General features: G+C 37.1%; 1 protein-coding gene across 1 annotated transcript; it reads left to right on the top strand.

Annotated features, from left to right (window-relative positions):
- Nucleotides 1-35,285: 35,285 nt before the first annotated feature.
- LOC149196011 (methyltransferase FGSG_00040-like) lies at nucleotides 35,286-37,505 on the top strand. The gene has a single exon (XM_089408105.1). It carries the CDS (start codon nucleotides 35,286-35,288, stop codon nucleotides 37,503-37,505), a length of 2,220 nt encoding a protein of 739 aa, XP_089264231.1.
- Nucleotides 37,506-72,089: the final 34,584 nt, after the last annotated feature.

Genomic DNA, 72,089 nt, shown 5'->3' with positions numbered 1-72,089 from the left:
GGGTGTTGTAGGTGGGCAGCAACTTCTATGCTAGTGGGAAAGCATATCAAGAATTTTTTTATGTAAATCTATATTTTTATGTTTTCTCTATGTATTTTTTTATATTTTTATATTTTTATTTATTAAGAATTAGTTTGCAGGTAATTTTTGTATAGGGTTAAAACCTAGAATCCTCTGGCCAAGATTTGAACCTTACACATTTTAGTTTTCTTAAGCCTCACATTACTTAGATCTCTAATTGAGCTGCTCCAAAGGACATTTCAAATTTATAATTAAACTATTAATATTATGTGAAATTTGTTTAGTTTTGTTAGTAATAATTCTCTCACTGACTAATTTTTCCCATAGTAAATATATGGAAGAGATGTTGTCATGTTATGTAAATATTTTGACTCAGTAAAATTAATTTTCAAACTTTAGTTTTGACAACCCATGATTTTCCATGATATTATTTCAAATGAATAAGATAAACAATTGTTTAAACAATATTATAAAATTTAAAAAAAAATTACAATACAAAAGAATTATAACTAGAGAATTTAGGATGGCTGGAAGATCAGTAGTTGCTGGGTCCAGCCCTCTCCTCCTAGTCACTTTCTCCCTTTAGTATTTTTTTTTTGGGTTCTTTATTTTTTTTTTTTTTTTTCAAATTCTTGATTTCTCTAATATTTAAACCCTTTGACTTTTAAACTAATATTAATATTAATATTTTTATTTGATTTGATTTTTTTTTAATATGATTATTATTATTATTAGCAGTTGTTGTTTTTATTTTTATTTATTTATTTATTTTATTTTATTTTATTTTATTTTATTTTATTTATTTATTATTATTATTATTATTATTATTATTTATTTATTTATTTTTTTTTTTTTTTTGAATACTTGAATTCTCTAATATTTATTTTTGACCATTAAACTTTTTTTTGTTTATTTTTAATTTTATTTATTTATTTATTTTTATTTTTATTTTATTTTTTTTACTATTTTTACTCTTAATAATCTATATTATAATCTCTCTAATATTTTTATAGGGATACTCTTTGACTTCAAATATGATACTAATCTATTTATTTTAATATATTCATAAATATAGGTACTTTAGCATATAGATTATTCTATTTTTAACTTATTCAACTCACTAATATTTATAAATATCTTTGATAACCAATTAATTTATTCATTTATTTTCTTAATTTAAATTAAGATTTAAATGTCCCTTAACTTATATTTTATTTAAAATATAATTAACTTATATTTAATTAAAATATAATCTCTATGACTTGATTTATTTTATAATTATAATATATTAACTCGCTTATTCTAACATATATTTGCAATTATAAAAATGGTCCATTTATTAAGAAATTAATAACTGAGCTTAATTAAATAAATTATGCCCTTCATGGTCTAACTAGTCGTTCCCTGGTCAATCTAGCTGTTATCATTTTAGCCGTTACCTGATCTGGAAATTTGTTCATTGGACATTCTGCCCGATCTATTTATAATGCATAACAAGATCTGCTCATTTATAATGAATAACAAGATCTGCTCATTCAATCTAGCTGTTATCATTTTAGCCGTTACCTTATCTGGAAATTTGGTCATTGGACATTCTGCCCGATCTATTTATAATGCATAACAAGATCTTCTCATTTATAATGCATAACGAGATCTGCTCATTCAACTTGTCCTGGCGATGAACTACACTGGTTGGTTCGAAATGTGTCGGTAAAGATATTTCTATGTGATTTTTGCCGAAAATTCCTCTCACATAACTCTTCTAAATTTTTTTAAAGAACAATAATCTTTTTAAAATTACTATAATACTTTTTGTTATATAAAAATTATATCATTATAACTTAGTCATATATTTATAGAAATTAAATCACTCAAGTTTCATCTATGAAATGTCCAAAGATCTTCACCCGATATCTTTCAAAGTGCAAACATTCATCAAAGTCTGCAAATTCTGTAGTTAAAAAATAAGTTTTCATTTCGAAAGATATAATCCCTCAAATTATGCACTAAAAAACATAAACGTTCAGTTGGAAAAATTTAGTCCTTATCCAAAATTAAAATAAATCAACACTGATTTATATTAATAACGTATATATTTATGTTAATGATTTATATTAATAACATTTCTATTTATATTACTGTAAATAAAATCAATAAAAATGTGGGAAAATGACTTTTCATCCCATCTCTAAACCATAAAGGAGAAAATTTTTGAGATTAGGAATTAAAATTAAATTTTAATTAAATGAGATTCCTATTCGAATATCATTAAATTTTCGTAAATAGATTGTATGACTTCATTATGCCCAACGGTAAAATATGGAAACTTAAATCAAATTTATCATGTATACACGTGGCAAATGTTGAGCCGTTCTTGGCACCGGCAATCAAGGGCACTCGCAGAACCATAACAACGGCTTCCTTCTTCAAATTCCGACCTTTCAAATTCATTCGTGTGACGGTTTTTGCGTGGCATGATTACGTTTTTTCTCCGTCGTTAAATGTGATTTTGGGAGAGGGAGGATGAAAAAGGCGAACGATTGATTTTTTACCTGCAGAGCAATATTCCCGCGGAGAAGAGGAGGAGCAGAACGATGGAGAACCTGCGTCGCTTAACGGCCTCGCATTCAACTACTTGTAAGGAAGATACCTCTGAGAGGTTCGATAAGCAAGCGCTTCTCCAAATTCACGACTCAAGCCGTCAGCGATTGGCGACATCAGTTCAAACAAGTTTGTCCTCCACGGATCCCGTTGGCAGCAGCGCCGCAGCTTCTTCGGTTTCGCTGGAAAGACTGGAACCCATTTCTTTAACTGAGTTGCAGGTTGGGCAAGTCCACCGTGGCCGCGTTCTCTACGGTACTCTCTGCGCTGAGTCTTTCAGGATGAGCGCAATCATGACCGTACTTGAAGACAATAATGGCTTTGCCGCCAAGCTGGCAATCTATAATGCGGCTCATTCGCAGAAGAACGTCGAGATGCTTTACCCCAAAGGAGCCAAGGTGGCCATCAGGGAGCCCTACTTTAATCGCGCCGACGACGGTAGCCTCGAAATCCGTGTTGACAATCCTGCCAACGTTGAGATGCTCGTAAATCAGGAGGAGCAGGCGGAGAGCCTGTTGGATGTGGATGTGGAGGAGATGAGGCAGAAGGGCAACGGCTGCTTCAGAGACAAACAATGGGACGCAGCGGCCGAACATTATACGAAATGCATCGACGCCGCTCTGCTTCAGCTCAAGAAGACGACATCTAACGACAATAGCACTGTCAACAACTGCCTACTGCTCGCCTATTCCAACCGGGCAGAGACAAGGCTTCAGGTGAATGAATTTGAACTCGCGCTGGAGGATTCCGACAGTGCCCTTCGGATCGATTCCACGAATCTGTATGCCCTCTACATGAAAGGTCGCGCTCTGTTTGGTCTGAGGAAGTATGCGGCCGCATGCTGCTATTTGGAAAAAGCTCACAAGGGCAGCCCCACCATTATCGAAATACAAGACGCGCTTTGCCAAGCCAAGACTCTGTACTCCCAGAGCAGGAATGGCAATTATGACATCTCGGACTACATGCTCGGACGCGCATCTTCTCCCCCTGAAGTGGCCGATTTTATTGGCCCCGTAGAGATAAAGATGACCAAAGACGGCCACGGTCGGGGGCTTTACGCCAACCGAGAAATAAACACCGGGCAGCTTTTGCTGGTAAGCAACGCTGTTGCAGTTGCTTATGAAGACGATGACTCCGCCGGGATCAATTCGGCCCACCGGCCAAACACTACTAAAGAAAATCTTGTTGCCGCCGTCGTCAGTGCTGCCAGGAAATCGCAGAGATTGCTCCACCAGCTTTATAGTTTACGCGACTACTCTGAGCCTGGTAGCCTGGATGTTCCAGCCATTGATCTGTTTAAGACAGAGGGCCAAATGTCTGCCAGCGAAGCAGCAGGAAAAGAAAAATTGGAGGTAGATAATAACCGTATACGCGATATTATAAGTCGGAATTCATTCGGTGGAGTCGAACAGAAATTTGCTGTAAAGTCCAACATATATGAAGGCGGACTCGTCCAACGAGGCAAGAATTTTGTCGGACTCTGGCTGCTGCCGTCTTTCATCAACCATTCGTGCCTACCGAACTCGAGCAGGCTAGAAGTGGGAAGCGCTATGTTTATTCATGCTTCCAAGCCCATCAAGCGAGGAGAAGAAATCACCATTTCCTATTTTGATACCCTCGTCCCATTGCTGCAGCGCCAAACCATGTGCGAAAGCTGGGGTTTCCAGTGCAATTGTAGGAGATGCGTTCTGGAGCTCTCTCTGACGGCAGACCTGGAGCCTATAACCGCGCGGTTCGAGGAAATGCATGACAAAGCATTGGAGGAAATCAATGCTGCAAGGTCCACTAAGCGTTTTGACGCTGATCTTCCGACATGCGCAGAATTTGCAAACCTTTTTGTAGAGGCAGAGGAGATTATCAGGAATTCCGCCTTGTTAAAAACGGAAGAAGAGAGAAATTGGATTAGCGCGTCATTTGTGTCTGCATATCTTGCTGGAACACAGTCGAACGACTTCTTCCTCACAACGTTGATGGATCGCGTTCCTTCAAAAGGACAAGTAATGGAGGCCATTCAAAATACTGTGCCGGGGGACATGCGAACCCTGGTCATGGTAGCCCACCAGTTAAAAGAAGCCAAGCGTTTGATACGGGATGAAAGTGAAGTGTCTATTACACAACAGGCGAGGGAGGCATGCACCGGAGTATTTGGAAGGCATCGTGAAGATGTTCTCAACACGCTCGTACTACGACATTCACAGTGCCATCTCTTTTAGTAACAGTACAACCGCCATTGATGATGATCTCCGCAGAGAGACATTTTTTTGGTGTAAGTTGTTTTAAATATTTCGAGTAAGTAGTTCGATTTTCATGGTAGGGCGAGTATTCGACGGAGATAGGAGGATCAGAGTTGTCTGAATATCATTTTGGGGCGGGAGGGCTGAGGCTCGTTCGGAAGAATTTTTAAACGTTCAGAGCACGATGCGTGTGAGAGATATAATATCATAATTGAATCTCTTTTTTAGTTAGCTTATTGAAACATGATAATGTTGAATTGTTCCTTATTATTGCAATATTGTACGGGTAAGTTTTTCTTCGGTTTTTAACCTAAGAAATCAGTCTTTCTATTTTAATGCCTTAAAATTATTCAGAAACATTAAAATTACATTACGTGTTGTTGGAAGATAAAATGTTTAAAATACAGTTAACATGGTTCGAATTAAAATTGGAATCTGGTGAGGATAAAATTTCAATAACAATAGATAGTATAGTTATATAAATTAAAATTTTAATAATAGTAGGCAGTATAGTTATATAAATTAAATATTTATAAATGCGAAATTAATCTATAATATTTAAAATAATAATTATTATTATTAATGATAAAAATAATTAATATAAAAATTAAATATATATGTATTTTAAAAATATATATAACAAGATTTTTAATTTACCAAATTTGTTTTATTTGACTATATAAATTTTTAATATTTGAAATATTTTTTTGGTAGAAATCATATTAGAAGAGTTTGTACCAATTTGTGTGGTTCATTATCAAGATAATATGAAGAAACAAACAAGTTAAATAGGAAGAGAAATCATTCTAACTAGGAAACGACTATATTTAATAGGAAGAAATAATATATTTTTTAATTTAAATAATTTTTAAATAAATACTAATAATATTTCTAATTAATCTTAAACTAAATAATAGAGTCAAAGTATATAAGCAAGTATTGATATATTTTTTACCTAATTATAAACGATTAAGAATCTAATCTTTTAGTTATAATTTAAATAAATAAATATATATACAAAATATAAATTGAAGTTTAAAAAATATATTAAGACTTTTGACTTAATAAAGAAAAAGTGTGTGTATATATATATAAAAGAGGCAATGCCAAGGCTTATTAATACTACATGGCCAAAAAACCATAACTCATTTCATATAACATTTTTTAATTAATCAATTTAATTAAAAAACATAATTACTTTAATAATAAATTTTAGTTTTTAATTTTTATATACTATTAATAATATTCTATATAAATTAATCTTTATCATTCATTCAATAATTATTAATAATTATATTAAAATTTTGAAAAATTTATTTAAAAATAAATATACTTATTAACATATATATATATATATATAAAATTCATTTTAAAATCATTATTAACTAATTTATAAACTAATATAAATATATTTAATTTTCATTAAATTAGAAAAATAATTAAAAAATAAAGTTATTAGAGAAACAAAAAATTGTTTATTTTTTCATCAACTTTACCTCAAAGTTATTGGAGTGATTGTTTTTCCCTCCTCTCAATTTGATTATAACAATGACGTAACTTTTTATTACCAGATTTTTAATTGATTTTTTATATTTTATTATATAATATATTGTTTAATATATATATATATCTTTCCGATCAAACTTGTTATTCCAATCAAACTTGTTACATAATTGTGTTTTTCACTCCATTTTCCTAACTAAGATATTTTTTAAGGTTTAAAATAACTAACATATTTTTTAATGTTTAAAATAAAAGAATATTAGTGTATTATTTATTTATTCTTTTATTAAGCAGAAGATATGATTTATATTGGAATTGGAATTCAAAATTTTCAATATTTTAAATTATAAATGACTAAAATTTGATTATCTAACATTTTTTGTTTAATACATAATTTAATTAATAGTATAAAAAATATATAAATAATTTTCTAGTTTTTTTTGTTGTACTCCTATCTTTTAATTTATTAAAAGATAAGTAATAAAACTTCCCTAGCTTTATTTTGCGGCCCTGTTAAACCTAGGCTGATTGGAATCGAATACATTTGTTTCCTTTCATTCCAATGATCGGTTCAATGACCATGTGTAGACTTGAAATAGTCCTTGTCAAATTGTGGCGATTCGGCGGGGTTAATAAGTTGATGTTGACATTAACTGTGTCACTGATATTCATTTTCTTCGCAATCTTAATCATCAGATTACATATTTTATTCTCAGGCGAACCTACCGTACAATTTAAAAGATGCTTTAACGATGGGACATTTCCATTTAGTTCTTGGAAACACTCAGGGGGTTGGTGAATATGGGAAGCTCAAATCTGGTGTGAATGATTACGATCTTTCCTTTTTTTCGCAAGAAGCCGTTCCTCGAGATTTGAGCATACTCTTCACACGTTTCCATCATCTTTCTGGTACTCTCTATGTGAGTCCTGATTTCTTTATTCTTGGGATATCATGGTGGAGGTAAGGACGTAGCTAATAATTATTTGAACCAGTAGTATATATCCAGATCAACCTCAGATTTATTTAAATATCCATGTCTAAGACTCGCTCTTCTCAGGTTGATTTGAGAAGGATTTTGATCCAGTTTATACACTCCAAATGGTGGTCGCATATCGGCTCAGGATTTGTGTTGGTGTGCATAATAAGAACGTAGTCTGAGAGTTTCATATATCTGAGATTTTATATGTGGTTATGCTGGTTTTAAAATTAAAGATTTTTGTAGACTCGCCCTTGGTATTAATTTTTTTTGATAAGGTGAAATATTAATTTATTTTTTTTAATAGTGTGAAATATTAGCTTTTGTTTCAAGTTTATAATGCGAATTTTTTTAAAAATAGAATATTTTAAGTTAATATTTATATTTGTAATTTTAACCTTTTAAAATATATTTTTAACAATACATTGTATTAAAGTAGTTAATAGGATATAGCTCGTTTGGTTAGAGAAATTGAATGCTGTTGAATTCGAGCCGTGTATACTTTTATAATAAGTAAAATTAAGAAAATAAAATATTTATATTTGTAATTTTATTTTTTTAAATTATTTTTTAATAATACATTATATTAAAGTAGTCAACTAGATATAGCTTGTTTGGTTAGAGAAATTAAATATTGTTGTATTTGAACCTTGTTAACTAAGAATTTTTATAGAATTTTGTATGTTTCGCATATTTTTCTTTTCATTTTTGTAGAAGGGCGGGGATGCAAGTAAATATTAACAAAACAAATGCAGTGTTTTTCTCTAACAAAATAACCAGCTTAAGTTCTACTTTGAATGCAACATTCTCGAAAAAGTTGTGGATTACAAATACCTCGGAATTAACTTCAATAGAAATCTAAGCTGGGATGACTATTGAAAGAAAGAACTTTGAGGGGTTGGAAAGCATTTTATGCTTTTTAAAATAAGTGCAGAGAGATAGAGTTATGGGACTAGGAAACCACTCTAATTCTTTTTGGGCTTTTAGTGATTTCGATGATTCTCTACTATTGTGAACTGTGGGCGAGCAGTACATCCGACATGCAGTGGAAAGAAATTGAGAAAATTCAGAAAATTTTTATTACAAACAAATTCCAAATTAAAAGTGTAGTTCCTTATGCTATCTTATTAAGAGAAATAAGGGTTGCTCCTATTGAAGCAATTTCTATGGTGCGAGCCATAAGGTATTTAAAAGAAATTGAGCAAATGGAAGAGGGCAGATGGCCTAAGGTTGTCTTTAATGACATATTGTGCAAAAGAAGGAAGACTTGGATGTGGCAAAATAACAATTGGTTTAGTAAATGGCTTATTATTTGAACATGTGTCCCATAAACTGTAAAGAGATAAAAAAAATTATTATAGATAAGTTCCACAAGAGTATTCGAGATAAGGAGTTAGGGAGAAAGAAAAAGTACTATATTTAAGAGTTTAATCCCACTCATAATCATTAGCAAAAAGCATACATAAGGGCCAATATTTCTTGGAGAGCCAAAATTCTTATTGCTCATTTAAGGATTAATTCTCATCAACGCTGTTGTGAAGCAACTAGAAATAATGGAAGACAAAATTGAATGAGAAAAACTATCATCCCTCAAGAGAGGAGACCCTGAGGCTGCCCACAACACTAACAAATTCATTGAATTCACAAACCAATTAAAATATAATCTTATATAGTGGCATTTAGTTAGGGAGATGAAACAACCTACAAGAAAATAGGAACTACTTCGTAATTACAAACACAATCTTAACAATTACGTTTTCTCCATTATTTTCCAAGTTCCCCCCTTAATAGAGAAAGGGTTTATTTCCTAACATCTCCCTAAACAATTCAAATTTCACCTTCCTAAGGGGATTTGTGCAAATACCGGCAACATTTTCACAAGTATTACAATATTCAATAAAAGTTACCTTAGACTATGTCTTTTATCTAATAAAATGAAATTGGGCATCAACATGCTTTGTCCTTGCATGAAAGATTGGATTATTTGCCAACTTGATCGTGCTTTGGTAGTCACACTTGATCATTGTTGCCTTGTTTTGTTCTTCTCCAATATATTGAAGAACTCGCCTCAACCAAAGAACTTCACAAGTTGCTACACACAAAGATTTATATTTTGCCTCTGTAGATGACAAAGATACAGTTGGTTTCTTCTTGTTGCTCCATGAAATAATCCCAGATCCAATACTGAATGGATAACCTGTAGTAGATCTTCTATCATTTGGATTACCGGCCCAATCTGAATCTGAGTAACCTGTCAGCTCAACATCAAATGAATCAGTATATTTAAGACCAAAATCAATTATACCTTTAAGAAACCTAAGTACTTCTTTCGCTGCTCTCCAATGGATTTTTATAAGTCTTGTCATAATTTGACTTGGCACACTAACTAAATATGCAATTTCAGGTATAGTAGTAGTAAGATAATTCAGACTTCCAATTAGTTGTATGTACAATGTACCATCAACCTCTTTTAAACCATCATCAATATGAAGCTTCACATTCTGTTGCATAGGAACAAACACAACTTTGCACTGATCCATATTAAACTTCTTAAGCACTTCTCTAACATACTTACCTCGTGAAACAAAAGTCTGAGCAACATCTTGCCAAACTTCAAGACCTAAATAGTAATGCAACTAATTGATATATTCCATCTCAAATACTTGTGACATCTACATCTTAATTTCATTATTTAACTTGACTGAATTTCCTGTAATGATTCAGAAATAAACATACTAAGAAATCAACACCACATACCCCTTTGCCTCAAATTTGGTATACTAATTCAGATCACTTTGACTTCTCACAAAATTGGCTGCTAGAAAAAGAAAGAATCTATCTTTTCATACCACGACCTAGGTGCTTGTTTTAGCCCATACAAAGCTTTCTTTAATCTACAGACTAAATGTTCCTACCCTTTGTCTACAAACCCTTCAGGTTGTGTCAAATACACCTCCTCCTTTAAGCCACCATTCAGAAAAACAACTTTTACATCTAGTTGGTGCAAATTCCAATGACACTTTGTAGCTAATGCAATTAACAATCTAACTGTGTTCAATTTAGCTACAGGTGCAAATGTTTCTTCATAATCAATACCCTCTTTCTGAGAGTACCATTTTGCCACCAATCTAGCTTTATACTTATCTATGTTGCCATCTACTTTAAACTTCATGTTGTATAGCCATTTTCATCCTATAGGGCCTTTTCCTTTAGGAATTTCAGTGAATTCCCAAGTTCTATTTTTAATTATAGATTCATATTCTTCCTCCATAACTTTTCTCCACTCTTCATATTAAATAGGTTCATTAAAATTCAGGGGTTCTATGACATTCAAAACAATAGTCATGACAACATAGTCCTTGTACCTTTTAGGTAGTCGAATCTGTCTAGTGGATTTCCTTCGTACTTCACTGCTTTCACCTCTATTCTCTAAGAGTACTCTCCACTTCTAATTGGGCTCTGATTGCTGATGATGTCCACATAACTGGATTCTTCCCCAAGCTTTTGTTTCTCACTATATTTTTCTTTTTATTCTGCTTTATTATATTTAACTTCAGGAAGAATGTGCATCTTTCATAGTTATTATCCTTTTTTCTTTCATCTCCATGTTCACGAAAAATTTCATCTCTACTCACAAATACTCTGTGAGTAGATGGATCAAACATTTTATATGCTTTAAATTCTAAATAGTATCCTACAAAAATACATTTGATACCTTTAACATCAAGTTTCTTTCTATTCTCCTTCAGAATATGTGCAAATGCCTTACACCCAAATATCCTCAAATGATGAACTGCTGCTTTAAAACCATACAAGGCCTTGAATGGAGCTTTGAAATCAAGATTTTTTGTTGGACTTGTATTCTTTAAATAAACAACATTAATAATGGATTTTGCCCAAAAATCATTTGGGAGGCTCTTACCTTTGATCATACTTCGTGCACACTCCACCAATATCCTATTTTTCCTTTCTACAACATCGTTCTGCTGTCGAGTGTAGGGTAATATGAATTGTTGCACTATTCCATGATCCTTGTAGTACTTGGTGAAGTACACAATCTGTATTATCCCCCTTGATCTGAACGAAGGATATTTACAACCTTCCCTATCTACTTCTCTGCCATGTTTTTGAATTCTTTGAAATACTAAAAAACATCACTCCTTTTCCGGAGGAAGTACACCCAAGTGTACCTTGTGAAATCATCAATAAACAACAAAAAATAATACTTTGTAGCTAATGCAATTAACAATCTAATAGAGTTCAATTTAGCTACAGGTGAAAATGTTTCTTCATAATCAATACCCTCTTTCTGAGAGTACTCTTTTGCCACCAATCTAGCTTTATACTTACCTATGCTACCATCTACTTTAAACTTGGGGTTGTACTATAGCCATTTTCATCTTATAGGGCCTTTTCTTTTAGGAATTTTAGTGAATTCCCAAGTTCTATTTTTAACTATAGATTCATATTCTTCCTCCATAAATTTTCTCCACTCTTCATATTAAATAGGTTCATTAAAATTCATGGGTTCTATGACATTCAAAATAGTAGTCATGAGAGCATAGTCCTTGTACATTTTATGTAGTCGAATTTGTCTAGTGGATTCCCTTCATGCTTCATTGCTTTCACCTTTGTTCTCTTACAGTACTTCTCCACTTCTAATTGGGCTATGATTGTTGATGATGTCCACATCACTGGATTCTTCCCCAAGATTTTGTTGCTCACCATCTTTTGCTTTTTCTTTTGCTTTATTATCTTTAACTTCAGGAAGAATGTGCCATCTTTCAAAGTTGTTATCCTTTTTTCTTTCATTTTCGTGTTCATAAAAAATTGCATCTCTACTCACAAATACTCTGTGTGTAGATGGATCAAACTTTTTATGTGCTTTAAATTCTGAATAGTATCATACAAAAATACATTTGTTAGCGTCAAGTTTATTTCTATTCTCCTTCATAATATGTGCAAATGCCTTATGCCCAAATATCCTCAAATTATGAACTATTGTTGTAAAATCATACAAGGCTTTGAATGGAGTCTTGAAATCAAGATTCCTTGTTGGAATTCTATAATTTAAATAAAAAACATTAATAATGGCTTCTACCCAAAAATCATTTGAGTGGCTACATCTCCGGTCCAGCTCTCAATGGTGGCCTTCTTTTATTGTGTCTTAAATCAGAGAATTACAATGAAGGAGCTCAATATGAGTCTCCTGAAACAGAATTTGCCTGGCAGGGTGGCTCTTGGATTCCCCAAGCCACTAGAGTGCACAGACTCTTTTCCTCACCAGCTCTTTGACCTCTCTGGTCTTTGACGGAAAGAGCCCAGTGTGGTGCTCAGTCCTAACAGATCCTCTCAGGGATGGCTTGAATCTCTCAAGCTCTCTGGTGCTCGACACTGCCTTTGGTCAGCTCAGCCCTCTGTCTTCTTTCTGCTTCTTTTGCTTCACTGTCTTTCTTCGTTTTCTCTGTCTTCTTCCTTTTCCTCTTTGTCTCCCTTTGTTCGGTGTCTTCTACTTCGTCTGTTCATGGCTTTAAAGCCATTCGATCCCATGGCTGTTTGATTCCCCTTCTACTTCCGTCGAATCACCTGCTGCAGCTTCACTTGGAGCTCCCTACTTCAGCGTCATCATCAGGCTCATAGGGAGTGGCCACTTGTCCTCCTGCAACTATGTCAACTTGCTTCGTTGGTTCGGTTTTTCCGTTACATCGTGGAATGAGTCATTCGCCACCTTGGCGGTCAAACTAGACGTCAAATTCTTATAGATCGTGGCTTAATCCCTTGTCGATTTCAGCTTTCCCATCAGGCGCGATCTCAGCTGTTAGATCTAGGGCCTCCTGATCCGATGCCATTCGCACATTTCGTATGGTTGACTTGCTCGACCATTAGCATGTGATGAGCAATAGTTTTCTCTCTCCTCTGCTTGCCATGCGTCGGTCGCTGAGTGGAATCGCTCTTTTTTTGCCAAAACTGCTTAGCGCCCAAGGGTTCCCCTGATAAATACCGTCAGTTTTTCGAGCGCGCGTCCTGCCTTAGCCTTTAGCCTTTTCCCCATGGTTTTCCCAGGTCCCATGTGATCGAGCGCTCGGGGCCTCTCCTTCTCGAGGGGTTTTTCCCAGCGATGCGTGATTAGCACTAATTGCGCATCAAAAACTGCCTCCTTTTCCTGATCCGAGCCTCCCAGGGGCTAGTTTCACCTCCTGCACAGTCTCCATGGGCCTCGATCAGTGCACTTTGACCGAGGTCCTCGTCGTTCCACACTGGCTACTAACTGCCACTGTTTAGAGGTGTTTTTTATCACTGCTCTTAATTCTTTGAAGCCTGTCCTGACCTGATACAGTCATGGTTTGCTAATAACTTTTCTTCATGGATCCAATTCAGATCAAAGAACTAATGAGCAGTTGCAGATTCTACAAAGAAGCAAAGATGCCAATGAAGACCAAAGGGTGAAGACCCCTTTCCAGAACGTAGTCATGGAAGCAGAGCAGTTTGAAGAAGATGATGAGATCCATTGTATGGAAGACAAAGGCAGTGCCTCCTTTTCTACCTTAGCTACCTATGAAAAGTCATTATTCAATGACGAGATCAACCAAGAGTGGGACGATGAAGCTGTTCTGCAAATTGATGATCGGCACAGATATGATCTCAGGTCGAAGATGAATAATTCCAAGGAAAATCTTGTTCAGAGAGCCACTGTCCCTACAATACAGCAAGCTAAAAAGCATAAACGACCGGCAGTTGATCCCATCATCCTCAAAGCTCCAACTCATGAGGTAAGAGGCCTTAATAAGTCTCCTTCTCCTTTCAGTTTTGAATCAGAAATTCAGAAGCTAAGCATACCTATCCCTTTGATTGAACTAGTTAAGAATGAGTCCTTCAAGAGATCTATCCTTGAGGCCCTTGAGGCTAAAGCCACCCAAGCCTCCACTGACTATGTAAATCTGCAAGATGACAAACCAGTTGTTGTTCTCATGCCAATGATTGAAAATTGTAATGACAGCTCCCCATCATTCTATGTCTCTTTGACTATTCATGACAAAATCCTTCACAACTGCCTTCTAGACACAAGAGCCAGCCATAATCTAACACCCAAGGCTATCATGGATGAGTTAGGTCTTGACATTACCAAGCCTTATCATGACCTGTTTTATTTTGACTCCAGAAAAGTGAAATGTTTGGGATTAATCAAATACCTAGCCATCACCTTGTCTCAGCTACCTATGAAGAGCATGATGATAAATATTGTGGTAGCAAATGTACCCCCCAAGTTTGGCATGTTGCTTTCCAGAGGCTGGATCAAGAGATTAGGTGGAACATTGCAAAATGATGTTTCCTATGCTACTATCCCAGTTTTTAGAGGTGAGAATAGGAGATTATATAGAGAAGCTCAGTTCGCTTATATCATCAGTGATGAAAGGAATCCCACTAATCATCCCATATATGTTGTCGACACTAATTTTGGAGCCTATATTCTTCATATTGAAAAATCCTAGTTGGCCTCCATGCAACTTAAGAAACCAGTCTGCCAGATCATAGAGGAAGAAGCCCTACAAATTTGGGACATGTTCTTTGATGGAGTTTGCTCTAAGGAAGCTGTAGGGGCAGGTGTAGTACTTGTGTACCCCACACAAGAATGCATTCATTTATCTTTCAAGTTAACTTTTCAGGTCACAAATAACATAGCAGAATACAAAGCCTTGATATTGGGCTTAAATGCTGCTAAAGAATGGGCATCAAAGGTCTGAAGGTGTTTGGAGATGTAGACCTTATCATTCACCAGGTCAACAAAACTTTCCAAGCAAAGCATCCAAGGCTGAAAGCATATAGAGATGAGGTATGGAAGCTCAAGGACTCTTTCAATATTTTCAGCATTTCTTACATCCCTAGAATGAAGAACCAGCTTGTTGATTCCCTTGTTGTGTTTTCTAGCACGTTTATTCCTCCTTTGCCTCCTAAATTGAATTATGAAGTTCAGGTGAAATATAGACCATCTCTGCCTGACAATGTCAAATACTGGAAAGTTTTTGAAGATGATGATGAAATTAATAGGTTTTTATAGGTCATTAATGAATTTTCTGAAATGCACATTGACCAAGAAAACGAAACCATTGAACAATGTAACCAGTCCAAGCTAGAGAATGAGATTGGTCAAGATAGCATTGTTCAACTGCCTAGTAACCATATACCCAAAGGATTGGTGCCCCTAGAAACGTTTTTGATAATAATGATGTACCTTATAAACCTGCCAAAAAAGAAAATGAGTCTGTTGTTCACAGACATAATGTAGGCAGTTCAGCCCATCCAAAGTACATAAATCTATCCATACACTTGTCTTCTGCCCAAAGTTCCAAGTATTGCACCCTGATAAAACAATTTGCTGATATTTTTGCTTGGGAGTACAATGATCTAAAGACCTATGACACCAACATCATTCAACATAAGGTTCCACTGGAGAAGAACACCATCCCTTTTAAGTAGAAATTAAGACCTATCAGCCCTCTCTTATTGCCTTTGATTGAAAAGGAAATCAAGAAGTTATTGGATGCCAAGATCATAGTTCCCCTAAGGTATTCAAAGTGGATAACTAACCTTGTGGTAGTAAGAAAGAAGAATGGAGAGATATGGCTTTGTGTTGACTTCAGGAATCTGAACAGATGCTTTAAAAAAGTCAACTAGCCGCTGCCTAAGATGGAACACTTGCTGCAAAAAGTTTCTAGGGCTAGAGTCATGTTTTTCTTAGATGGATTTTCAAGTTATAATCAGATTGTTGTACATCCAGAAGATCAAGAAAAGACTGCCTTCACTACTCGTTGGGGCACTTTCATGTACTCCAAGATGCCTTTTGGACTGATGAACATTGGGGCTACTTTTCAGAGGGCCATGGACATAGCCTTTGTGGGAGAGAAGGACAAGTTTGTCCTTATTGACCTTGATGACATAACAAACTTTTCCAACAATCACAAGGACCATTTGCAGCATTTAAAGAAGGTGTTTCTAAAGTACAGACGCTTTGGAATTTCTGTAAACCTAAAGAAGTCACAATTTTCTCTAGAAGAAGGCAAACTTTTGGGACTTATTGTTTCTGCTGAAGGTGTGAAGATCGATCCAGCAAGAGTTCAAGCAATTCAGACATTGTCCATCCCAAGGTAAAAAAGGAATATTCAATCTTTTCTAGGTAAGATTAACTTTGTCAGGAGGTTTATTCTAAACTTTGCAAAGCTAGTGAAACACATCACTTCCATGCTGAAGAAAGGATCAAAAATAAAATGGACAAATGCTGCAAGAAGCTCTTTTGAAGCCATCAAACAAGCTATCATGGAAGTGCCCACTCTAATCAACCCAAATTATACCAGGAAGTTTTATATATTCTCTTTTGCCTCTTATGACACACTTTCAGCAGTTCTATTGCAGAAAAATGATGAAGGGATAGAGCACCCCGTGGCCTTTTTGAGCAAAACTCCGAGGGATGTTGAACTAAGCTATGACCTTATTAAAAAACAAGCTTATGCTCTCATAAAATCTTTAAAGGAATTCATAATTTATACTCTACATTCCAAAGTGATGGCATATGTACCTTTAGCCTTAGTAAAAGATGTTTTAGCTCAGCCAGATATTGATGGAAAGAGAGCTAAATGGATTGCAAAATTCATAGAGTTCAACATAGAGGTGAAGCCCCCCAAGCTTGTCAAAGGTCAGGGCTTGGCTAAGCTTATGGCTGGGGAAAATTGCAGTTTGTTAGACATCAATTACATGGGTTCAAATTCAGGTGGTGAGTGGACAGAGGAAGCATCAGAAGAGCAAGAGCAGAATCAGTCTTTGGCTAAAAATATAGCCACCTGTGAATGGTATTCCAGTGTGGTTCATTTTTTGTTGAAGCTAGAAGTCCCTCCAGGGCTTAGCTCAAGTCAAGCCCAGGCCATTAAGCTTAGATCAACCAAATTTTGCATTAATAAAAACCTACTTTATTGGAAAGACCCATCAAGAATCCTCTTGAGATGTATAAACAAAGGATAATATGTGGATGTCACGCACCAGTTCCATTCTAGCATCTATGGAGGGCATCATTATTGGAAAACCACAGCCCACAAGATCTTGAGAGCTGGGTATTATTGGCCTACTCTGTTCTCTGATGTGTTTTCTTTTGTGAAATCTTCTGACAAATGTCAGAGGTTTGCATGAAGACAACAGCTAAAATCTCTGCCCTTGAAGCCAGTGCACGCTAATGGTCCCTTCTAGTAGTGGGGCTCGGACTTCATAGGTGAGATCAATCCACATTCCAGTGGCCATCACAAATCGATCTTGGTAGCCACTAATTATTTCACCAAATGGATTGAGGCTATACCCACTAAAAATGCTAATCATCAGGTTATCATAAAGTTCTTGAATGAGAATATTTTCACTAGATTTGGTTTCCCAACCAAACTAGTCACTGATAATGCAACAGCTTTCAGGGCAGAATAATTGGTGGACATTTGTGAAGCCATGGGCATTCAATTGGTGCATTCTACCTCATATTATCCTCAAGGCAATGGCCTCGCAGAATCATCTAACAAGAGTCTTGTAAGGATAATCAAAAAATTGTTGGAGGACAACAAGAAGAGTTGGGATCCCAAGTTGAATTTTGCACTATGGGCTAACAGAGTTACCAACAAGAAATTCATAGGAAATTCTCCATTTAAGATGTTTTATGGTGTTGATGTTGTTTTTCCTATCCAGCTGATTCTCCCTGTGGCCAAATTCTTGCAAGAAGAACAGGATGAAGAGAATGACATAGCGAGGAGAATGAGTAACTTGGTTGAATTATAGCAAAACAGAGAAAAACTGGTTGAGAAGTCAAGAATTCATCAAAAGAAGATCAAAGAAACCTTTGATAGAAAGGCAAAAATGGACAGTTTTCAGGTTGGTGACTAGGTTCTCAAATGGGATGTATTGAAGGAAAACAAGGGAAACCATGGCAAAGTTGATGCCTTATGGACGGGACCATTTGTCATTGCTCAAGTTCAAATGAACAATACTTTCATTCTGCACAATTTGGAGGTGGGAGGTGTTTTTGATGGCCCAGTCAATGGGCAGTTTTTGAAACTTTAATTCATATGAGGCTTTAAGGCCTTAATATTGTAATAGGTTTTTTCAATTTTTTTTTTTCCTTGCAAACAAACTCCATGCCCAAATGGAACACTAGGGAATAAGTTTGTTTTGGTTGTTACTAGAAAGGCAGTAGTCTATAGTTTTTGAAACCTCACAGGGAGGCTCTCATCCCTAGAAGGAGCCAGTGTTAGCCCTTGAGGTTCAGTGCAGCTATTTTTAGTGAAAATGTCCCGTATTTTAGCTTCGATGGTCCATGTCTCCTCTCCCTTTGCTTTGGCCATAAGCCGTGTTAGTCCTAAGGTGCTGATCCAAATAGATCCTAGAAAACCATCTAAGTCTTCAAAATCATTCAAAAGATCAAAGCCATCGCATAAGGGGAACCTTCAAACAGGTAGGAAAACACTGTCAAGAGGCGAAAAACATAGAGAAAACAGTGAAACATAGAGCAACGGAGGCTTGAATAATGAATGCATAGTATCCGTCAGATCTGACCAATCAACAGTCCAGATCTGATCGGAGAATCGCAATCGGCGGTGGCAATCAGTGGATATCGGTGCAGATCATATAAAACTTGTGACGATGACTGACAGAGTCAACTAGGACCATTGATCAAGAACGCAAATCGACGACCCACGTTGCATCACAAGATTGCTATCAGAAATTACAAAGAACGCTTGCAACGGCCCAGGGCATGAGCAATATGCGATTGCAATTGATCGCATCGCAATATCACAATCAGAGAAGCATTATGGAGCGGGGCCTATACACATGTATATGTGCGGTGCGATTAGCTGGACCCGATGGCTATATAAGCATTATTGCATAGATTTTGAGATCTGCCGAAAGGCATTTGTTAATGTATTTTCACATATTTTGTTATTTAACGAAATATAAAGAGACAACACTGATGCGATAAAACCTGGACCCGAAGGGGTTCGAGAATGAAAATATATAATATTTTAGATCCGCCAAAGCCATTTTTTCTGGATTTTTAGTGTTCTTAACGTATTTTTAAAATACAAAGGAGCAAGGCCGAAGCGACTTGCAATAGCGATGAGGAAAAACCCGTTAGAGGAATAGACCGTATTTAAGGACTTTTAAAGTCCGGAATGAACAAAGTTTTGGCGGAATTTCACAGTGAAAAGATTTTCTCTGTGTTAGCAAGAAGTGGCTAATTCAGGGGTTCCAAAGGCCCAAGGCACTCTTACGCTATAGAATAGGTGGCCACCTCCCCTTTCTGCATTATGCAATGATTGTGTAACGCTAGAAGAGGGATGCAAGCGGACAGAAGCTGGGAGACAGAAAGCCAAAAAAGGGAAAAAGCCACAGCGCAACACAACTGAACCAACAAAAATGGTCATGGAATGTTGCTGGCATGAGCGAGGCACAATTACCAGAATTTGGTTGCTATGCTGTTAGAAAAAGAGACCGCTGAGCTCATGCATGTCGAGTCATGGCATCAAGCAGTTAGAAGCCAGAGGGGATAGATTAAGACATCTTGAGCCTCAGAAAGCCCGAGAGCATTGTAAAAAGCCTATAAATGGTTGAAAGATAGAAGAAACAAGAGTTCAACTTTTGGAGACTGTGGAGACTCTGCTCCTCTTAGAGTCTCATCTTCATTCCAGCAATATAAGCTTCTTTTTTTGTTACATATTCAATTCCCATTTTCTCCTCTGTTCTAAGCTTGCACTTGAATAGGTTATTCATGTTTTCTTTTGTGTCTAATGCCAAATAACTGTCATCTTATTTCTGCGTTGATAAATTAGATTTGCAAGCTTCATTTACTTTCTGTAGCTAACCATTCATATGTGTTTATGTATACATCTACTGGTACAGTCATTATTCTCCATCTATCCATTGAATCTATAAACTGTTAAGCATTAGTGGTCTAAAGCCTTGTAAAGCTGAGGGTGTTCATGCATGTCTTAAGTGAAAGCAGAGTTGAAATAGTTATCTGACTTGATCCTAACCCCAATCCATTCCAATAGTTCAGAGAACGATATTGAAGATTTATATGTTACCAGGCATCTCTGAGCTACAACCTAGGAGAGCTTCTTGGAGTGATAACAATACCAACTAGAAATAATGGAAGACAAAATTGAATGAGAAAAACTAGCAATATTCAGGAGAGGAGACCCTTAGGCTACCCACAGTGCTGACAAATAATTGAATTCAAAAATCAATCAATAAAATCTTATACAGTGGCATTCTGTGAGGGAGATAAAATAACCTATAAGAAAATAGGAGCTATTTTTAATTACAAACACAATCTTAATAAATATGGGTTTTTCATTATTTTCTAAGTAACATGGCGCTTGGAAAGATGTCAAAAGAAGTGTGGGAGGAAAAATGTCAACAGAAAAACATTTCATTTTAGAATGTGAGGTTTTCAAAGACATCGAAAAAAGTTATGCATATATTTTGGCAGCTAACTCTTGGGATAATCTATTGAGCAAAGCTAAGAGCATTTATTGTAAGCCTTCACAGGAAAAGGGCGGCGTACAAGAACCAAATGGAGAAACAGTGTGTCCCATACACTATCTTTAACCTAATAGACTTTAAAATAATTTCTTGTTCTTCTATAACTAATATTTTTCAAAAAATCATATATATAAAATATTTTCAATTATAAATATCTATTAAAAATAATTTTTTGATAATTTTAAACATAAACAAATTTTAAAATTATAATTAAAAGAAAATAAAATAACATTTAATCAACCATATTTAATATATTTTTTAAATGTGAATTTATATATTTTTAATATTTCAAAATTTTATATTATGATTTTTTAACCGATATTTTAAATTAAAATAAATTTAACATTCAATCAAAGGCAATTAGACTTTTCTTATTCTTTATTCTTTTATTAAATCATTGAATAATTAAGTTATTTGGCATGATGATCGAATAGTTAAGTGAGTTTTCATGGAGGTTGATGGAATTAACAAATAGATATAAATATAATATTTGGAAAATATTTTTATTCAATTTACTTACCTAACTGCAACTTTCATGAGTTGGTAAAAACTAATGGATTAATACTTCATATAAACTAATGGTTATGTTTTTTTAAGATGAACACCCTCCTTCGATATATAAATGTATATTTTACTAAAGTGCACACATATGCATTTTAATAACTTGATTCTAACCTCGAAGCAATTTTGCTTCTATGTATTGTATTGAGACTTTCGATCCATCACATTAGATATAGTAATAACAATTTAATATTGTTGGCTTGATATAAACCTTCTATGTTTGGAAAGATAATTGCTTATATTGTACTATATCCATTGCACTGATTTTCATGTGATGTTGACTAGACTTTATTTCTGTTTACACCATAAATCAGTGCATTCAAAATTGACAAGCTAATTGCTTGTATTGTACTATCTGCATTTTAAGGATATTCACCATTACCATGTAACACTGAATATAATTTTTCCTTCTGTTTATTTACTAAAGCATCTCCCTTTAAAGTGTAAACCATTACCATGTAACATTGAACATAATTTTTCCTTCTGTTTATGTACTCAAGCATCTCCCTCTAAAGTGTAAAAGGGAATGTTTTTATGTGGATGGTTTTTTGATTTCTGGTTTAGAAGTGCAACGTAAGATTTTCCTGATTGGAAAAGTCATGAACTGAAAAATATCCTTCCAATAGATTTAACCATTTATCTATGGCATCTGCATCTATGAGGCCTTCGAATATGAGAATATCGAAGTTAACTTGTACCTTAAAATGAGTGACACCTCCAGAGTGGCTACTGAATGAAGATGCATCACATGTGGGTATCCGTCGAAGGATTTGGGCAAAGTTATCCATCATCGTGTTCCTCTATCACTCAAGGGCTTCTTGGAGCAACATTTTGAAAGGATATCCTGCCCCCTCATCTTTCTTTTCTTCTGCTATGGGAGGTCGTCGGGTTTTGCGAGGTTGATCCTACAATGGTTCAACCAGATCGAGCCCTAACTCCTTATACCCTGACCTCGTTGGGGACATGCAAAGAAAAACAAAGAAAGAGCATACTGATCTGATACCACTGATCCAAACTTAAACATGAATGTAACAACTTACAGATCTACTCATAAACATAGAGATGTAATAGAAAAAACTTCATTTCATTAATAGAAAAATATTGAACTATGCTTACAAATAAAATGGAAATAAGATAGCATGGGCGATGGTAGCTTATCTCTTAGAAGAGATGTGGTGGCTACATGCCTCTAAATTGAGTTACAATGACACCCAAGGGCCGTTTTAATATTGAAAAATAAGAGAAAACCGTAAACAACCAAAACCCTAACCCAAGGAGATGTAACACCAAGAGTTTATGGGCCCCGTTGGGGTTAGTTGGGCGGCCAACTTCTGAGGGTCGTAACTTATATCTATTTGACACATATGATACCTCATTGGAAAGATGTCTCCGAGAAATACAACTACTGATGTGAATAAATTTGTAATCGCTATAGGAATTTTGCCAAAAAAAAATGTTGTTTAGGGCCTCAAAACAACTCCAGAAATTCAGGACCCAAAACACTGCCAAAAATAGTAAATTGTGCTACAATTAAGGAAACTGAAAAAATGAAAGAAACAATGGTGAGGGTCCAAGTGGAATAAGCGGGCGGCCACCAATATCCACCTGGATCAAATCATAACTCTCTTATGATCAAAGTAACAACATAAGGATATGATTAGTCTCCAAAAGCTAACCTTTAGCTTTTGGATGACAGTAAATATATAAGAGAGGATGGTAGTTAGGAATTCTTATCCATTTACCAATCTAGGATTGAGATCCTCTTGATGGGAGTATGAGCTCAAGAGATAACAGGTGAAAACTCCAAGGTAGGGGAGGACAAGATTCAAAGTTCTTATCGAAGGTAAATAGTTGTAACAACTCCTGTAAGTTTCTAGAAGAAGAATCTTCAAGATTATTTTTTCTTACCCAAAATTATAGAATCAATGCACCCCCAGCAAAAGAAAACCTCCTCTAATCCTAGCAGGTGCAGAACTGAGAAACTTGTTTGTGAATGTAGGTTTATAAAGATATAGGGTGTGTTCGACCTTAAAAGCACTAGAATGAAGCAACCAAGGTCATAAACTCAAGGATTTGAGAGAGTTATGCTTAGGGATTTGTGTAGGGATGATGACAAGGTGTTCATGGATGTTGATGGATCCAGTTTGTAGGCCTATCGACTTGATGTGACAAAATGGCCTATAACATGGTTAAAAAATTCTAATAAAGAAGCATCCCACGGCTCTATCCAATGTAGCCACTTGAGGCAATTTTATTAATGAAAAATAAATAAATAAAATGCATAAGGGAGTTCTCACAATTGATTATCCTTCTTAACCCTCTACACTCTTTAAATTGAGATCATGGACCAATCAAGTTAATCTAGGTATCAATATCCATCAATATGAAGGTGAATATGAATCATCATATCACTCTAGGTCTAGAATATACCATTACCATCGAACTATAGTTCAGCCAATGCATACTAAAGAAACACATTAAAAACACACATTTATGTAATAAAGAAATTAGACCAAGTTGAACTTAACTAACTCCTAAGTGTTACATCCATTGAGCTCTTGAGAATGTAATTCATGGAATGACAAGTTAATAGTGTATCCTAACCATTCTACATTTTTTATTCTTTTTCTTTTGGAATTCAGCAATAAATTTATTTGTAACATTATAATACCCCTTAGTAAATGTGTAAATATTTGAGTTACTTTGTTAAGTTACTTGGAAAACTATGGACCATGTTAAAGGTATGATATGAATAATATATGAACATGAATGTTCTAATTTTCATTAATAAAGGAATTTAAATAGTTAGCAACAAAATTAAGGTGGAAATTGATGCTAAAATAGAGTCTCGTATTCCAGAGAATTGAAAGGCAATTACGGCAGAGGAAGTTTCCTACCCAAACTACTCTCCATAGAGATAAATTATCTTTGTTTAGGAAAAGGAAGCCAAGATGGGAGAGGGAAGAAAACCTGAGGCAACCTTGTTATCTTGGAGCCTAGTTAGAAGGGGACCCAAGAGAAGAGAATAAAGTTGTAAGTTGAACACCCTTAGACAAGAAGTTGCATAGGGAGGTAGTGTAGGAATTTACAGGGTAAGTTCCGCAGATAGAACACCAAAGGACACCACTCACAAATAGATCACAGATCAATACACCAGTATTCTTGACGTGGTTAAAACCCTCAAAGAGGGAAACAGTCCACGGCCTGAGCCAATGCGGCCACTTCAGGCAATTTATTAATAAAATAATGAAAATTTACATAAGCTTCTCTCATGAACAGTCACCCTACAAATGACCCTCCATGCTCTTTAAATAGAGATCATGGACCAATCAAGTGTTAAGCCACGGATCAAGTGTCAGTAATACCAAGGAGTGAATGAACTGTCGGATCACTTCATGTTTGGAACATATCGTGACCGTTGGATTGTAAGTTACAAAAGTACATAGTAAAGAAACACATTTTACCTAACTCTACACTAGACCAAGTTATACTTAACTATTTCATATGTGTCAGAATATCGTAACATCCCCCCTTAAGAACAACTTGGGATAGGATTAAAGGATGTACAAATATGACACAATAGGAGAAGGAGGGAGGCATTAGAGCCTATCCCCCCTTAGTGACAACTTCCTAAACTCCAACCATAAATCGAAGTTTAGTAAACTGTGCCTTGTGAGAGCCTTTGTAAAGATGTCTGCAACCTGATCATCTGTTGAACAATATTGCACTTCAAGAACATGGTCATGAATGAGCTTTCTAATGAAGTGAATGTGTAGTTCAATGTGTTTGCTGCGCTGATGTTGGACTAGATCTTTGCATAGTTGAATGACACTTTGATTATCACACCAAAGTGTAGTCGGATTCTGCTGCTGAAAACCAAACCGTGATAGGATCTGACGAAGCCACAAGGCTTCCTTACTAACTTCTATGGCGCCACGATACTCTACTTCTGTTGAAGAAAGAGAGATGGCACTTTGTTTCTTGCAAGCCCATGTAATAGGTCCAGAACCAAGAGTGAAGATATAACCTACAATGGACTTCAGATCATCACAGTCACCAGCCCAATCGGAATCAGTGAAACCAACCAATAGAGGAGATGCTTCTGCACTATAATGAATCCCAAACTGAACTGTACCTTGAACATAACAAAGTATTCTTTTAGCTACTTTCTGATGACTTTCATGTGGGTTTTGCATAAACTGAGCAATAAGGCCAACAACAAAGGAAAGGTCAAGACAGGTATGGGTCAGATACAAAATTTTTCCTACAGGCTAATGGTATAAGGTAGCATCAACTTCAGGGAAAGTACAAGTGGCTGAAAGTTTGGCTCCAAGCTGAAAGGGAGAAGGGGCTGGCTTACAGTCTTCAATGTGAAAGTGGCATAGAAGATCACAGGAATACTTGGACTGGGAAAGGGAAATGCCTTCCTTGGATTGCAAGACTTGAAGACCACGAAAATAATGCAAGTGTCCTAAGTCTGACATTTCAAACTTCTTTTTAAGGCTAGACTTCACATGGTTTATAAGTTTTGGATCACTACTAGTAAGGATAAGACCATCAACATAAAGAACAAGAATGATAAGAGACTTACCCACTTTCTTGGTGTAGACAGTATTGTTAGAATGACACCTAGAAAAGTCAATATCTAAAAGAAAGCTATCCCTTTTGGCATACCAAGCCCGAGGGGCTTGCTTGAGACCATAAAGAGATTTCTTAAGCTGACATACAAGGCTAGAGTATGTTTGTATAAATCCAGTAGGTTGTTCCATATAGATTTATTCATGCAAGTCCCCATAAAAGAAGGCAGATTTAACATCCATCTGATGGACTTCCCATTTGAAAGAGGCAGCAAGGGAAAGAACAAGGCGGATATAGTTCATTTTGGCAACAGGGGAGAAGGTTTAAGTATAGTCAATGCGTTCAAATTGGGAAAATCCCTTAGCAACAAGATGAGCTTTATGTTTATCAACTTTTCCATCTAGTTCATACTTGGTTCCGTAAACCCGTTTGCATCTAACAAGTTTTCATCCCTTTGGAAGAGGAACAAGGTCCCATGTATCATTTGCCAATAATGAAAAATATTCTTCATTCATATCTGCATGCCAATCTAAATGGCTTGAAGCTTCTGCAAAGGTGTTAGGATCATAATTCACTAAAGCTTGAGCCAGTAAAGAAGAGGCTCTATCGAACTGAGAACGTGTACGTCGATGATCTGTAGAATTACCTGCAAGAGCGCCAGTTGCATCCCAAGTAGCACAGACCCATTTTGGAAGCTGAGGAGCTGAAGGTGGATCCCGAGAAGGTGGGGGAGGATTGTCATCCTCACTTTCATCATCTAAAGAAGAAATATTTCCAGAAGTAGAAGGGATAGAGAGAGGTGGCACATCCACCGAACTAGGCTCGTAGGTCAATATATTTTAAGAAAACTTTACATCTCTTCTAATGATAACATTTTTGGACTTAAGTGGAATAAGTCTATATCCTTTAACATCTTCAGAATATCCAACAAAAATTCATTTTTCACTCTTAGGTTCTAAAGCTTTATGTTTCTCATCTGGAATATGGGTCCATTCTTAAATTCCAAAAACACAAAAGTGATTGACATCTGGTTTAATTGAGCTTCATGCTTCTTCTGGAGTGATATTCTTTAAAACCTTAGTAGGAGCGTGATTTACTATGTAATTTGCACAATTCATTGATTTTGCTCAAAAATTAAGACTAAGTCCTTTAGATTGAAGCATACAATTAACCATTTCCTTTAAGGTGCAATTCTTCCTTTCAGTTACACCATTTTGTTGTGGAGTATATGGAATAGTATGTTGCAATTGAATTCCATGCTTAGTGTAAAAGTTGATGAATTTTTTGTTAACATATTCTCCTCCATTATCATATCATAGCTTAAGAATTTGATGTCTAGATTGCTTCTCAACAAAGGCCTTAAAGGCCAAGAACATGTTAAAGACTTCACTCTTGAGTTTTAAGAAGTATACCCAAGTGCGTCTGGAGAAATCATCAATGAAAATTAAGAAACACTTGTAGCCAAAGAATGAAACAACTAGAAATGGACCACATAAATCACTATGCACAAGTTCTAAAGGGGTTGAGGCGTGCCAAGAGGCACATTTTTCAAAACTATCTCAATGATGTTTTCCAAGTACACATCCAGAACAAACACCATCTCTGCAAGATACCATAGGGAGACCTGTCACCCTATTTTCTTTACATAAATTTTGAAGGGAACGATAGTTTAAGTGACCAAATTGCTCATGCCAAAGTTTGCTCACTTCATCATTATGAGCAACAAATACCGAGGGAAGAGTTGATGACCCAAAGTTGTTAAACTTATAGAACCTTGTAGAATCATCAACAATGCTAGTAGCTAAAATCTATCTAGGATCTCTTAGGTCCTTAATTACAACATCGTGAGGTGAAAATTTAACGATTTTACCTTCACCCGAATGACTTATATGATATACAGATAGAAGGTTGCAGGACAAGGTTGGAACACATAATACATCATTAAATTGAACATTATCTAGATGAACAATTCCAGTCCCTACAACACTAAGAGGTCTATCATCACCAACATATATATTTTTGGTGTTACGATCATTTAAATAAGAAAACATGGCTTTGTTTTTCGCCATGTGATAACAAGCTCCAGAATCAATGAGCCACTCATGAGAATGAGAAGAAGAAGATACATTTAGTGCATAACCAGACCGAGATGCTTGACAACCACATGTAGAAAGTCATATTCCTAAAGATGAAGTTGAAGTTGAAGAGTGCTCCAAATGGATGTTATGCATCTTCATTGCTGCTTCCAAGGCTTCAATCTTCTTAAAGCATTTTGATTCTAAGTGGCCATCTTGATTACAAAAGTGGCAATGTCTACCAGTCTTCTTCCCTTTGTTTTTGTTTGCTTTATAATTTTGTTGAAATGATTTTTCATTTTGAGACTGAAATTGATTAGGACCATTGTTTGGTTTAGGACCATTCTTTTTAGGATACGGCTTCTTAGGTTTCTTTGAATTTGGTTGTTGTTGGGCGGCTAAGGCTTTCTTAGAAGAGTTTCTAAGATTAAGAAGACCAAGATATAAGGTTTTTTCTTGTTCTCTTATTAAAGAATCACAAAAGGCATCAAAAGAGGGGGACTTGTAGTCTTGTCCTTGATAAATAAATGCTTCTCTAATAGAATGGAGGGTGGAAACAAACATAGAGTAGGTTGGTCCCAACTTAGTAAGAATGGAATAGATAAGGCTACCATCTTCTTTCTTAACCTTAACACCTTCCAAGAGAAGTCTAAGGGTCTTGAACTTGAACAAAAAATCTTCAATGAAAGAAAAATTATTGGGGTCCAATGTAAGCAACTCATTTTTGAGTTGATGGGCTCTAATTTCATTTTTAATTCCAAAAAATTTAGTGAGCTATTTCATTGCTTCATTAGGGGTATCAAGTTCTGCATATGGAATCTAAGGTCCAGAGAAATAGACATCCCTATCAACCAACATGCTTGATCTTGCCTATTTTCCCATTTGGCTGCCTTATCTTCATCTTTAGGTTTGGTTTCTTGGCCTGAGGCTATTTTGTAAAGACCTTTACTTCTAAGTAGATCTACAATGTAGGACCACCATTGGAAGTAGTTGGTGCTGTCAAGAATAAATTGGCATGGACTTTCCAGTTTAATAGAAAATGAAACTATAGATGCTGAAACTAAGTATTCCAATGGAAATATCTCGAAAAATTAGGCTGATTAAAAAAAACGGCTTCCGGATGAAGAAGTTATGGATTTTTGAAGAAAAGTTATTGAAGATGCCGACGAAGTGTGTGAATGTGCGGAAGTAAATGATAACGTTATATTTAAACCCCCCCCCCCCCCCCCCTTTCCAAACTTAATCTAATTAGCTCACTTTAAAAAAAATTATGTGACCCACATTTATAAATAAGTGAAAGTTGGTTTTACAATGGTACTTTATGAGCTACCCACTAAATTGTAACTTAAATAAAAGATAAAGAGACTTTAGAATTATAAGTGACTCACTTTTTATAATGGGTTAGAACACTTTGGGGTGTGTGCTTACTTGAAAAAGCTATTTTTGCTTACAAAACGAAAACTCACACAACCCAACACGAACATGCAAAAAAAACCAAACCTTATGGCTTGAAGTTAGCTTTCTCCGGAGACTATATATTTTTCTTAATGTTTCTGATTTTCTGAGATCACACTAAGGCGTTGTGGAAAAGAGCATACACATGAGAAAATTTCTTCATTTCTATTTCTGATTTGCCTAGATAGCACAGAGTCACGGAGCAAAGAACATACGCAGAAATGAAAGGTATAGATCCAATAATAAAAAACAGAGAGTTAAATAAACCGAAATAAACAGAGGTGAATAACTAAAACTAAAAATAAAGATTGTATACCTCCAGATCTTAAAATTGACATATCTAGGGCTATCAGAAACTTTTAATGAAAGGGGTTCCTCACTGGAAGAGATGCTCCTAACACCATAGAGTAGCCCTCTCGTCCCAAAAGCAGTCATAAATAATAGATCTAGAAAATGGAAGTCGGATGTAGTTGTACTGGCTTCAGATTTGGATCACCAACGAATGCGGCCCTCAAATAGCTCTGATACCATGTAGGAATTTACAGGGTAAGCTCTTTAGATAGAACACCAAAGGACACCGCTCACAAATAGATCACAGATCAATACACCAGTATTCTTGATGTGATTAAAACCCTCAAAGAGGGAAACAGTCCACGACCTAAGCCAACGTGGCCACTTCAAGCAATTTATTAATAAAATAATAAAATTTTACATAAGCTTCTCTCATGATCAGTCACCCTACAAATGACCCTCTATGCTCTTTAAATAGAGATCATGGACCAATCAGGTGTTAAGCCACAGATCAAGTGTCGGTAATACCAAGGAGAGAATGAACCGTCGGATCAATTCATGTCTGGAGCATATCGTGACCGTTGGATTGTAAGTTACAAAAGTACATAGCAAAGAAATGCACTTTACCTAACTCTACACTATACCAAGTCATACTCAACTATTTCATATGTGTCGGAATATCCTAACAGGCAGGACGTTTCCAAGTAAGGAATTCTTGAGTTGGTTAGCCAGTGGAATTCCAATTGAAGCCTTTGTGCTTAGTTAAAGACCTAGACTAGCCTTGTTGGGGTCTGAGTTGTTCACGATTGGACCTGTATGGTCATGTCATGGAAATTGTTCTAGATATGAAGCTGACTCGGGATGAGTTTCAGTAAAGCATACTAATTCTCATTAATTGGGTGAAACATTCTATCCCCTTTAATTTTTTGGTAGACTCGATTGTTTGAGGAGCAGATTAGTGACAATTTGTTTTGGATGCTTGTCTTTCTTTCTGCCATGTATTATTTACTGAGTTATTATGCAATGATTATTCAATGTGAGTTTAAATTCCTGAAAATGTGTATTAAATATAATACGACTAGATTAGGTTAGTTCCATGCCTGAACAAACATTAGTCCATTAGCTCGGAACATTCCATTAGCTCGGAACATTCATAAATCCTGTTTCTTAATCTAGAAAGGAAATGACAAGTCCTAAAAGCATGTCGCATCGAACTTCTAGATTTAATAAAAATATTATTGTTTCACAACATATAAAATCAAACATTGAGTGGGAAAAAATTAGGGTTTCTATGAATTATTTCTTCTTATAGAAAGAAAATTTGGAGTACAACAAAACAAAATATTTGAACTACCAACTAAAGGGAACATATATGTTTAATGTCTCAAATAAGAATTAAAAGCTTTTAGGGTTAACCAAAAAGAGAACATGTAGATACGTATTATACACAAAATTTGTAAGTGCAGACTATAAGACCTCAACTTGTTCTAGAAATAATAATAATACCAGACATTTTGGAGAAAATATTCCCATCATAAATTCTTGTTATTGAAAATAATAATACAAGACATTTTAAAAAAAATGTTCCCATACATGTCGAATTAAGACCCCACCGTAAAGAAAGAACTAAACAACAACAAAAATTAGTGGAACTAATAATTGTATACCATAAACCCTTATGGTTAACAAGAAAGACTCGTTGAAGGGAAATAACGACTTGTAAGAACTATCAAATAGTATCAAAATAATTGCCACTATTATGAAAAAATTGAATGGAAGAACTTAATAGTTGTAATACTCCCAAGTGTATCCAGAGTAATTTCTTAGAACTGAATTAACCAATCCCATAGGCCATAATCACCAAACATTTGACAGAGAAACTAAACCAGTCTATGCATTACATCGTAATAATTGGAAGGCTATTCTGCAAGTGTAAGCCAAATTCTACTAATTTCAATAACCAACCAGGGTTTTAAGGCTACATGGCTAATACCCACCAACTCAACTAATCAAAATAACAAAAATACAAGAGATCATCCTTTGGAAGGAAAGACACATTTCCTAATGTAAATCAAAGCCTAAAATTGCAGCAGCCTCTCGGACCTGTAGCCAAACAATAACAAAGAGAAAGTATTAAAACCTAGAAACTAAGGGAAGTCGACATCGCTGTAATCCAACTTTGTTCATAGTAATGTGTGCAGGTTGCACCTGTATGTTTTCGTCAACAAATCTGTCAGTGAGCTTGTGGCTTTTCGTCAACAAAGAAAAGCAAGTTAGGGCGGGGTTATCGAATTTACCTGTAAGAGCGACAGAAGAAGGTCACCGTCTTTTTGATCCTGCACATAGATATTACAACTCAGAGGATTTGGTGCGAAAAATTAAAGTAGCATATTTGAGGATAAAACCCTCAACCTTGAAGTTAAGAAATAAAATACGCAGTCAAACTTCGAATTCGGAAAGCCATTTACTTGAGCTTGCAGAGAGGGCTTCTTCTACTGCATCGATATTTTCTTCTCAAATACCAAGAATCGACCAGTAAGGTCGTAAACCATTTAAAGAATTGACCAATAACCTACTTTACATATGCACAGACGAGGAAAAATGAGAAGAACAAAAAATGAATTGCAAGATTAAAACATCAAACTAAGAGCAGGTGGGTCGTAGAATTATATTTTACTTGGTACCAATCGATAATTGTAAATAGAGTAAGCCTGGAAGTGGTAAGGGTTTTGATTGCAAGCTAATTTTTGTTGGCTATGTGTTGTATTCTTTCCAAGTTTAGCTCGAAGAATTGCTACGTTGAATCCGATGCAGTAGGGGTGTAGGGGTGTTGTAGGTGGGCAACAACTTCTATGCTAGTGGGGAAGCATATCAAGATTTTTTTTATGTAAACCTATATTTTTATGTTCTCTATGTATTTTTTTATATTTTTAAGAATTAGTTTGCAAGTAATTTTTGTATAGGGTTAAAACCTAGAATCTTCTGGCCAAGATTTGAACCTTACACATTTTAGTTTTCTTAACCCTCACATTACTTAGATCTCTAATTGAGCTGCTCCAAAGGACATTTCAAATTTATAATTAAACTATTAATATTATGTGAAATTTGTTTAGTTTTGTTAGTAATAATTCTCTCACTGACTAATTTTTCCCATAGTAAATATATGGAAGAGATGTTGTCATGTTATGTAAACATTTTGACTTAGTCAAATTAATTTTCAAACTTTAGTTTTGACAACCCATGATTTTCCATGATATTATTTCAAATGAATAAGATAAACAATTGTTTAAACAATATTATAAAATTTAAAAAAAAATATTACAATACATAAAATTATAACTAAGAATTTAGGATGGCTGGAAGATCAGTAGTTGTTAGGTCCCAGCCCTCTCCTCCTAGTGGCTTTCTCCCTTTAGTATTTTTTTTTTGGGTTTTTTATTTTTTTTTTATTTTTTTTTTCGAATCCTTAATTTCTCTAATATTTAAACCCTTTGACTTTTAAACTAATATTAATATTTTTATTTGATTTTATTTTTTTTAATATGATTATTATTATTATTATTAGTTTTTATTTTTATTTATTTATTTTATTTTATTTTATTTTATTTTATTTATTTATTTATTATTATTATTATTATTTTAATTTATTTATTTATTTATTTTTATTTATTTATTTTTTTGAATACTTGAATTCTCTCATATTTACTTTTGACTATTAAACTTTTTTTTTGTTTATTTTTAATTTTATTTATTTATTTTTATTCTATTTTTTATTGTTATTTTTATTTTTTTTTTACTATTTTTACCCTTAATAATCTATATTGTAATCTCTCTAATATTTTTATAGGGATACTCTTTGACTTCAAATATGATACTAATCTATTTATTTTAATATATTCATAAATATAGGTCTTTTAGCTTTTATTTTAAAATAGAAATAACTATTTATAGATTATTCTATTTTTAACTTATTCAACTAACTAAAATTTATAAACATCTTTGATAACCAATTAATTTATTCATTTATTTTCTTAATTTAAATTAAGATTTAAATGTCCCTTAACTTATATTTTATTTAAAATATAATTAACTTATATTTAATTAAAATATAATCTCTATGGCTTGATTTATTTTATAATTATAATATATTAACTCGCTTATTCTAACGTATATTTGCAATTATAAAAATGCTCCATTATTAAGAAATTAGTCATTGAACTTAATTAAATAAATTATTCCCTTCATGGTCTAACGTATATTTGCAATTATAAAAATGCTCCATTATTAAGAAATTAGTCATTGAACTTAATTAAATAAATTATTCCCTTCATGGTCTAACTAGCCGTTCCCTGGTCAATCTAGCTGTTATCATTTTAGCTGTTACCTGATGTGGAAATTTGGTCATTGGACATTCTGCCCGATCTATTTATAATGCATAACAAGATCTGCTCATTTATAATGCATAACAAGATCTGCTCATTCAACTTGTCCTGGCGATGAACCACATTGGTTGGTTCCAAATGCATCGGAAAAATATTTCTATATGATTTTTACCGAAAATTCTTCTCAAATAACTCTTCTAAATTTTTTTTAAAGAACAATAATCTTTTTAAAATTACTATAATACTTTTTGTTATATAAAAATTATATCATTATAACTTAGTCATATATTTATAGAAATTAAATCACTTAATCTTCATCTTAACTCGAGATGTATGAAATGTCCAGAGATCTTCACCCGATATCTTTCAAAGTGCAAACATTCATCAAATTCTGCAAATTCTGTAGTTAAAAAATAAGTTTTCATTTCGAAAGATATAATCCCTCAAATTATGCACTAAAAAAAATGTTCAGTTGGAAAAATTTAGTCCTTATCCAAAATTAAAATAAATCAACACTGATTTATATTAATAACATATATATTTATTTATGTTAATGATTTATATTAACAACATTTCTATTTATATTACTGTAAATAAAATCAATAAAAAGGTGGGAAAATGACTTTTCATCCCATCTCTAAATCATAAAGGAGAAAATTTTTGAGATTAGGAATTAAAATTAAATTTTAATTAAATGAGATTCCTATTCGAATATCATTAAATTCTCGTAAATAGATTGTATGACTTCATTATGCCCAACGGTAAAATATGGAAACTTAAATCAAATCTATCATGTATACACGTGGCAAATCTTGAGCCGTTCTTGGCACCGGCAATCAAGGGCACTCGCAGAACCATAACAACGGCTTCCTTCAAATTCCGACCTTTCAAATTCATCCGTGTGACGGTTTTTGCATGGCATGATTACGTTTTTTCTCCGTCTTTAAATGTGATTTTGGGAGAGGGGAGGATCAAAAAGGCTAACGATTGATTTTTTAGCTGCAGAGCAATATTCCCGGGGAGAAGAGGAGGAGCAGAACGATGGAGAACCTGCGTCGCTTAACGGCCTCGCATTCAACTACTTGTAAGGAAGATACCTCTGAGAGGTTCGATAAGCAAGCGCTTCTCCAAATTCACGACTCAAGCCGTCAGCGATTGGCGACATCAGTTCAAACAAGTTTGTCCTCCACGGATCCCGTTGGCAGCAGCGCCGCAGCTTCTTCGGTTTCGCTGGAAAGACTGGAACCCATTTCTTTAACTGAGTTGCAGGTTGGGCAAGTCCACCGTGGCCGCGTTCTCTACGGTACTCTCTGCGCTGAGTCTTTCAGGATGAGCGCTATCATGACCGTACTTGAAGACAATAATGGCTTTGCCGCCAAGCTGGCAATCTACAATGCGGCTCATTCGCAGAAGAACGTCGAGATGCTTTACCCCAAAGGAGCCAAGGTGGCCATCAGGGAGCCCTACTTTAATCGCGCCGACGACGGTAGCCTCGCAATCCGTGTTGACAATCCTGCCAACGTTGAGATGCTCGTAAATGAGGAGGAGCAGGCGGAGAGCCTGTTGGATGTGGATGTGGAGGAGATGAGACAGAAGGGCAACGGCTGCTTCAGAGACAAACAATGGGACGCAGCGGCCGAACATTATACGAAATGCATCGACGCCGCTCTGCTTCAGCTCAAGAAGACGACATCTAACGACAATGGCACTGTCAACAACTGCCTACTGCTCGCCTATTCCAACCGGGCAGAGACAAGGCTTCAGGTGAATGAATTTGAACTCGCGCTGGAGGATTCCGACAGTGCCCTCCGGATCGATTCCACGAATCTGAATGCCCTCTACATGAAAGGTCGCGCTCTGTTTGGTCTGAGGAAGTATGCGGCCGCATGCTGCTATTTGGAAAAAGCTCACAAGGGCAGCCCCACCATTATCGAAATACAAGACGCGCTTTGCCAAGCCAAGACTCTGTACTCCCAGAGCAGGAATGGCAATTATGACATCTCGGACTACATGCTCGGACGCGCATCTTCTCCCCCTGAAGTGGCCGATTTTATTGGCCCCGTAGAGATAAAGATGACCAAAGACGGCCACGGTCGGGGGCTTTACGCCAACCGAGAAATAAACACCGGGCAGCTTTTGCTGGTAAGCAACGCTGTTGCAGTTGCTTATGAAGACGATGACTCCGCCGGGATCAATTCGGCCCACCGGCCAAACACTACTAAAGAAAATCTTGTTGCCGCCGTCGTCAGTGCTGCCAGGAAATCGCAGAGATTGCTCCACCAGCTTTATAGTTTACGCGACTACTCTGAGCCTGGTAGCCTGGATGTTCCAGCCATTGATCTGTTTAAGACAGAGGGCCAAATGTCTGCCAGCGAAGCAGCAGGAAAAGAAAAATTGGAGGTAGATAATAACCGTATACGCGATATTATAAGTCGGAATTCATTCGGTGGAGTCGAACAGAAATTTGCTGCAAAGTCCAACATATATGAAGGCGGACTCGTCCAACGAGGCACGAATTTTGTCGGACTCTGGCTGCTGCCGTCCTTCATCAACCATTCGTGCCTACCGAACTCGAGCAGGCTGGAAGTGGGAAGCGCTATGTTTATTCATGCTTCCAAGCCCATCAAGCCAGGAGAAGAAATCACCATTTCCTATTTTGATACCCTCGTCCCATTGCCGCAGCGCCAAACCATGTGCGAAAGCTGGGGTTTCAAGTGCAATTGTAGGAGATGCGTTCTGGAGCTCTCTCTGACGGCAGACCTGGAGCCTATAACCGCGCGGTTCGAGGAAATGCATGACAAAGCATTGGAGGAAATCAATGCTGCAAGGTCCACTAAGCGTTTTGACGCGGATCTTCCGACATGCGCAGAATTTGCAAACCTTTTTGTAGCGGCAGAGGAGATTATCAGGAATTCCGCCTTGTTAAAAACGGAAGAAGAGAGAAATTGGATTAGCGCGTCATTTGTGTCTGCATATCTTGCTGGAACACAGTCGAACGACTTCTTCCTCACAACGTTTATGGACTGCGTTCCTTCAAAAGGACAAGTAATGGAGGCCATTCAAAATACTGTGCCGGGGGACATGCGAACCCTGGTCATGGTAGCCCACCAGTTAAAAGAAGCCAAGCGTTTGATACGGGATGAAAGTGAAGTGTCTATTACACAACAGGCGAGGGAGGCATGCACCGGAGTATTTGGAAGGCATCGTGAAGATGTTCTCAACGCGCTCGTACTACGACATTCACAGTGCCATCTCTTTTAGTAACAGTACAACCGCCATTGATGATGATCTCCGCAGAGAGCCATTTTTTGGGTGTAAGTTGTTTTAAATATTTCGAGTAAGTAGTTCGATTTTCATGGTATGGCGAGTATTCGACGGAGATAGGAGGATCAGAGTTGTCTGAATATCATTTTGGGGCGGGAGTGCTGAGGCTCGTTCGGAAGAATTTTTAAACGTTCAGAGCACGATGCGTGTGAGAGATATAATATCATAATTGGATCTCTTTTTTGGTTAGGTTATTGAAACATGATAATGTTGAATTGTTCCTTATTATTGCAATACTGTACGGGTAAGTTTTTCTTCGGTTTTTAACCTATGAAATCAGTCTTTCTATTTTAATGCCTTAAAATTCTTCACAAACATTGAAATTGCATTACGTGTTGTTGGAATATAAAATGTTTAAAATACAGTTAACCTGGTTCGAAATAAAATTGGTATAGTTATATAAATTAAAATTTCAATAACAGTAGACAGTATAATTATATAAATTAAATATTTATAAATGTGAAATCAATTTATAATATTTAAAATAATAATAATTATATTAATAGTAAAAATAATTAATATAAAAATTAAATATATATGTATTTTTAAAATATATATAAGATTTTTAATTTAAGAAATTTATTTTATTTTACCATATAAATTTTTAATATTTGAAATATATTTTTTTGGTAGAAATTATATTAGAAGAGTTTGGTACCAATTTGTCTGGTTCATCATCAAGATAAGATGAAGAGTTTGGTACCAATTTGCGTGGTTCATCATCAAGATAAGATGATGAAGAAAGTTTGTTACCAACCTCTGTGGTTCATCATCAAGATAAGATGAAGAAACAGAGAACAGCTTAAATAGGAAGAGAAATCATTCTAACTACTAAAGAAACCACTATACTTAATTGGAAGAAATAATATATTTTTTAATTTAAATAATTTTTAAATAAATATAAATAAATACTAATAATATTTCTAATTAACCTTAAACTAAATAATAGAGTCAAAGTATATAAATAAGTATTGATATTTTTTTAACTAATTATAAACGATTAAGAATCTAATCTTTTAGTTATAATTTAAGTAAATAAATATATATACAAAAATATAAATTAAAGTTTAAAAAATATATTAAGACTTTTGACTTAACTAGATCTAATCTTATCTTCTGCCTTATTTCTCTGGGGTTGGGTTCTTCGGGCAAGTAAAATATGGCTTCCAGCTTCGCCAAAATAGCTACTAGCTCATCAGCCATATCGTCATTGAAGCCCCAGCTCCCACTGTTCAGGTGGTCCAGGCCTCACTTGATGAGGCCAGACCTCACTTGATGAGGCTTTGAAGTTTTCTGAAAGTGCCCTAATCTGTCGATTCAATGGTTTTTGGCCGCGGCTGACAACCCTCCACAATTGGATCTTGGAGGTATGGAAGCCTGTCATTTCTTATGAAATTAATATCTACCCCTGTGGTAGGGGTTTCTTTATAGTAGATTTTGAAAATCCTGAAAGCAGACAATGTATTCTAAATTCCGGCCCTTGGTTTTGGGAAAAATCAGGCCTATTCATGAAGCCATGGAACCCATCATTCGACTCAGCACCAGCTTGGGTGAGATTGCCAAGCCTACCCTTGCATCTCTGAAATCTCTCCTCGCTAAAAGCCATTGGAAATGCAATTGGAAAATTTTACTGCAAGTGTCCACAAACAGAGGAATATGCCAGAACCACCTATGCACGCATCTGTGTGGAAATGGACTTCAACACTGGATTCCCAGCTGAAATAAACCTAACAAGTAAAGACTATATGTGGAACCAGAAACTCGATTATGAAAGTGCCATCTTTAGATTCGATCTTGTTTTGAGACAGACCATCTAGCCAAAAATTGCCCAAAAGCCTCCCAGAAAAATTATGCTAGAAAAAACCACCAGATATCTACATGGTGGGAATGAGCACAAAAAGAACGCTACACTATCATCAAAGAAGAATACTTTAGAGAAAACTCTGAATCACAAGAAATCGGGCACGAAAGAAACAACTCTCAAGACAAGCAGGGAGAAAGCCCCGCCCAACAAATCAACAGTTATGAGGATCTGAATACTGCACAAAATAAATCTCCATTTAACAGCAAAGTAGATCTCCTAGACCAAACTTCTTCTCAGACTATCTTCAAAAGGACGAACACAATAGATCGCGAAGCTAAGACACCAATGTCTCAAGAACCAAAAGAGATGAAGAAGATGCAAGATAAAGGAATTTCGAAGACCGTAGAGAAAAAAAAGAAAGCTAGAGCACCAATCTCGCCAAGAAAGACTAGGAATTAAAAACTAAGAAAATTATAGGTTTGATAGACCAATTTGGTCTCGTGGACATTAACCACCACCACCACCACCACCACCACCACCATCATCATCATCATCATCATCATCATCATATATATATAGCAATGCCAAGGCTTATTAATACTACATCATCAAAAAGCCATAACTCATATAACATTTTTTTAATTAATAAATTTAATTAAAAAAACATAATTACTTTAATAATAATTTTTAATTTTTAATTTGTATATACTATTAATAATATTCTATAAAAATTATTCTTTATCATTCATCCATAATTATGAATAATTATATTAAAATTTTGAAAATTTTATTTAAAAATAAATATACTTATTAACATATAAGTATTAAATTCATTTTAAAACCATTATAAACTAATATAAATATATTTAATTTTCATTAAATTAGAAAACAATTAAAAAATAAAATTATTAAAGAAACAATAAATCGTTTATTTTTTCATCAACTTTACCTCAAACTCATTGGAATGATTGTTTTTCCCTCCTATCAATTTTATTATAATAGTGATATAACTTTTTATTACCATAATGGATTTTTTTATCTTATTATAATATATATATATATATATATATATTCAATCAAACTTGTTACATAATTGTGTTTTTCACTCCATTTTCCTAACTAGCATATTTTTTAAGGTTTAAAATAACTAACATATTTTTTAATGTTTAAAATAAAAGAATATTAGTGTATTACTTATTTATTCTTTTATTAAGCAGAAGATATGATTTATATTGGTATTGGAATTCAAAATTTTCAATATTTTAAATTATAAATGATTAAATTTTGATTATCTTGTTTAATACATAATTTAATTAATAGTATAAAAAATATATAAATAATTTTCTAGTTTTTTTTGTTGTACTCCTATCTTTTAATTTATTAAAAAATAAGTAATAAAACTTCCCTAGCTTTATTTTGCGGCCCTGTTAAACCTAGGCTGATTGGAATCGAATACATTTGTTTCCTTTCATTCCAATGATCGCTTCAAGGACCATGTGTAGACTTGAAATAGTGCTTGTCAAATTGTGGCGATTCGGCGGGGTTAATAAGTTGATGTTGACATTAACTGTGTCACTGATATTCATTTTCTTCGCAATCTTAATCATCAGATTACATATTTTATTCTCAGGCGAACCTACCGTACAATTTAAAAGATGCTTTAACGATGGGACATTTCCATTTAGTTCTTGGAAACACTCAGGGGGTTGCTGAATATGGGAAGCTCAAATCTGGTGTGGATGATTACGATCTTTCCTTTATTCGCAAGAAGCCGTTCCTCGAGATTTGAGCATACTCTTCACACGTTCATGTGGGTTTCCATCATCTTTCTGGTACTGTATGTGAGTCCTGATTTCTTTATTCTTGGGATATCATGGTGGAGGTAAGGACGTAGCTAATAATTATTTGAACCAGTAGTATATATCCAGATCAACCTCAGATTTATTTAAATATCCATGTCTAAGACTCGCTCTTCTCAGGTTGATTTGAGAAGGATTTTGATCCAGTTTATACACTCCAAATGGTGGTCGCATATCGGCTCAGGATTTGTGTTGGTGTGCATAATAAGAACGTAGTCTGAGAGTTTCATATATCTGAGATTTTATATGTGCTTATGCAGGTTTTAAAATTAAAGATTTTTGATAGATTTTTGTAAACTTTTCCTTGGTATTATTTTTTTTTTTGATAAGGTGAAATACTATTTTTTTAAATTTTTCTTAATAGTGTGAAATATTAGCTTTTGTTTCAAATTTATAATGCGAATTTTTTTAAAAATAGAATATTTTAAGTTAATATTTATATTTGTAATTTTAACCTTTTAAAATATTTTTTTAACAATACATTGTATTAAAGTAGTGAATAGGATATAGCTCGTTTGGTTAGAGAAATTGAATGCGGTTGAATTCGAGCCTTGTATACTTTTATAATAAGTAAATTTAAGAAAATAAAATATTTATATTTGTAATTTAATTTTTTTAAATTATTTTTTAATAATACATTATATTAATGTAGTCAACAAGATATAGCTCGTTTGGTTAGAGAAATTAAATATTGTTGTATTTGAACCTTGTCAACTAAGAATTTTTATAGAATTGAAACATACATGTTTCACATATTTTCTTTTGCATTTTTATAGAAGGACAGGGATGCAAGTAAATATTAACAAAACAAATGTAGTGGTTTTCTTTAACAAAATAACTAGCATAAGTTCTACTTTGAAGGCAACATTCTCAAAAAAGTTGTGGATTACAAATACCTCGGAACTAACTTCAACAGAAATTTAAGCTAGGATGACTATTGAAAGAAAGAACTTTGAGGGGTTGGAAAGCATTTTATGCTTTTTAAAATAGGTGTAGAGAGATAGAGTTACGGGACTAGGAAACCACTCTAATTCTTTTTGGGTTTTTAGTGATTTCGGCGATTCTCTACTATTGTGAACTATGGGCGAGCAGCATCCGACATGCAGTGGAAACAAATTGAGAAAATTCAGAAGTTTTTGATTACAAACAAATTCAAAATTAAAGTGTAGTTCCTTATGCCATCTTATTAAGTGAATAAGGGTTGCTCCTATTGAAGCAATTGCTATGGTGCGAGCCATAAGGTATTTAAAAGAAATTGAGCAAATGGAAGAGGTCAGATGGCCTAAGGTTGTCTTTAATGACATATCATGCAAAATAAAGAAGACTTGGATGTGGCAAAATAACAATTGGTTTAGTAAATGGCTTATTATTTGAACATGTGTCCCATAAACAGTAAAGAGATAAAAAAAATTTGTTATAGATAAGTTCCACAAGAGTATTCAGGATAAGGAGGTAGGGAGAAAGAAAAAGTACTATATTGAAGAGTTTAATCCCACTCATAATCATTAGCAAAAAGCATACATAGGGGCCAATATTTCTTGGAGAGCCAAAATTCTTATTGCTCATTTAAGGATTAATTCTCATCAACATCATTATGAAGCAACTAGAAATAATGGAAAACAAAATTGAATGAGAAAAACTGGCAGCCCTCAAGAGAGGAGACCCTGAGGTTGCCCACAATGCTAACAAATTCATTGAATTCACAAACCAATCAAAATATAATCTTATATAGTGGCATTTAGTTAGGGAGATGAAACAACCTACAAGAAAATAGGAACTACTCCGTAATTACAAACACAATCTTAACAATTATGTTTTCTCCATTATTTTCCAAGTTCCCCCTTAATAGAGAAAGGGTTGATTTCCTAACATTTCCTTAAACAATTCAAATTTCACCTTCCTAAGGGGATTTGTGCAAATACTAGCAACATTTTCACAAGTATTACAATATTCAATAAAAGTTACCTTAGACTATATATTTTATCTAATAAAATGAAATTGGGCATCAACATGCTTTGTCCTTGCATGAAAGATTGGATTATTTGCCAACTTGATCGAGCTTTGATTGTCACATTTGATCATTGTAGCCTTGTTTTGTTCTTCTCCAATATATTGAAGAACTCGCCTCAACCAAACAACTTCAAAAGTTGCTACACACAAAGCTTTATATTTTTCCTCTATAGTTGACAAAGATACAGTTGGTTGCTTCTTGCTGCTCCATGAAATAACCCCAGATCCAATACTGAATGGATAACCTGTAGTAGATCTTCTATCATTTGGATTACCAACCCAATCTGAATCTGAGTAACCTGTTAGCTCAACATCAAATGAAGCAGTATATTTCAGACCAAAATCAATTATACCTTTAAGAAACCTAGGTACTTCTTCCGCTACTCTCCAATGGATTTTTATAGGTCTTGTCATAATTTGACTCGACGCACTAGCTAAATATGCAATCTCAGGTCTAGTAGTAGTAAGATAATTCAAACTTCCAATTAGTTGTTTGTACAATGTACCATCAACCTCTTTTAAACCATCATCAATATGAAGCTTCACATTCTGTTGCATAGGAACAAACACACTTTGCATTGATCCATATTAAACTTCTTAAGCACTTATCTGACATACTTACCTCGTGAAACAAAAGTCTGACCAACATCTTTCCAAACTTCAAGACCTAAACAGTAATGCAACTAGTTGATATATTTCATCTCAAATACTTGTGACATCTACATCTTAATTTCATTACTTAACTTGACTGAATTTCCTATAATGATTCAGAAATAGACATACTAAGAAATCAACACCACATACCTCTTTTCCTCAAATTTGGTATACTAATTCAGATCACTTTGACTTCTCACAAAATTGGCTACTATAAAAAGAAAGAATCTATCTTTTCATACCACAACCTAGGTGCTTGTTTTAGCCCATACAAAGCTTTCTTTAATCTAAAAACTAAATGTTCCCGCCCTTTGCCTATAAACCCTTTAGGTTGTGTCAAATACACCTCCTCCTTTAAGCCACCATTCAGAAAAATAAATTTTACATCTAGTTGGTGCAAATTCCAATGACACTTTGTAGCTAATGCAATTAACAATCTAATAGTGTTCAATTTAGCTACAGGTGCAAACGTTTCTTCATAATCAATACCCTCTTTCTGAGAGTACCCTTTTGCCACCAATCTAGCTTTATACTTATCTATGTTGCCATCTACTTTAAAATCAGGTTGTATAGCCATTTTCATCCTATAGGGCCTTTTCCTTTAGAAATTTCAGTGAATTCCCAAGTTCTATTTTTAATTATAGATTCATATTCTTCCTACATAACTTTTCTCCACTCTTCATATTAAATAGCTTCATTAAAATTCATCGGTTCTATGACATTCAAAACAATAGCCATGAGAGCATAGTCCTTGTACCTTTTAGGTAATTGAATCTGTCTAGTGGATTTCCTTCGTAGTTCACTACTTTCACCTCTATTCTCTGAGAGTACTCTCCACTTCTAATTGGGCTCTAATTGCTAATGATGTCCACATAATTAGATTCTTCCCCAAGCTTTTGTTTCTCACTATATTTTTCTTTTTCTTCTGCTTTATTATATTTAACTTCAGGAACAATGTGCATCTTTCATAGTTATTATCCTTTTTTCTTTCATCTCCATGTTCATGAAAAATTTCATCTCTACTCGCAAATACTCTATGAGTAGATGGATCAAACATTTTATATGTTTTAAATTCTAAATAATATCGTACAAAAATAGATTTGATACCTTTAGCATCAAGTTTCTTTCTATTCTCCTTCAGAATATGTGCAAATGCCTTACACCCAAATATCCTCGAATGATGAACTGTTGCTTTAAAACCATACAAGGCTTTGAATGGAGTCTTGAAATCAAGATTCCTTGTTGGACTTCTATTCTTTAAATAAAGAACATTAATAATGGCTTTTGCCCAAAAATCATTTGACAGGCTCTTACCTTTGATCATACTTCGTGCACACTCCACCAATATCCTGTTTTTCCTTTCTACAACATCGTTTTGCTATGGAGTGTGGGGTACTATGAAATGTTGCACTATTCCATGATCCTTGTAGTACTTGGTGAAGTTATGCAATTTGTATTATCCCCCTTGATCTGAACGAAGGATATTTACAACCTTCCCTATCTACTTCTCTACCATGTTTTTGAATTCTTTGAAATACTAAAAAACATCACTCCTTTTCCTGAGGAAGTACACCCAAGTGTACCTTGTGTAATCATCAAAAAATAACAAAAAGTAATACTTTGCAGCTAATGCAATTAACAATCTAATAGAGTTCAATTTAGCTACAGGTGCAATGGTTCTTCATAATCAATACCCTCTTTCTAAGAGTAGTCTTTTGCCACCAATCTAGCTTTATACTTACCTATGCTACCATCTACTTTAAACTTGGGGTTGTACTATAGCCATTTTCATCCTATAGGGCCTTTTCCTTTAGGAATTTCAGTGAATTCCCAAGTTCTATTTTAAATTATAGATTCATATTCTTCCTCCATAACTTTTCTCCACTCTTCATATTAAATAGGTTCATTAAAATTCATGGGTTCTATGACATTCAAAACAGTAGTCATGAGAGCATAGTCTTTGTACATTTTATGTAGTCGAATTTGTCTAGTGGATTCCCTTCATGCTTCATTGCTTTCACCTTTGTTCTCTTAGAGTAATTCTCCACTTCTAATTGGGCTATGATTGATGATGATCTCCACATCACTGGATTCTTCCCCAAGCTTTTGTTGCTCACCATCTTTTGTTGTTTCTTCTACTTTATTATCTTTAAATTTAGGAAGAATGTGTCATCTTTCATAGTTATTATCCTTTTTGCTTTCATTTGCCTGTTCATAAAAAAATGCATCTCTACTCGCAAATACTATGTGAGTAGATGGATCAAACATTTTATATGCTTTTAAATTTTGAATAGTATCATACAAAAATACATTTGATACCTTTAGCATCAAGTTTCTTTCTATTCTCCTTTAGAATATGTGCAAATGCCTTACACCCAAATATCCTCGAATGATGAACTGTTGTTGTAAAACCATACAAGGCTTTGAATGGAGCCTTGAAATCAAGATTCCTTGTTGGAATTATATAATTTAAATAAACAACATTAAAAATTGCTTATGCCCAAAAATCATTTGAGAGGTTCTTACCTTTGATCATACTCCGTGCACACTCCACCAATATCCTATTTTTCCTTTCTGCAACATCGTTTTGTTGTGGAGTGTAGGGTACCATGGATTGTTGCACTATTCCATGATCCTTGTAGTACTTGTTGAAGTTCCCCAATCTGTATTATCCCCCTTGATCTGAACGAAGGATATTTACGAACTTCCCTATCTACTTATCTGCCATGTTTTTGAATTCATTGAAATGCTAAAAAACGTCACTCCTTTTCCTGAGGAAGTATACCCAAGTGTACCTTGTGCGATCATCAATAAAGAACAAAAAATAATAAGCTCCTCCTAGGGATTTGTTTTGCATGGGTCCACAAACATCAGAATGTACAAGTTCTAATACATCTCTTCTTCTCCGATTATAATTAGAGGGGAATTCATCTATGTGAATTTTACCTAATGCATAACATTCACAAGTGACATATTCATTCTTTAACATAGGGAGACCTTCAATAATAATTTGTTTCTGCAACAACAATAAATCATGATAATTGATGTGACCATACCTCTGATGGCAAATACTTTGTGTTGACATAGTTGTAGAGGTCACTTCTTGATGACTTTTGTTTTTAACATCAATCTTGTATAGGCCTCCAATTCTAAATCCTAAAGAAACATGTTTGCATTGATCCAACAAATCTTTCACTATGCAATGTGTTTTGAAGAATTCAAGCTTCAAGTTCTGATATGTGAATGTAGGCACATAGATTAGTTTTTTCTTGATCCTAGGCACATACATAACATTATGGATGCACCTGATGCTTCCATTGGGTAAATTCACAGGTATATCATCATATCCCATGATCTTATATGCACGATCATTTCCAAGGTGGATGTTTCCACCATTGCTAATTTCCTTGAAGTTTTTGTACTAGTTCTTATTACATATCATATGAATAGATGCTCCAGAGTCCACAAACCATGTATTAACATCATCCATTTCAGTATACAACGTAACATTAGACACAAATAACTTGAGATTTTTGAGATCAAAATTTAGGGCTTCTCCTGCAAAATGTCTTGACTGTCTTCTATGTTTATGTCTAGATTCATCATTTTTCTTCTTATAACAATATATGTTCAAATGCCCACTTCTTCCACAGTAAAATAATTTCATTCTAGATGACATGCCTTGATTTGGTTTCAGATATGGCCTTTTCTAGGATGAGATTCCTCCATTGTTTTCTCCTCCTTGTTTCCCTTTAAAGAATTTCTTCTTCGCCACAAGTGCAAAATCTGGATTCTGAGGCTTCAAGTTCTTGCGCCTCTCTTCTTCCTGTAATAGTATACTGTCAATTCCTCAAAGTTTGGTGCTTTCTCCCTTTCTGTAAGGCCTGTAATAAACACCTGGTAATCTTTTGACATCCCATTTAATGTGATTGTTACTAGATCAGTATTAGGTATTGACTCCCCTATGTCTCCCAACTTATCTTTCAATTATTTTATTCTAGAAATAAAGGAATTAACTAATTCGTTCTCTTCCATTTTAATGCACATAAGCTTAGTTTTAAAGAAGAGAACTCGAATTTTGTTTTTAGTCTCATATAATTCCTTAAGTGTATTCCAAGTTTCAGTAGAAATCTCACACTCACGGATATGAGGAATTATGCTATCTTTGACAGACATTCTAAGCAGTACCTTTACTTTATTTTCTCAGTTCTCCTAATCTTGAATTTTTGCAAATGTCATGCCAGCAACAAGTTTTGCTTTATCCCCCTTTCTAATACTCTAGGCATCATAACCTTCCAGTAGTGTCTGCAACTTGAATTTCCCGTTGATGTAGTTTGTGCCATCTAGTTTGTTAGCTTCGTTCAGGTATGTCTAATCCGAATTTAAGCAGGAATGCAAAAAATTATAGAGATAATCATAAAAACATAAATGAATCAGAAATAGTACTTCATTTCATTAACGTAAAACACTGAAATATGCTTAAAAACAGAAATGGAAATAATCCAGCTAGGGCAATGGTAGCTTATCTCTGAGAAGAGATGTGGCGGCTACATGCCTTTGAACTATGTTACAATGAGGCTCAAAGACCTATTTATTGTTGAGAAACAATGGAAAACCCTTAACATCCCAAAACCTAACCCTAGAAGATGAAACACCAAATTGGGGGCCCCATTTTGGGAAAGTTGGTACATCAACTTCCCAGGGTCCTAACTTTGGCACCCGATCTTCGTTTGACGCATACAATAGCTCATTAGAAAGATATATCCAAGCACTACAACTTTGGGAATCGCAACATCAGCCCATGGACCCATGTTGCTCCCAAATTTCCCAAAAAATGTAGTTTAGGGCCTCAAAACAGCTCCGGAAGTTCAGGACCCGAAAAACTGCTAAAAATAGTAAATTGTGCTACAATTACGGAAACTGAAAAATTGAAAGAGACAGTTGTGGGGGTCCAAGTGGGATAGGTGGGTGGCCACCAACATCCACTTGGATCATTCCTCCCCCCTTAGGAAGCAATGATCCACATTGTGTTGAGTTCCTCCATATGCTGAACTTGGTCCTTAGTGAGTTGTTCTGCAATCTCTAATGTGTCCAGTAATGGTGGGAAGCATGGTCGAGAGTGGTACACATTGAAAACTTGGTGCAAGTGAAGGAATGGAGGAATTTTGTGCTCTAAAGCATTGTTTCCCACATCTTTGGTAATGCTATAAGCACCATGTCGAAGTGGTCTAAGCTTTTGATGGGCTCTTGTAAGGCGTCCTTTCTGCATATGTAACCAAACTTTTTCGCCCACCTAAAACTTGTGTGGTGGCCCTGTGGGTGAGGAGAAGTTGTTCCTATGTTCTTTCATGACCGTATCCCTTTACTGTTGCTGTTATGTGAAGGAACCTTTTGCGGGGGTCATGGATGTGGTGACGATCTTCCCCTTACTTTGGGAGCGAATTAGACAGAAAATGAATTTCCTAGTATGGGAGATGAGCTTGCTGCCTTTCTTGGCAGTGATCAAAGAGGTGGTGGTAGGTGGGGCTACCTCCCGTCTTGTACAATGAATTATTCAAAGAAATAACGACAGCATGGGGCCTTGACTCATACACAACATGTCACCTCCACAAGTATGGTTGGCCTAATAATACATCACAAACATCCAGAGGTGTAACATCACATAATACCTTGTCTATGAAGGGTTTGATGTTGTAAGGAAGGTGGCACTACTAGCAAAATCAGAGATCTCGTCCTTGGTGAAGCCACCTAATACTATACGGCTGCAGGTGTGGTGTAGTTGGTAAGCCCAATAGCTTCATGACCTCTAAGGAAATAAGGTTCTTTTGGCTCCCACTATCAACAATGAATTGCAGTGGTAAAGCCTTCACCCAAATATATGAGTGGAAACAGTGGCGCTGGTCTCCGCATCAATAATCTACTTTCCTTTACCATTCCCCTTGTCGAGTTCTGAGTCAGGGTCAGAACATGCATCTGATTCTGAAGCCTTCAACTCGAGCACCAGCGACTGCTTGGTCTGACACTCACTTATGTTGTGAATGGGGCTCTTATGGAACTCACACCACTTTCCTGTGTCCTTCTTCGACTTCGTGGTGTTGTTCTTTTCTTGTGGTTTTGACGGGTTGTCTTGAATCACCCCACCTTGGCTTTGTCCTTTGGTCTTCGGATTTGTAGATCCAAAGTATTGCTTCTTTTGTTTCAGCTTCTACTCAATTTTGACAGCGTATCGGTACGCCGTGCTAAGCGAGGAGATGTTCAGGAACTCCATCTCTTCCTGGATGTATCTGTGTAGGCAGTCATGGTATTTGAGTACCAAATGTAGCTCAGAATCCTTGATACCCAAATGTGTGCGAAGGGTATGAAAAATGTTTGTGAACTCTAGCACATCTTAGTCCCGTATCTGTTGTAGCGTGGTTCACTTTATGTATTTGTCCTCATAGATTTTGATTGGATAGTACTGCTCCTTGATGGCATCCCGAAATGAATTCCAAGTGGGTGCGGCTGAAAATAATGAGCCCGTACTTTCATCCTTTTGCTCGCAGTAGCTTTCCCACTAGTCCTTGATGTGGGGGGATGCTTTGAGAAGAGCGAAAATAATATTTTCCCAGCTGGAAAAATCATGAAAAAAATAACCCTCTAGTAGATTTAACCATTTATCTATGGCATCTGCATCTATTTAACCCTCAAAGATGGGGATTTCAAAATTAACTTGTACCTTAAAGGGTGAGGCATTTCCAGAGTAGTTGTTGGAAGCCGATGTGTCACCTCTGGGTAGTCGCTAAAGGATCTAGGCTAAGCTACACCATACAGCTGCGAGTGTTGTATGAGCTTTTGATGGGCTCTTGTAAGGCGTCCTTTCTGCATATGTAACCAAACTTTGTCGCCCACCTAAAACTTGTGTGGTGGCCCTGTGGGTGAGGAGGAGTTGTTCCTCTATTCTTTCATGACTATATCCCTCTATTGCTAGTGCTACATGGAGGAACCCTTCACGGGGGTCATGGATGTGGTGACGATCTTCCCCTTACTTTGGGAGCGAACTAGACAGAAAATGAATTTCCTAGTCTAGGAGATGAGCTTGTTGCCTTTCTTGGTAGTGATCAAAGAGGTGGCGGTAGGTGGGGCTACCTCCGGTCCTGTACAATGAATTATTCAAAGAAATAATGACAGCGTGAGGCCTTGACTCATACACAGCATGTCACCTCCACAAGTATGGTTGGCCTAATAATACATCACAAACATCCAGAGGTGTAACATCACATAATACCTCGTCTGTGAAGGGTTTGATGTTGTAAGGAAGGCAGCACTACTGGTGAACTTGGAGATCTCGTCCTTGGTGAAGCCATCCGATAGTATACAGCTATGAGTGTGGTGTAGTCAGTAGGCCCAACCGCTTCATGACCTCTATTGGAATAAGATTCTTTAGGCTCCCACTGTCAACAGTGAATTGCAGCAGTAAACTCTTCACACACATCTATGAGTGGAAAAGACATTGCCCCTCCTCTGGATCTTCGGGCTCATTCTTCTCGATATTGGTAGTGGAAATAGTGGCACTAGTCTCCACATCAATAATCTGCTTTCCTTTGCCATTCCCCGTCTGACTCAGGGTCAGAACATGCATCTGATTCTTAAGCCTTCAACTCAGCCACCAGCAACTACTTGGTCCGACACTCACTTGTGTTGTGAGTGGGGCTCTTATGGAACTCACACCACTTTCCTATGTCCTTCTTCGACTTCGTGGTGTTGTTCTTTTCTTGTGGATTTGACGGGTTGTCTTGGGTCACCCCACCTTGGTTTTGTAGATTTTTAGATCCAAAGTCTCGCTTCTTTTGTTTCAACTTCTACTCAATTTTGACAGCGTATCGATATGCCGTGCTGAGCGAGGAGATGTTCAGGAACTCCATCTCTTCCTGGATGTACCTGTATAGGCAGTCATGGTATTTGAGTACCAAATGCAGCTCAGAATCCTTGATACCCAACTGCGTGCGAAGGGTATGAAAAATGTTTGTGAACTTTAGCACATCTTGGTCCCGTCTCTGCTACAGCGTGGTCCACTTTATGTATTTGTCCTCATAGATTTTCACAGGGTAGTACTGCTCCTTGATGGCATCCCGAAATGAATTCCAAGTGGGTGCGGCTGAAAATAACGAGCCTGTACTTTCATCCTTCTGCTCACAGTAGCTTTCCCACCAGTCCTTGACGTGGGGGGATGCTTTGAGAAGAGAGAAAATAATATTTTCCTGGCTAGAAAAATCATGAAAAAAATTAACCCTCTAGCAGTTTTAACCATTTATCTATGGCATCTGCGTCTATTTGACCCTCGAAGATGGGGATTTCAAAAATAACTTGTACCTTAAAGGGCGTGGCATTTCCAGAGTAGTTTCTAGAAGCCAATGTGTCACCTCTAGGTAGTCGCTAAAGGATGTAGGCAAAGTTGTCCATCATCACGTTCCTTTGTCGCTCGAGGGCTTCTTCGAGCAAGATTTTGATATGATCTCTTGCCCCCTTGTCTTTCTTTTCATCTACCATAGGAGGCTGTCAGGCTTTTCGGGGTTTGGTCTTGCTATTTTCGACCAGTTTAAGCCCTAACTCCTTATATCTCGAACTTGTTGGGGACATGCAAAGAAAAACAGAGAAAAAACAGACCGCTCTGATACCACTAATCTAAATTTAAATAGGAACAAAACAAATTACAGAGATAACCATAAACACAGAAATGCAGCAAAAATAGTACTTCATTTCAATAATGTAAAATACTGAAATATGCTTACAAACAAAAATGGAAATAAACCAGCTAGGGCGATGGTAGCTTATCTCTGAGAAGAGATGTGGCGGCTACATGTCTCTGAACTGTGTTACAATGAGCCTCGAAGGCCTATTTATTGTTGAGAAACAATGGAAAACCCTTAACATCGCAAAACCTAACCCTAGAAGATCAAACGCCAAATTGTGGGCCTCGTTTTGGGTAAGTTGGTAAATCAACTTCCCGGGTTCATAACTTTGGCACCCGATCTTCATTTGACGCGTACAATAGCTCGTTAGAAATATCTATCCGAGCAATACAACTTTGGTAAGATGAACATCAATACATGGACCCATGTTGCTCCCAGATTTCCCATAAAATGTCATTTAGGGCCTCAAAACGGCTTCGAAAGTTTAGGACCCGAAAAACTGCTAAAAATAGTAAATTGTGCTACAATTACGGAAACTAAAAAAATGAAAGAGACAGTTGTGGGGATCCAAGTGGGATAGGTGGGTGGCCACCAACATCCACTTGGATCATTCCTCCCCCCTTAGGAAACAATGATCCCCATTGTGTTGAGTTCCTCCATATGCTGAACTTAGTCCCTGGTGAGATGTTCTGCAATCTCTGATGTGTCCAGTAATGGTGAGAAGCATGGCCGAGGGCAATACACATTGAACACTTGGTGCAGGTGAAGGAATGAAGGAATGTTGTGCTCCAAAGCATTGTTTCCCATAGCCTTGGTAATGCTGTAAGGACCATGTCGAAGTGGTCTAAGCTTTTGATGGGCTCTTGTAAGGTGTCCTTTCTTCATATGTAACCAAACTTTGTCGCCCACCTAAAACTTGTGTGGTGGCCCTCTGGGTGAGGAGAAGTTGTTCTATGTTCTTTCATGACCATATCCCTCTGTTGTTGTTGCTACATGGAGGAAAAATTCGCAAGGGTCATGGCTGTGGTGACGATCTTCCCCTTACTTTGGGAGTGAACCAGACAGAAAATGAATTTCCTAGTCTGGGAGATGAGCATGCTACCTTTCTTGGCAGTGATCAAAGAGGTGGCAGTAGGTCTAGCTACCTCTGATCATGTACAATGAATTATTCAAAGAAATAATGACAGCGTGAGGCCTTAACTCATACACAAAATGTCACCTCCACAAGTATGGTTGGCCTAATACTACATCACAAACATCCAGAGGTGTAACATCACATAATTCCTCGTCTGTGAAGGGTTTGATGTTGTAAGAAAGGCAGCACTACTGGCAAACTCGGAGATCACATCCTTGGTGAAGGCACCCGATACTATACAGCTGCGGGTGTGGTGTAGTCAGTAGGCCCAACCGCTTCATGACCTCTACTGAAATAAGGTTCTTTTGGCTCCCACTGTCAACAATGAATTGTAGCGGTAAACCCTTCACCCACATCTATGAGTGGAAAAGATGCTCCCACTCCTCTGGATATTTGGGCTCATTATTCTTGATATTGGCAGTGGAAATAGTGGCGTTGGTCTACGCATCAATAATCTGCTTTTCTTTGCCATTCCCCTTGTCGAGTTCTGACTCAGGGTCAGAACATGCATCTGATTCTGAAACCTTCAACTCGGCCACCAGCGACTGCTTGGTCCGAAACTCACTTGTGTTGTGAGTGGGGCTCTTATGGAACTCACACCACTTTCCTGTGTCCTTCAACTTCGTGGTGTTGTTCTTTTCTTGTGGCTTCGACGGGTTGTCTTGGGTCACCCCACCTTGGCTTTGTCCTTTGGTCTTCGGATTTGTAGATCCAAAGTCTCTCTTCTTTTGTTTCAACTTCTGCTCAATTTTGACAGCGTATCGGTACGTCGTGCCGAATGAGGAGATATTGAGGAACTCCATCTCTTCCTGGATGTACCTGTGTAGGAAGTCATGGTATTTGAGTACCAAATGCACCTAAGAATCCTTGATACCCAACTGTGTGCGAAGGGTATGAAAAATGTTTGTGAACTCTGGCACATCTTGGTCCCGTCTCTGCTGCAGCGTGGTCCAATTTATGTATTTGTCCTCATAGATTTTGACAGGGTAGTAGTTCTCCTTGATGGCATCCCAAAATGAATTCCAAGTGGGTGCAGCTGAAAATAACGAGCCCGTACTTTCATCCTTCTACTCGCAGTAGGTTTCCCACCAGCCCTTAACATGGGGGGATGCTTTGAGAAGAGCGAAAATAATATTTTCCCGGCTAGAAAAATCATGAAAAAAATAACCCTCTAGCATATTTAACCATTTATCTATAGCATCTGCGTCTATTTGACCCTCAAATATGGGGATTTCAAAATTAACTTGTACCTTAAAGGGCGTGGAATTTCCAGAGTAGCTATTGGAAGCCGATGTGTCACCTCTGGGTAGTCACTAAAGGATCTGGGCAAAGCTCTCCATCATCGGGTTCCTTTGTCGCTCGAGGGCTTCTTCGAGCAAGATTTTGATAGGATCTCCTACTCCCTCATCTTTCTTTTCATCTGCCATGGGAGGCTTTCGGGATTTTCTGGGTTTGGTCTTGCTTTTTCCGACGAGTTCAAGCCCTAACTCCTTATATCCTGACCTCGTTGGGGACATGCAAGGCAAAATAGAGAAAAAATAGACCGCTATGATACCACTGATCTAAATTTAAAAAGGAACGAAACAAATTACAGAGATAAATGTAAACACAGAAATGCAGCAGAAATAATACTTCATTTCATTAATGTAAAATACTGAAATATGCTTACAAACAAAAATGGAAATAAACCAGCTAGGGCAATGGTAGCTTATCTCTGAGAAGAGATGTGGTGGCTACATGCCTCTGAACTATGTTACAATGAGCCTCAAAGGCCTATTTATTGTTGATAAACAATGGAAAACCCTTAACATCCCAAAACCTAACCCTAGAAGATGAAATGCAAAATTATGGGCCCCATTTTGGGTAAGTTGGTACATCAACTTCCCAGGGTCGTAACTTTGGCACCCGATCTTCGTTTGACACGTACAATAGCTTGTTAGAAAGATCTATCCGAGCACTACAACTTTGGTAAGAGAAATATCAATACATGGACCCATATTGCTCCCAGATTTCCCAAAAAATGTCGTTTAGGGCCTCAAACCTGCTTTGAAAGTTCAAGATCCGAAAGTTTGCTAAAAATAGTAAATTGTGCTACAATTATGGAAACTGAAAAACTGAAAGAGACAGTTGTGGGGGTCCAAGTGGGATAGGTGGGTGGCCACCAACGTCCACCTGGATCAATGTCTCTACAAAAGGATTTTCCATCCTCTCCCAAAGTCTTTTAAAAAGTACTTCCACCAACTTCAAATGGATTCAAATAGAGGTTAAAGGAAAAAAGAAAAAATAATTATTGAGGCTCCTTTATCTATTGAAAAAAACAAAAAAGGAACCCTTCTTTTCTTTCAAAACAAAATATATATGAAACCCAAAAAAAACTCACTACTCCTTAAAAAAAACTTGAAATTAATGCCCATTTTTTTAAAAACAATATATCAAAGCCCTTTAAAAAATGATATTTCATCTAAACACTTCCCCTTTTGTTTTAAAATTATATAAAATTACCAAATTGTCACAAAATTGGAGGATGCGGTTGTAGAAATACCATTTGTTTAAGCTTAAGGAGTGTTGCTCCAGCTTATGCGATCCAGAAAAGTGATATTCATTTCCTCCACCTCCTTTGTGCCATGTTGCTTCTCAACACACAACTTCGACACATCGGTTGTTGACTTCACCAAATCTGCTCCACCGATTGATTAGGGTGGGCCAAATCTGCTCCATCTCTGTTCATCATATCCACTGTTTCACAAGCTCTAGTAGACTCGGCTCGAAAAAGTGGTGGAGAGCTCGAATAGGCTGCTCTAACACCGACTCTCTTCCTATAAAGATAACTTAGCTTGTCTAACAGCTCAACTCATACAACCACTATCTCTCTATCAAATCGAGCTTACAGATAGCTCGACTTACAGGCAACGGTAATGCTATAGGCTACTCAGCTCGTCGTCTCCATTGTGCAAGAAATCGTCTCCAAACGAGGGTGCTATAAGAAACCATGGCTTGATTCAATCCAAGACTTCAATCCATTTGAAACCGCCATGTCAAATCATGGCCAATATCTCTTGTCATCGAGCCCACAGAGTTGCGAAAAAAATAATGCTACAACTCCTTCGCTAAGTCACATGCACAAACTTCAACACGCAGACTCCTTTCACTCGATTATGACTAAAATATAACACTGCTACTCACACGCTCACATGACCCGTAGTAGCAATACCAACACGACTCGATGATACAAGATGAGACAATCGCTTACTTGGCACATCACTCACCCTCGATTTTCCCTATGCTATGATCCCTATTAGCCCCTGAGGTGCAGTGCTACTATTTTTAGTAGAAATGTCCTCTGTTTCAGCTCCAATGGTCCACGTCTCCTCTCGCTCCGCTTTGGCCATAAGCTGTGTTAGTCCTGCTATGCTGATCCAAATGGATCATAGAAAACCCTCTAAGTCTTTAAAATAATTCAAAAGATCAAAACCATCGCATAAGGGGAACCTTCAAACAGGAAGAAAAACACTGTCGGGAGGCGAAAAACATAGAGAAAACAGTGAAAAATAGAGCAACGGAGGCTTGAATAATGAATGCACAGTAGCCGTTAGATTTGGCCAATCAACGGTCCAGATCTGATTGCAAAATCGCAATTGGTGGTGGCAATCAGTGGATACCGTTGTAGATCATATAAAATTTGTGACGGCGACCTGCAAAGTCAACTAGGACCGTCAATCAAGCGCACAGATTGATGACCCACATTGCATCGCAGGATCGCTATCAAAAATTACAAAGAGCACTTGCAATGGCCCAGTGCATGAGCGATATGGGATTGCGATTGATCGCATCACAATATCGCAATCAGAGAAACATTATGGAGCGGGGCCTATACACATGTATATGCACGATGCGATTAGCCAGACCCGATGGCTATATAAGCATTATTGCATAGATTTTGAGATCCGCCAAAAGGCATTTGTTAATGTATTTTTGCATATTTTGTTATTTAACGAAATATAAAGAGACATCACCAATGGGATAAAACCCGGACCCGACAGGGTTCGGGAATGAAAATATATAATATTTCAGATCTGCCAAAGCCATTTTTCTGGATTTTTAGTGTTTTTAACGTATTTTTAAAATACAAAGGAGAAAGGCCAAAGCAACCTGCAATAGTGATGAGGATAGATCTGATAGAGGAATAGACCATATTTAAGGACTTTTGAAGTCCGGAATGAATAGAGTTTTGGTGAAATTTCACAGTGAAAAGCATTTTTTTGTGTTAGCAGGAAGCGGTTGGTTCAGGGGTTCCAAAGGCCTGAGGCACTCTTACGATGCAAAATAGGTGGCCACCTCCCCTTTCCGCATTATGCAATGATTGTGTAATGCTAGAAGAGGGATGCAACCAAACAGAGGCTAGGAGACAGAAAGCCGAAAAAGGGAAAAAAACCATAACACAACACAACCAAACCAACATAAATGGTCATAGAACGTCGCTGGCACGAGCGAGCCACCTGACAGCGAGGCACAATTACTAGAATTTGGTTGCTATGTTGTTAGAAAAAGAGACCTCTGAGCTCATGTGTGTCAATTCATGGCATCAAGCAGTTAGAAGCCAGAGGGGATAGATTAAGACCTCTCGAGCCTCAGAAATCCCGAGAGCATTGTAAAAAGCCTATAAATGGCTGAAAGCTAGAAGAAACAAGGGTTAAACTTTTGGAGACTGTGGAGACTTTGCTCCTCTTAGCATCTCATCTTCATTCCAGCAATATAAGTTTCTTTTGTTGTTACATGTTTAATTCCCATTTTCTCCTCTGTTCTAAGCTTGCACTTGAATAGTTTATTCATGTTTTCTTCTATGTCTAATGCTAGATAACTGTCATCTTATCTCTGTGTTGATAAATTATATTTACAAGCTTCATTTACTTTCTTTAGCTAGCCATTCATATGTTTTTATGTATGCATCTGCTGGTACAGTCAATATTCACCATCTATCCATTGAATCTATAAACTATTGAGCATTAGTGGTCTAAAGGCTTGTAAATCTGAGGGTGTTCATGCATTTCTTGAGTGAAAACAGAGTTGAAACAGTCATCTAATTTGATCTTAACCCAATCCATTCCAATAGTTCAAAGAACGATATTGAAGATTTATATGTTACCAGGAATCTTCGAGCTACAACCTAGGAGAGATTCCTGGAGTGATAACATAATTGGTACCGTTGCTGGGGACAGGAAACTAAAGCTCAGCTTCCCTGGTGAATGACACAAATCCAGCTTTGATGATAGACAAAGTTTGGACACTATTTTAGTTGTAATCATCTATTTGGCGACTCTACTGGAGGACGAACCTCTTGGAGACTCCACTCCATAGTGCTGGCTCAGTTTGTGAGGCATACTAGGAGAAATCCTCAAAAGCCACTAGCTGACCTGGTACCTGACCCTGAAAAAATCATCAAAGAAAGAAAGGCGTTGCAGAAAGGAGCATCAGGTTCAGGTAACTCTAAACAATATTCTATATCTCTTTAATAAAATCCTGTAATAGATCAAATACATGTTGAGAGTATAGCATCTAATACTAGCAGAGAAGAAAAAATATCAGAGACTCATAGAGCTCCTTATTCTTTAGGTTCTCCTTTTGTTGCAAGCCCAAAGGAAACCTCTCCTCCTATCCATCATACTCCTTTAGTCCTATCAGTCACTCCTCAAGCCTTTGTCATTCATACTTCCAATACCCTTATAGCCATCACAACTATGGCAGGACCACAAGCACCTGCCAAAATGGAAAGAATCATAGCTGCTAGGTATGGACCTCTAGTACTTCCCACTACTTTGAATGCCATGCCTACTTGAGAATATCAGAATTATATGTCTAAGTTCACTAGGACTGAAGATGTTACAGCTGAATAACATCTTGAATCATTCTATAGCTATGCTGATAACCTGGAGATTAGTGAGGATGATGTGTGGATGAGAGTCTTTGTCCAAAGCCTACATGGAGAGGCTATGAAACGGTTCAGAGAACTAACCGCAAGGTCTATAGCAGATATTGAGGCTTTAGAGTATGTATTCCTAAAGCATTGGGGAGATAAGAAGGATCTACTCTACTACCACACCAAGTTTGGAAACTTAAATAAGGATAATGGTGAGTTGTTGTCTGATTTTAATAAGAAGTTTAACCACATGTACAACAAGATACCAGCTGAAGTAAAACCCACTACCACCTCTGCTAAACTCACCTATGCCAGTGCCTTTGATTTTGACTTCTATCTATTATTGAGGGAGAGATGATGTGCTACCTTGGCTTATATGCAGGATGCAACCTTAGAAGTAGAATCAAACATCATGGTTGCAGAGAAGCTCAAGGGGAATGTGGATAGAAGGAGATAGAGGGGCGAATCTTCATCATTTTCAGATCCCAAGATAGATCAAATGACCAAGATGATAGAGTCATTAGCCTCTGAAATCTCCAAAGTGAAGGTTGAGGAACACCCTAGGAAAGGAAGAGTTCCTAACACCTTTTCTCCTAGAAATCCAAATCCATTGTCATGCGGAAAGAGTCGATAGTGCGGACACAACCAACCTCCCTAGAATCTTAAGGCTTTCTAGTGACAAACAAGACAATTAAGAGCAATCCTTCTCTAAATATGCATTTATCATACAAGAAATCAAGTGTTTAGATCCTACCTGTAACCCAACGCTGTTGTAGTAGTCCAGCCTCGTCGATCCGGATGAGCTCCTCCTTCTCTTCGAAACCTGCATTCACTAACAATCAAACGATTAAATAGCACCTGAATATCTCATAAAACAAAACATATTTAACATACAGACCAAGGAGTATATGAAACAACTCGTAAATAACAAATTGTTGAGAAGAATGGACTTATTTGTATTAATAGGAAACAAAAGAAACCATTACAACCTGAGCCTTGGTGTTGTGCAAGTTCCTCCCAGGGTCTAGCAAGAGTTTTCCTTTACTTTGATCAGCTCACCCACTTCCAAATGAAACAAGAAAGGATGACAATCTCTCCTCACAAGCTTCTACAAGGAAGTCCTAATCTTAGCAGCTTCTACCCTTAGGAATTTTCAGCTTTCAACCTCCCCTCCCTCTGGCCCAATGCATGTATTTATAGTGTTGTAGAGGAAGTTAATCAGGTCCACCATCAATGGGATAAGCCCCTCTTTGGGTGGGTTAGCTCCCCTCTTGATGGGATAAGTTCCTCTTCCATAGGGATACATGAACCATCTGGAGGCGCTCCATACACGTCAAACAAGCTTCTAGAATGCTCTAGAAATGACCACAAGTAACTTTTTTGGAGTGAAACTTGCGCCTTTTGACCTTTACAGGAGTACGCACCCATTTCTTTACAGACAGAGCGTACAAGTATGCAGGTATTGTGAACTTGGATTGCGTACCCGCAGGTAAGGCTGAGAGAAACTACGTACCTAGAGATAATTGACTTTAAATGACTTTTCTCTCTTTCTTTGAGTTTGACATGGAAAGCAGAGGCATGAGACTTGCCAAGGAGGATAGTATGACGGTTGATGGAGCCATACTAACTGCAAATAGTCATGGTGACATTTTTTAGTGTAACAGATTGCCCCCTAAAGTGCGAAGCCTGAAGTAGATTTAGGGTTTCAAATCATCTAGGAAGGGTGAAGTACTTTATCATTTCAAGGATTATCTTGTGGAGAGCCTAGTCAGAACCTGCAAATATTCAACACAAAATACATATATAATATGATATCATCGCTGAGGTAGGCATTCCCATACTCAAATTGAAAACTTTAACTAACAATCTAACTACTGCTCTGATACAGGAATGATTTTGCAATACATCATAATCATAGAATCATGTAGACACAGTATGGATGCAACCATCTGTTTATAGTTAGTCTACTTATAAAAAGAATACAAAACTCCTTGCAGCTTGGATGGTGGAAACTAGATCCAGGGTCTTCATTTCTACTTCCCGAATTGGTACGATTCTATCCATGCAAATAAATGAGTTTATGTCGAACATGGTAGAAACCACTTGATTACCAGTCAATGATGTAAACCGTTAACAAGTGTGAGAGAGACCACCAGTGATGTCAATGGTTCTCAAAGTACCCAGTACAATCCATGAGATGTGAATGAATGAGTCGATGTCGAACACGTCATGGAATCCTTCGATCGAAAGTCAATGATGTAAACTGTCGTCAAAGGCGAGAAACCTGCCATTGATGCATGCAGACTTCAAGGTACTGACGATTTCTAAGTCATCTCTCTAGATAATGTGCTGATGTCGATAGAAAGCGACCCGTTGCAGACAAGCCCACAACACGAAATCATAGTTCAAGTTGAAGAAATGTTGCTGTAAGGACTGACTCAGGGATGGTAAAAAATGGATGACAAGTATTTTGCATATGAATGGTTTATTTGTAGAGACCTCTTGAACACATAACGACATGACAGATGGCTTGGCGACGATTGACCCAAAGTTAATACCCAGAAATGGTTGAAGACTTTCAAAGTGGTTTTAATCAACTTTAAGACAAAGGATTTCCCAACCCAGGTGAATAAAAGGTGTCGTGTTCAAGAGTGGTAGTAAGGTTCTTCTGTGACAAAGGATAACAAATAGGTTCATTCTTCTCTCTTTTCCCCCACCATTTCTGGCAAGTACCTCTTTATTTTTTACAAGCTTGAGGAGGATAACATATGCTTGATTATAAGCTCATCCTTAGGATGAGTCCAACTTAGTTTAGATTCGAACCCTAAGAAGGAGTGGTTCGTTCCTGTTTGTAATCGAACAGGTCCTTTATTGTGAAATTTTAACGAGTCCAGTATAGGAGAAACTTGGCGTTTTTCAATTTTAGAGAGTCTGAAAAAACTAAAGAAGACTCCAGGGTTGAAATTTTTCGTAAATTTGTGTCCCTCAAGCTTGAAAAAGTATAAAATAATACCTGAGAGAACCGCTTGATCTTGCGACCAAGGAGTACTTTCATGATTAGTGCCTCTGACCTGAAAAGTAAAAAGCGATCAAAGACACGTCGTTTTATTTCCAGTATCGAGTTTGAAACGACAAAAACCCGACAATCTTTTCCTGTTTTTACAGTCAGAAAAGGGCTATAAGGGGACCGTCTTTTAATTCTGTTTTAACGAGTGTAAAAGAAACGGTCGGCAATCTTTTCATGTTTTAGGAGTCAAAAAAGGGCTTAAAAGATGACTCTGATGTTTTGGTTCGTGAAAAATGATAATTTTCTCTGAAAGTCCTTTTGTCCTGCACAAAAACAACACATTCCTCATACCTGTTTAAGATAGGCAAAAATACATGGAAAAATATCTCTCTATGGTGAAAAATAAACAAACCTAGCATTCATTTATCCAAAAAACCTATAAAAAGACTTTTTACCATGTCATTTTTACCATTTTACTGTTGAGGGAGAGAAAAGGGCTTTTGACAAGAAATTTCCCGTGGACTTTGCGGAGAATCCGACCGTCGGAATCGAGCGCCGTCTCTTTCAGGTATTTCACAACATCCTCCTCTTCAATTTCATCCGTTTAGAATTTCATTTCAAGCTTTAGTTTGATTTTTTAGAGGGTTTGGGGTTTTAGGATCCGCTTTTCGGGGTACGCAGGTGCCCCATGGGTGACCTGCGTACCCCGACATTTTCGTATATGGGAAAAAAAGGTCGGAGTACGCAGCCCACCTTCAGAACAGCTGTGTAGCCATGCTCTGTTTTCTGAACGTGGGGTGCGTACTCCGCGCAAAGCAGTTTTCCAAACCCCAAACTCAAAATCTAACCATCAATTTTTTATTTAATGAATTCTAATCAATGTTTTTTGGTGTGTAGACTGCCCACCATGCTTGATTGGCGCGAAAGAGAACACGAAGATGTCGATTTGGCCGCAATAGATCATCAACCTTCCATTGATGCTTTGAAGGCATGCAGTCTCTACAAGTACTGGGCCATACCTGGCATGAGGGCCCAGGTGCCATTCTTAGAGTGGCTGGTCGAAAGGTGGAACGTCCAGGAACAATGCTTTTACATCGGAGGGCACCAGCTCGAGATAGAGCCCTCTGACATATATTTTCTCACTGGTTTGCCTAATAGGGGCGAGCAACTGTCTCTGTTCGGGACTAGGCCGGGTGGCCAATCACTTGCTAGTCTCCAACTAGAGTGGTGCAACAATCAAAACCAAGAGAAGGGGATAGAAATTAAATACATATCCCTGTCCGAACTTATGGTAATTGCCTTTACAGTTACCAGGCTCTGCGGTGCAGCCGCTTTGCACATTGCTACCGAGTCCCAAATGTGGATGGCGATAGATTGCTACCGAGGCACCATTTTCAACTAGTGCGATGCTGTGTTGGCCAACATGAAGGGCCAACTAACTAGGGCAAAGAACGGGCAATTAAAGACCTTTGGATATGGGCCTTTAGTTCTGAGCTTTGCCCTAGAGAGAGTTCCAATGCTTATCCCTCAGCATCTCACTGTTGCGGTTGGGCCACCTCGGGAGCGAAAGTTGTTGCGATGGGTTACGGTGATGGCTCGGCATCCTGATGAGGGAGCGGGAGTTGTTCGATTTCCTGCGGGTTACTTTCACTGGTTGGAGGACCAGGTCTTTGCGATTCAGGACTTTCCTTATGCCGGAGTAGATTTTCGCGGTGATCCGGACATGGTTCTTCCACAGGGAGAACAATGGGACGACAGAGGTATTTCATTTTCCACAAGTTTTTAAATTATTTACTTTTTATTTGTTTTTATATCGTCTCAAAACTGACAGTGACAATTTTCAAAATGCAGATGTAGGTCCACAGCGTCCGGCCAATCTCCGGCCATTCGAGAGAAGAGTACCAGTTGCACCAGCATCGGCCCCACAGGATGCGGCCGCAGAGACCTTAGCCGAGCTGGAACAGGACCTAGAGCGTCTCACGGCGGACATACCAGAGACGACTATAGATGATATTCCTATCCGACTTCAGCGCTATGTGGTCGCAGTCCCAGGACCTTTCAGGAGGTTCCTGTGTAGGGTAGCGCGAGCAGTGGTCTCGTATAGAGAGCACCACCAGTGATTGGCTAGTCACTTTTTGTAGACACATATGACATTTTTGGTTTTTGTACTTATCATTTTTGCCGATCATAAGGTGTTTTTCAACCTATGATCGAAGACGATGTATATTTTTTGACACACTCCTATCTATATATATATATATCATTATTACCGGCTTATCTTGTTAAACATGTATGATGAAATGTTTTTAAATTTACATTTATGATTATTGCAAATGTCTGTCTAACATTCGAGAAGCAATTGCATCTGCTAATGTATTTAATGACCTTGGAATATGCTGATATTCAATGTAATCAAATTCACGTTCCAAGAGGCGCACTCTCAAAAATAACCTTAATAACACTGGATTTCTAATGGCATATACTCTATTAAGTTGTAATACAACGAGTTCAGAATCTAACCTCACTATCAAACTCTGAATCCCAAACGAAATAGATTCAGATAATAACTCAATCACTGCACTGTATTCTGCAATGTTGTTTGTTGTTTGAACGAGGCTCACCCCATGCATAGAAACTAACTCGTCAGAGGGCGAATAGATAACCCAAGCTGCGGAAGAGATATTCCGTGTACTACGACAAGCACCATCAGCAAATCCAATGTATGTTTGGAGAGGCGTCAACATCTGCAATATCAAGAGTAAAACCAAGATAAGCCAGAATAACGACGAAAAACACACTATCTAAGTTAAGCACACTATCTATTCTAACAAACACACTAGCTAGAAAGAGAAAATTAACCTAACTATCCTAACAAAAAATCTTCACACCCACCATTTAAGCATAGTACCTCTTTAAGTAAAGTCCATTTCTGGGTTTACCCAAAGAGTCTCCATCAAAGTCAACCAGCTCATAGGTCCCTTTTGCTAGCTTTCGCTTAACAATGTAGGGTCCATGCCACATAGGAACGAATTTTCCAGCACCTAATTTATCGTTAGCTTGATCATACAATAGCACTAGGTCTCCTTCCGAAAAATTTCGAGGGGTCACATTTCGATCATACTGAGCTTTCATTCGTTTTGCATGAGTCTCGATTGCCAGTGCAGCATCGCGTCGAGTCTCATCTAATTGAGCTAAGTATAATAAAAGCTTCTCCTCTTCGGAAGTAGCTGGAAGTAATTCGACAGCCATTTGAAGTGATGGGATTTCGCATTCAATGGGTAGCACGGCTTCCAAACCATAAACTAGTTGGAAAGGAGTGAACCCTGTTGATGTTTTTACCGAAGTTCGATATTCACAAAGCGCGGAAAATAACATGTTGTGCCAATTCGACCGATGAATGCCAATGATTCGTCGGATCATGATGACCAAAACTTTGTTGATGGACTCAACCAGACCGTTGGCTTGTGGATAATAAGGAGTTGAGCTATCGTGACGCAAACCAAGCTGGCCTGTAAGTTCTGTCATCATAATGTTTCGAAAATGGCGCCCATGGTCAGTGATTATCGCTTGTGGGACACCAAACCTAGCAATAATGTGATTGAATACGAAAACTGCAGCGGTTTTGCCGTCTGCCTCGAATGTGGGCATCGCCTCGGCCCACTTAGTAAAATAATCAACCGCAAGGATGATATACGCATGCCCCCCCGCCGAGTGAGGGTTACATGTAATAAAGTCGATACCCCATTTAGCAAAAGGACCAACGGCAATTATAGGGTGGAGAGGAGCTGGTGGTGCGCGCATCTTGCGATCAAACACTTGACAGTTGTGGCATTTTCGGACCGCAATGATACAGTCTTTAAACATGGACGGCTAGAAATAGCCAGCACGCAACACCTTCTGAGCTGTGGCATACCCAGACATATGACCGCCACACGCCCCAAAGTGACAGTCATTCAAAACCCTTTCTGCCTCTTCGTGAGTTGAGCAACGTCGGAAAACCAAGTCCGCCCCACGACGATAAAGAGTATCTCCAATAATTTTATACTGCTGGGACTGGAATCGAATTTTCCGACGTTCCATCTTAGAAGCTTCGGGCCGAAAGGATTGGGTTTGGAGATAGATGATTATATCCCCGTACCACGGATCTAAAGTGCTGATGAGAAACAAAGATTCGTCCGCAATGGGTTCCTCTGCCACAGTTTCCGTGTCAGCACGCGGGAAGTCACACATCAACTCTGCAAAGACTAAAGATTTCTTAGACTTAGATTTTTCAAACTCTAAGTCGAACTCTTGCAGGATAACGATCCATTTAGAGTACTTTCCCCCTAGCAATTGTTTAGTCAAAATGTAGATCATAGGGTTGCAATCCGAAATGACTGTAGTTTTACGGAGAAGAATGTAATGACGAAAACGTTGGACAGCCTGAACGGCTGCCAGGGCCAATTTCTCCACATGCGAATATTTTAGCTCAGTGGGATTTAACGTCCTACTAAGATAATATATCACATGTTCCGTGGCGAATTCGTCTTCCTGAACTAATACCATCCCAATCGTGGAATGAGAGGCAGCGAGGTACAAAAAGTAGTCTTGGTTGTAGTTGGGAGGATGAAACAACGGTGCATGGGTCAACGCGTGTTTAAGTGCATCAAAAGATTGCTGAGCTATCTCATCCCAAGAGAATTGAGCGTTCTGTTTCAACAACCGTGTGAAACCTTTTGTAACCTCGGCGTAGTTAGGAATGAATCGGCGTAGAAAGTTTGCTTTCCCTTGCAAACTTTGGAGTTGGCAAAGACTCGAAGGGGGAGGCAATTTGATGATAGCTTCGACCTTCGAGGGATCGACGCGAATGCCGGCTTTTGAAACTACAAATCCCAGCAATCGTCCCACTTCTATACAGAAGACACATTTGTGTGGGTTCAAACGTATACGATAATGCCTACACCTCATGAAAATTGCTCGTAAATGGACAAGGTGATCAGCTCGATGTAAGGAATGAGCAGGAAAATCATCGAGGTACGGTTGCACAATGTGTTTGATGTCATGAAACGCGTAAGACATTGCCCTTTGAAAAGTGGCTCCGGCATTCTTAAGCCCAAAAGGTAATTTGCAATAAGCAAATGTCCCCCAAGGACAAATGAAAGCCGTTTTTGGTTGATCGGCAGGTAGAATATTGATTTGATTGTAACCGGAAAAACCGTCCATAAAGGAAAATATTTCACTGCCGGCACAATCATCAATTATTTGATCGATATAGGGCGTGGGATAGTTGTCTTTTGGACAAGCATGATTAATATCCCTATAGTCGATGCATATTCTTATTGTTCCTTGCTTCTTGTTAACCGGAACAATATTCGATACCCAATCTGTTAACGGGATCGGATAAATGAAACCTGCTTTCAACAGCTTCTCAACCTCTGCTTTAATTGCAGCCGCTTTCCGAGGGTGTATCTGACGCAGACATTGCCGAACGGGTTTAGCGTCCGGGTAAGTCTTGATCTCATGAACAACAATGGAGGGATCGATTCCTGGCATTTCCTCATAAGACCAGGCAAACACGTCACGGAATTCTTGAAATAGGGCCTTGTATGTTTGAATCTCGTCATCTGTACACGAGGCACCTATATGAATGTTCTCAACAATTCCAGTTTTGACTGAAATGTCAATGGCAATAGTTTGGGAAATGTTTCCCAAATTCAACTCTGAATCAGGATGTTTCATGGGATTCTGAGCGTCCTTGACATATTCAGCCATAAAGATTGATGAAAAATCATTTTCAAAGCCATCACCCTCATGTAAAAACGAAGATCTATGATGGAGATCTTCCCATGGTAGATCGTCTACACTTAGGATTTCGCGAAGTTGCTCGTCAGATGACACGACTTTAGGAAACGCTATCCGTTCTGAGGTTGATGTGAAAAGTGATTCCTCACGGACCACATTCATTTGGTCGATTTGGGTTGAACGCGAGTCGGTAAAAGACTGCACGGCTTCATAAGCAATTTCATATGGACTCAAAGGCATAGCATCACCGAATGAGTCTATCTCAGATTCAGATGGGACAATCCATGGATCATCGTAAATAATAGTATCTGATGTAATCATATGAATGAATGCGAATGAAGGGTCTGCGTTGATCGGAGGAAAAGGAAAAGTTCCCAGTAAACCAGAATCTTTAACTAATCCTACGCCAACATCCTTATAAGGGATAGTCGTTTTACCGACATGCTGGATACTCTCTGAAGAGGCTGGGTCGGATGAAAAGAAAGCCAGCTGGTCTATTGTCACGATCTTGCCAGCAGCTTTCTTAACAGACAATCAAAGAAACAATCTCTTTATCTTTTCCAAAACATGCAACTCATGACCACTAATTATTTTGCGAAAATGCCCTTTTCATTCAAAGACTCAAATGCCACTAAGCAAACTTTTCTTTCAAAGGAGATTTTTTGGATTTTTTTCTACTTAACAAAGCATTTAAAAATCAAAAAGCAAACCTTTACAAATCTATGACAATTAAATCAAAGCTACTTAAAAGCAAATCAAACGAAAATTCACCTAATAAGCAAACCTAATGAGGCAAAAGCCTACTAAAGATGATTCCTGGATGTTTTACTCAGTCAAAATGCAACTAAGGACTAGTTAATGCAGAACCAAAAACCAGTCAAAAACAAAAATTAAAATCTTTTGTTCTTTCTCTCAAAAATAAAATTCAAAGTTCAATCAACAAACCTTTTCGAGATTCGCAAAGAGAAGACACAAAGGTAGGTCTCTCACAAGGGTGAATTCTATGACAGGCCCGACTCCTAAGAGGGTTGAACAAAACCAGGGAGATCCAAAGTTTGACAACCTCTAACGCCAAAGTCACTATAGGACCAGTTAAAAATCAAACCCTAAGGCAAAATCTCTATGAATTCCACTAAAACACTTGACACTGACGAAACAAGTTCAGATGAAGATCTCTTGTAGGTAACCAGTGGATCTGGGTGGAAAAAACAAATTAAAAGCAAAATCTAATAGGAAAAAAGGAGAAAATTGAAATTTTCTCAATTTTGACAGGGTACGCAGGCAACCTGTTTACACAGGTGCGGGTATGCTCTGTGCACACAGTCGCAGTGCGTACAAGTACGCACTGTGCTGAACTTAGAGGCTGCGTACTTCTAGCAAAACTAAGACAAAATAAAAACTGATTTAACCCTAAGCTAGCCCACCCAAACACACAGTCAGACAACCAAAAACCAGAAAGAAAAAGACTTTTCTTAGATCAAAGTTTCAGACAAAGGAAAAAACATTCACATCAATGGAGTTCCCTAGTATGGTCGCCATTTTGTCATGCGGAAAGAGTCGATAGTGCAGACACAACCAACCTCCCTAGAAGCTTAAGGCTTTCTAGTGACAAACAAGACAATTAAGAGCAATCCTTCTCTAAATATGCATTTATCATACAAGAAATCAAGTGTTTAGATCCTACCTGTAACCCAACGCTGTTGTAGTAGTCCAGCCTCGTCGATCCGGATGAGCTCCTCCTTCTCTTCGAAACCTGCATTCACTAACAATCAAACGATTAAATAGCACCTGAATATCTCATAAAACAAAACATATTTAACATACAGACCAAGGAGTATATGAAACAACTCGTAAATAACAAATTGTTGAGAAGAATGGACTTATTTGTATTAATAGGAAACAAAAGAAACCATTACAACCTGAGCCTTGGTGTTGTGCAAGTTCCTCCCAGGGTCCAGCAAGAGTTTTCCTTTACTTTGATCAACGCACCCACTTCCAAATGAAACAAGAAAGGATGGCAATCTCTCCTCACAAGCTTCTACAAGGAAGTCCTAATCTCAGCAGCATCTACCATTAGGAATTTTCAGCTTTCAACCTCCCCTCCCTCTGGCCCAATGCATGTATTTATAGTGCTGTAGAGGAAGTTAATCAGGTCCACCATCAATGGGATAAGCCCCTCTTTGGGTGGGTTAGCTCCCCTCTTGATGGGATAAGTTCCTCTTCCATAGGGATACATGAACCATCTGGAGGCGCTCCATACACGTCAAACAAGCTTCTAGAATGCTCTAGAAATGACCACAAGTAACTTTTTTGGAGTGAAACTTGCGCCTTTTGACCTTTACAGGAGTACGCACCCATTGCTTTACAGACAGAGCGTACAAGTACGCAGGTATTGTGAACTTGGATTGCGTACCTGCAGGTAAGGCTGAGAGAAACTGCGTACCCAGAGATAATTGAATTTAAATGACTTTTCTCTCTTTCTTTGAGTTTGACATGGAAAGCAGAGGCATGAGACTTGCCAAGGAGGATAGTATGACGGTTGATGGAGCCATATTAACTGCAAATAGTCATGGTGACATTTTTTAGTGTAACATCCATATAGAAGAACTAATGAGCAGTTGTAGATTCTGCAAAGAAGCAAAGATGCCAATGAAGACCAAAGGGTGAAGACCCCTTTCTAGAACGTAGTCATGGAAGAAGATCAGTTTGAAGAAGATAATGAGATTCATTGTATGGAAGACAAAGGCAGTGCCTCCTTTTTGACCTTAACTACCTATGAAAAGTCATTATTCAATGACTAGATCAACCAAGAGTGGGACGGTGAAGCTATTCTGCAAACTGATGATCAGCACAGATATGATCTGAGGTCGAAGATGAATAATTCCAAGGAAACTCTTGTTCAGAGAGCCACTATCCCTGCAATACAGCAAGCTAAAAAGCAGAAATGACCGACAGTTGATCCCATCATCCTCAAAGCTCCAACTCATGAGGTAAAAGGCCTTGACAAGTCTCCTTCTCCTTTTAGTTTTGAATCAGAAATTCAAAAGCTAAGCATACCTATACCTCTGATTGAACTAGTTAAGAATGAGTCCTTCAAGAGATCTATCCTCGAGTCCCTTGAGCCTAAAGCCACCCAAGCCTCCACTGACTATGTAAATCTGTAAGATGACAAACCAGCTGTTGTTCTCATCCCAATGATTGAAAATTGTAATGACAGCTCCCCATCATTCTATGTCTCTTTGACTATTCATGACAAAATCCTTCACAACTACCTTCTGGACACAAGAGCCAGCCATAATCTAACGCCCAAGGCTATCATGGATGAGTTAGGTCTTGACATTACCAAGCCTTATCATGACCTGTTTTCTTTTGACTCCAAAAAAGTGAAATGTTTGGGATTAATCAAAGACCTAGCCATCACCTTGTCTCAGCTACCTATGAAGAGCATGATGATAGATATTGTGGTAGCAGATGTACCCCCCAAGTTTGGCATGTTGCTTTCCAGAGGCTGGAGCAAGAGATTAGGTGGAACATTGCAAAATGATTTGTCCTATGCTACTGTCCCAATTTTTGGAGGTGAGAATAAGAGATTATACAGAGAAGCTCAGTTCGCTTATATCATCAGTGATGAAAGGAATCCCACTAATCATCCCATCTATGCTGTCGACACTAATTTTGGAGCCTTTAT

This window comes from Pinus tabuliformis, chromosome 2_2 (genome assembly GCF_031772625.1).
Source record: "Pinus tabuliformis cultivar Carrire ecotype Pingquan chromosome 2_2, CPIR1, whole genome shotgun sequence".
NCBI lineage: Eukaryota > Viridiplantae > Streptophyta > Pinopsida > Pinales > Pinaceae > Pinus > Pinus tabuliformis.
The sequence above is the reverse complement of the archived record's forward strand: the minus strand, read 5'-3'. Positions and strand labels throughout refer to the sequence as shown.

What these genes read in the sequence shown, in the direction of transcription:
- LOC149196011 (XM_089408105.1), top strand. Translation starts at nt 35,286, where the DNA reads ATGGAGAACCTGCGTCGCTTAACGGCCTCGCATTCAACTACTTGTAAG.